The sequence below is a fragment of the Zea mays genome, chromosome 1, assembly GCF_902167145.1.
Source record: "Zea mays cultivar B73 chromosome 1, Zm-B73-REFERENCE-NAM-5.0, whole genome shotgun sequence".
NCBI lineage: Eukaryota > Viridiplantae > Streptophyta > Magnoliopsida > Poales > Poaceae > Zea > Zea mays.
Genome location: NC_050096.1, coordinates 292,820,286 through 292,892,374, shown reverse-complemented (window position 1 = coordinate 292,892,374; position 72,089 = coordinate 292,820,286). Strand labels below are relative to the sequence as shown.

At 48.4% G+C, this 72,089-nt stretch overlaps 2 non-coding genes across 2 annotated transcripts; both read right to left on the bottom strand.

The window, feature by feature from the left end:
* Positions 1-51,179: 51,179 nt before the first annotated feature.
* TRNAC-GCA (transfer RNA cysteine (anticodon GCA)) lies at positions 51,180-51,251 on the bottom strand. The gene has a single exon. It is a non-coding gene; the product is annotated as a tRNA-Cys (tRNA).
* Positions 51,252-51,429: 178 nt separating this feature from the next.
* TRNAC-GCA (transfer RNA cysteine (anticodon GCA)) lies at positions 51,430-51,501 on the bottom strand. Its single transcript has one exon. It is a non-coding gene; the product is annotated as a tRNA-Cys (tRNA).
* Between the last annotated feature and the right edge of the window lie 20,588 nt (positions 51,502-72,089).

Genomic DNA, 72,089 nt, shown 5'->3' with positions numbered 1-72,089 from the left:
AGATGGAGGCCTACTGCGACGAAGTTCGGCACCTGGAAGACAAGTTCTACAGGTTGGAGCTCAACCACATCGCTCGACGGTACAACGAGACTGCGGACGAGCTGGCAAAAATAGCCTCGGGGCGGACAACGGTTCCCCCGGACGTCTTCTCCAAAGACATACATCAACCCTCCGTCAAGATCGACGACACGCCCGAGCCCGAGGAGGCCTCGGCCCAGCCCGAGGTACCCTCGGCCGCCGAGGGTGAGGTCCTGCGCGTCGAGGGGGAGCAGAATGGGGTCACGCCAAACCCGAACTGGCAGACCCCGTACCTGCAATATCTCCACCGAGGAGAGCTACCCCTCGACAAGGCCGAAGCTCAGCGACTGGCACGGCGCGCCAAGTCGTTCGTCTTACTGGGGGATGAAAAGGAGCTCTACCGCCGTAGCCCCTCGGGCATTCTCTAACGATGCATATCCGTCGCCGAAGGACAAGAGCTGTTGCAAGAGATACACTCGGGGGCTTGCGGTCACCATGCAGCACCTCGAGCCCTCGTGGGAAACGCTTTCCGACAAGGTTTCTACTGGCCGACCATGGTGGCCGACGCTACTAGGATTGTACACTCCTGCCAAGGGTGTCAATTCTACGCGAGACAGACGCACCTGCCCGCTCAGGCCCTGCAGACAATACCCATCACCTGGCCATTTGTTGTGTGGGGTCTGGACCTTGTCGGTCCCTTGCAGAAGGCACCCGGGGGCTTCTCGCACCTGCTGGTCGCCATCGACAAATTCTCCAAGTGGATCGAGGTCCGACCCCTAACCAGCATCAGGTCCGAGCAGGCGGTGGCGTTCTTCACAAACATCATCCATCGCTTTGGGGTCCCAAGCTCCATCATCACCAACAACGGCACGCAGTTCACTAGGAAGAAGTTCCTGGACTTCTGCGAGGACCACCACATTCGTGTGGACTGGGTCGCCATAGCTAGGGATGAAAACGAACGGGAACGGGCGGGAAACTACCTCTCCCATTTCCGTTACCATTTTTTTTACCAAAAACGGGAGCGGGAGCGGAAAAGGCGGTAGCGAAAACGGTTACGGAATATATGGGTATGCGAAAACGATCGAATACGAACGAATATTCACCGAAAACGGACGGTAGTCGGACAGTAGTCGGAACAACTACATGCACACAGCAGTGACAACACACAAGCGCCGGAACAAAAAAAACAGCGCACTACACAGTACGCCCACGACCAACGCGAGGTTAGCAGTAGTCCAGCGTCCAGGCCAGCAGCTTCACTTATTAGGGTCCCTAGCTCCATGAGGCACATGCACACTACAGAGTCACACAGGAAACAGAGCTACAATGTCTCAAGGCCTCAAGCACAGATGCAGTCGTCCAGCCAAGCAGAGGCAGAGCTGCTGCACACACACAGGCTGTATATTCGTGCACTTGAAACTCCCTATGGGAAACGACAGTGACCAATGGGCCAAGAATTCATGGGCTTTGATACATGCACACGATCCGCAAAATGTAAAACGGAATAAAACGGGAAATTCCCGATACAATACGGGATACCGTAAATACGGGCGGGAAACACCTTCAACTGTTTCCGGTCCCGTTCCCGGATATACCTATCCCGGTTCCCGTACCGTTTTCACATTTTCCCGATAAAACGAAAACAGATGGTTTTAAACGGGAATATGGGACGGGACGGGGCGGTATAATTCCTGTTCGTTTTCATCCCTAGCCGTAGCTCACCCCATGACTAATGAGCAGGTGGAGCGTGCCAACGGTATGATTCTGCAGGGACTTAAACCGCGGATCTACAACGACCTCAACAAGTTCGGCAAGCGGTGGATGAAAGAGCTACCCTCGGTGGTCTGGAGTCTGAGGACGACGCCGAGCCGAGCCACGGGTTTCTCGCCTTTCTTTCTAGTCTATGGGGCCGAGGCTATCTTACCCACAGACTTAGAATACGGTTCCCCGAGGACAAAAGCGTACGACGACCGAAGCAACCAGACCAGCCGAGAAGATTCATTGGACCAGCTCGAAGAAGCTCAGGACGTGGCCTTACTACACTCGGCGAGGTATCAGCAGTCTCTGTGACGCTACCACGCCCGAAGGGTTTGGCCCCGAGGCTTCCAAGTGGGAGACTTGGTACTTCGGCTACGGTAAGACACCCGAGGGCGCCATAAGCTTACTCCTCCCTGGGAAGGGTCGTTCATCATCGCCAAGATTTTGAAGCCCGGAACATACAAGCTGGCCAACGATCGAGGCGAGGTCTACAGCAACGATTGGAACATCCAACAGCTACGTCGCTTCTACCCTTAAGATGTTTCAAGTCATTTCATATACCTCGTTTTCTTTACATACATGAGTAAAGTCTAACCGTCAAGGAAGGATCAGCCTTGCCTCGGCAAAGCTCGACCCTCCCTCGGGGGCTAGAAGGGGGGAGCCCCCCTCTGCGTCAAAATTTTCCTCGAAAGTCTTTTGCCAGAATGTCTTTCGCGCTTTTCGACTGCTTCGATAGCGGGGTCCTAAAAACGCCGAGAGTACACATAAGCGGCAAGGCCGACCGAGCCGAGGGACTCCTACGCCTCCGGGATACGGATACCTCACTCATCACCTTCCGCGATAAGTAACTCACGCTCGGATAAGCGATTCTGCTACCGAACAAGTCCTAACGCTTGAAAACTTTTCTGCCAAAACAATTTTCGTGCCGTTTCGACTGCTTCGATAGCGGGGTCCTAAAAACGACGAGAGTACACGTAAGTGGCAAGGCCGACCGAGCTGAGGGACTCCTACGCCTCTAGGATACGGATACCTCACTCATCACCTTCCGCGAAAAGTAACTCACGCTCGGACGAGAGATTCTGCTACCAAACAAGTCCTAACACTCGAAACGAGAGAAAACACAGCTTTATAATCCAGCGTAAAAATGTTAGGCCCCAGCGGCCGCGAAAAACATACGCACGCTACAGACAAACTTTTCCTGCAGGTTCAGACATCGGCAGGGGGAGCAGCAGTACCCTCGGCGACGTTTCCACCCTCGGCGGAACCTGGCCCAGCCTTGGACGGCGACACGGGCGGAGGGATCTCCACCCCGAAGGAGGACGCCAACACCGCGCTTGGGCCCTCATGGTCAGGTTCTCCGCAAGGGTTCTGACCCGAGCGGACGCCTCAGCTGGCCGCTCCGTAGCCTCAGCCAGCTGTCCCCCGAGGACCTCAGCCCGGCTCACAGCCTCGGCAGCGTGACTCCAGGGTTGGTCCCGCTAGCGGACGGCCTGACCAAGCTCCAGCCGCCGCTGCTGCACCTCCTCGGCTAGGAAAGACACGTGCTCCCGGGCCGACGAAGCCTCTTTTCGAGCCAACTCCGCCTCTATCCACGCCGACACCGCTGCCTCCGGCTTCAGCTCATCGCAGAGCGGCCGAAAGTTCTAAAACTGAGCAAGAGAAGCCTTGAGTGGCAAGGCCGACCGAGCCGAGGGACTCCTACGCCTACGGGATACGGATACCTCACTCGTCACCTTCCGCATAAGGCAACTCACGCACGGTTAAGTGGTTCCGCTAGCCGACAGGCGAGTCCTAGTGCTCGAAATAAGGAAGAAACACGGCATCACGCCCAAATACCCAGATGTTCAGGCCTCTGCAGCCACAATGAACAAACACCCATACTCAGGGTGCCATTACAAATGGAACTCCGGTTCCACTCCCGTGGGTATGAACAACCCCCACACCAGAGGGCCTGCAGGATAACAAACTCCGGGTGGCTCGCCGGCGACCGCTGCACCAACAGCGCGGCAACGACCTCCATCTCGGGCGGCAAGACAGCTGCAGCGATGGCCTCAGGGCAAACAGTGCTGCTGAAAGGCCCTCATTCACGTCCCCTCACGGGGGACGAGAACCAGCCATTAAAGCCAAAGAGCCGGAGGCCCGTAGCGCAGGTGACACTGATGGTCTCGCCGGTGGAAGCAACCACCGCTGCGGTGGGAAGCCTCTCCAGCGGCAACCACCACCTCAGCACCGACGACAGCGGCCACCTGCCCACCAACACCGCACCAGCGAGCGGCGGCCGCCCCAAGGCGCACCGGCAGGTCCTCACTCTCGTTCTCGCCATGAGAACGAGAGCGGGACCGTTCCAGAACACGAGTACCGCCCTCGCGGCGTACGACGTGTTGTGCGACCCCCCGGTGCAGCCGGCCACAGTCGTCCAGGTGGAAGACGGACAGTTGCACCCTGTCCTAGCAGCAGCAGTTCGCCTTCCCCCGCATGGCTGGAGGACGCCTCCTCCGCAGAGCTGGAGGATGCCCTTCTCCCCCGAATGACGGAGGAAGAAGCGGTTCGCCAGCCCACACGGAGGCAGGCTCCAACTCGGTGCACCCCCCTCCCCAGCCCGGATGATGAACATCCTTGAAGCTGAGGGCGGGGCAGAGGCCGCAGCCCGGCTTGCTTCTCCCCACCACGAAGCTGGTGGTCATCATCTTGGATGACCATTGGTGAGGGAATGCAGCCGGGCTACATGATGAAAATCCTTGAAGCCGAGCGATGACTGAAGAGCACCAACCCCCACGGGGTCGCGCTCTCCAACAGCAACAAGACGAAGGCAACACGGGTGCACCCCATCCGGGGGCTCGGAAGGTGGAAGGGCGCAATGCATGAGGGGAGTGCGGAGGCATGTCCACTGCCCGGGGGATCGATCCCTTTTTAAAGGTGTCTCTCCCCACTTGCATTCCAAGCGTCACGAGCAAAGTCTCCACCGATGAGCTCCAGGGTTCCCACCCTCCGACGCGGGGTCTGGGTCCCACACGTCATGTGGGCTGACCAGAAACGGAAGAAGCCAAACCACTGCACACGAAGCAGGTAACCACCCCGCGGTTATAAGCGTTCCCCCATTCTTGCCGAGACCAGCGGGCGAAAGGGCGAACCGCCATGCAGGAGGCGTGCAACCGCACCACGGTTGTGCACCCTTTCGGCTTCATCGCGCCCGGCGGGTCAGCGTGAAGGCCCGGGCCCGCATGTCATGCAACCGGCGCAACGGTTACTGCGTGCAAGAAAACCGCACCGCCACTCGCGCCAATGTCGCGTCTTCTCGACTGCGGAACCAGTGCCGCGACTCGAGGCAGCCCTGCGCATGACCCAACAGTGCCAATCGGGCACAACGATCACGGGTCGGTCAGCCGCGAGGGGAGGCGCGATGGTCGATATGGCCAAAAGTGGGCCGGCAGTAATTGCAGCAGCAGACGAGCAGAAGCAGCAGTCAAATCGCCCGCAGGCTCGCGTCCCCTCCTGAAGCGGCAGGAGAGCCCTCTCCCACGGCACGAAGACGACGCGCCCGTGTTCTGTTCCTCGAACGACTCGAGCACGCGCAACGGCCACCCCGCAAACCACTCATCCCGTCGCATTAACTCCTCGACAGGGCAGGCGACACCTTTGGCAGGCGAAGCATGCGTCATTTTGCCTCTACCATGATGACCGCGTCAAATAAGGTGCGCCACGCCATTTAAATTCATATCCTTTTCCTCTTCCCCTTTCTCTCTCTTGCTAACAGGGACCGGGAAAGGGGATACTTCGAAAGAGATCCTTCCCGGCGAAGGAAACGGGCCCCCCTAGCCCTCCTACTGATCAGGGGTTCAAAGGTTGGCCCCTCGGAAGGGTTCGACAGCCGCCCCAGAGCACTCTGGCTCCAAGCTCATTACTGATCAGGGGTTCGAAGGCTAGCCCCTCGGAAGGGTTCCACAGCCGCCCCAGAGCACTCGGGCTCCGCGCCCACTACTGATCAAGGGTTTGAAGGCTGGCTCCCCGGAAGGGTTCGACAGCCGCCCCAGAGCACGCAGAGTGAGGGATGACTCTGGGTACGTCCGTTACATGGCCGAGGCTCGGGCTGCGCTCCTGAGGTACCCTAGGACATTTCTGAGACCAGTAGGAGCGATTTTGTAATGGAATCCAACCAGAGGGAGGCATCGAGCCCTCGGACCCTATCGAATGGGTCCAGGTCCGACAAATCACCTGCAGGTACTTTTGGAGCGCGCCTCTGGGCCACTAGCCGACCCTTATCGAACAGGGCACGGGCGTCCACTCGGATCACCCGTTAGCAACTCACTGGAGACACCATGTTCGGCGCCCTCCGAGGGCAACATGGCGCTTTCCCCCCCCCCCCCCCTTCCTCCTTGCGGAAAGGCGATGAAGGGGCGTATAAAAAAGTCGAGACAGTCCTTGATCGTCCTCTCGCTCCGTGCAGAGGCTCGGGGGCTGCTCTCGCAACCCGGCTACGGCCAAATTGTTGACAGCGTCAACAAACCAGCCTAAAAACTCGGAACCTAACCATGCACCCGGGCTACGACTAGGCCGCATGAGGGAACAACAAGGCCGGCCGAAGCATCACGAAAAGCATTAAGACCTCAGAGGAGCCAAACCACTCCTCCGAGGCCTCGGGGGCTACACCCGACGGGTGCGCTCGCGCACACCCACCGAAACGAATTATAACCGAGGAAGGTCGGTCCCCTCGTGAAAAAGTGCGGCAAAGCCTCCAAGCGAGTACCAACACTCCCTTTGGGCTCGGGGGCTACTGTCGGGTACCGTAATTAGGGGTACCCCCAACACTCCTAAACACGGCTGGTAACCACCATCAGCACAAGCTGCAAAGACTGATGGGTACGGTTCAGGTCAAGGCTTCGTATACCCAAGGGACACGGTCTCGCCCGAGCCTGGCCTCGGGCTGGGACTTTAGTCCCAGACGAATTCACGCCTCGCCCGAGGGTCTCCTCAGGCAGCGAGCGCACCCTCGGCTCGCCCGAGGCCCAGCTCGGGCAAGCTTCATCAAGAAGCAACCTTGGCCAAATCGCCTCACCAACCGATTGTATCGCAGGCGCATTCAATGCGAGGATCGCCTGACACCTTATCCTGACATGCGTGCCTCAGTTGGCAAGGTCGAAGCGACCGCAGTCACTTCGCCCTTCCACTGACCGACCTGACAGGAAAACAGCGCCGCTCACCCCGCTCCGACTGCTGTGCCAGCCACCCAGGCAAGGCTGACAACAGCAAGTTCAGCCTCGGGAGCAACAGGAAGCTCCGCCTCGCCCGACCTTGGGCCTCGGCCTCAGGAGGAGGTCTCCGCCTCGCCCGACCCCAAGACTCGGCCTCAGCCTCGGCCTCGAGAGAAATCACGTCCTCGCTCGAACCCGGCCTCGGCCTCAGGAGAAGTCTCCGCCTCGCTCGACCTTGGGCTCGGACTGACCGCGCCACAGGGGATACATCATTACCCTACCCCTAGCTAGCTCAGGCTACAAGGGAACAAGACTGGCGTCCCATCTGGCTCGTCCCGGTAACAGGCAATGATGGCTCCCCGCGTGCATCCGTGACGATGGTGGTTCTCAGCCCCCTACGGAAGCAAAGAGACGTCAGCAGGATCCCAGCACCACCGCCAGCTGTGCTTCTACGGGGCTCAGGCACTTCTCCGACGGCCACGTTATCGCATACACAGGGCTCTAGCACCTCTCCGACAGCCACGTTGGCATGTACACAGGGCTCAGGCACCTCCTTGCCAGACACGTTAGCGCATAGCTACACCCCCCCCCCATTGTACACCTGGACCCTCTCCTTGCATCTATAAAAGGGAGGTCCAGGCCCTTCCTGTGGGAGGGTCGGAGGGGGATCGCACGGAGGGACGAACATACAAACAGGCTCTCTCTCTCTCGCGAACGCTTGTAACCCCTACTACGAGCACACCCCCCTGGTGCGAGATAATACGAGCAGCGTTTTCCCCTTGTGTTCCATCTCGCGCCAACCCATCTAGGCAGGGGCACGCAGCGACAAATTTACTGGTTGGCTCGCGGACCCCCTGGGTCCGAAACGCCGACACCTTCGTCTGAAGATCATTATATCCTAAGGGAAATAATGCTTCGAACGACGAAGGACATTAACATTTAACATTTTGTGTTGACTTGTTCTTAATTCATAGCATTTGAGAACAAGTCCCCAACAGTATACATGATTAGGATACTCACTATCTTCAAAGCCGGGAGGTTGCTCAACATAGACTTCCTCCTTGATTGGTCCATTGAGGAAGGCACTTTTCACGTCCATTTGATAGAGCTTAAAGCCATGGTAAGTAGCATAGGCAAGTAATATACGAATTGACTCAAGCCTAGCTATGGGTGCATAGGTTTCACCGAAATCCAAACCTTCGACTTGTGAATAACCCTTGGCTACAAGTCGGGCTTTGTTCCTTGTCACCACACCATGCTCGTCTTGCTTGTTGCGGAAGACCCACTTGGTTCCTACAACATTTTTGTTAGGACGTGGAACTAAATGCCATACCTCATTCCTCGTGAAGTTGTTGAGTTCCTCTTGTATCGCCAACACCCAATCCGAATCCCTTAATGTGTCTTCCATCTTGTATGGCTCAATAGAAGACACAAAGGAGTAATGTTCACAAAAATGAGCGACACGAGATCGAGTGGTTACCCCCTTATGAATATCGCTGAGGATGGAGTTCACGGGGTGATCTCGTTGTATCGCTTGATGGACTCTTGGGTGTGGCGGTCTTGGACCGTCATCATCTTCCTTGTCTTGATCATTGGCATCTCCCCCTTGATCAATGTCCTCCTCTTGAGGTGGCTCATCTTCTTGATCTTCATTTTCATCCTCTTGAACTTGGTCCTCATCTTGAGTTGGTGGAGATGCTTGATTTGAAGATGATGGTTGATCTTGTGCATGTGGAGGCTCTTCGGATTCCTTAGGACACACATCCCCAATGGACATGTTCCTTAGAGCGACGCACGGAGCCCCTTCATCATCTAGCTCATCAAGATCAACTTGCTCTACTTGAGAGCCGTTAGTCTCATCAAACACAATGTCACAAGAAACTTCAACTAGTCCAGTGGACTTGTTAAAGACTCTATATGCCCTTGTGTTTGAGTCATAACCAAGTAAAAAGCCTTCTACAGCCTTAGGAGCAAATTTAGATTTTCTACCTCTTTTAACAAGAATAAAACATTTGCTACCAAAGACTCTAAAATATGAAACATTGGGCTTTTTACCGGTTAGGAGTTCATATGATGTCTTCTTGAGGATTCGGGGAAGATAAAGACGGTTGATGGCGTAGCAAGCAGTGTTGATTGCTTCTGCCCAAAACCGGTCTGAAGTCTTGTACTCATCAAGCATGGTCCTCGCCATGTCAAGTAGAGTTCTATTCTTCCTCTCTACTACACCATTTTGTTGTGGTGTGTAGGGAGAAGAGAACTCATGCTTGATGCCCTCGTCCTCAAGAAAGCCTTAAATTTGCGAGAATAATCATCCACAATAACTAGACAGTACTTACTCCCGCAGATGCTTATGTAAGCGATCGGGCCGAATAGGTCCACGTGGAGTAGCTCAAGCGGCCTGTCGGTCGTCATGATGTTCTTGTGTGGATGATGAACACCAACTTGCTTCCCTGCTTGACATGCGCTACAAATCCTGTCTTTCTCAAAATGAACATTTGTTAGTCTCAAAATGTGTTCTCCCTTTAGAAGCTTGTGAAGATTCTTTATCCCAACGTGGGCTAGTCGGCGGTGCCAGAGCCAACCGATGTTAGTCTTAGCAATTAAGCAAGTGTCGAGTTCAGCTCTATTAAAATCAACTAAGTATAGCTGACCCTCTAACACTCCCTTAAATGCTACTGAATCATCACTTCTTCTAAAGACAGTAACACCTATATCCATAAAAAGATAATTGTAGCTCATTTTGCATAATTGAGAAACTGAAAGCAAGTTGTAATCTAAAGAATCTACAAGAAAAACATTGGAAATAGAATGGTCAGGTGATATAGCAATTTTACCAAGTCCTTTAACCAAACCTTGATTTCCATCCCCGAATGTGATAGCTCTTTAGGGATCATGGTTTTTCTCATAGGAGGAGAACATCCTTTTCTCCCCTGTCATATGATTTGTGCACCCGCTATCAATTATCCAACTTGAGCCCTCGGATGCATAAACCTACAAAACAAATTTAGGCCTTGTTCTTAGGTACCCAAATTGTCTTGGGTCCTTCAACATTAGAAACAAGCACCTTGGGTACCCAAACACAAGTCTTTGAGCCCTTGTGTTTGGCCCCAACATATTTGGCAACTACTTTGCCTGATTTGTTAGTTAAAACATATGAAGCATCAAAAGTCTTAAATGAAATGTTAGGCTCATTTGATGCAATAGGAGATTTCCTTTTAGGCATTTTAACATGGGTAGAACGCCTAGAGCTAAAAGCCTCATTCTTATAAATAAAAGCATGGTGAGAAACAGAATGAGTCTTCTTAGCATGAATTCTCTTAATCTTATCCTCAGGATAACTAGCAGGATATAAAATATAGCCCTCGTTATCCTGAGGCATGGGAGCCTTGCCCTTAACAAAATTAGACAATCTTTTAGGGGCATTGAGCTTGACATTGCCTCCCTGTTGGAAGCCAATGCCATCCTTAATGTCAGGGCGTCTCCCACTATAAAGCATACTACGAGCAAATTTAAATTTTTCATTCTCTAATTCATGCTCGGAAATTTTAGCATCTAATTTTGCTATATGATCATTTTGTTGTTTAATCATAGCAATGTGATCATGGATAGCATCAATATTAACATCTCTACATCTAGTATAAATAGAGACATGACTGACAGTAGATGTAGAGGGTTTGCATGCATTTAATTCATTAATCTTAGCATGTAAAATAGCATTCTCATCTCTAAGATTGGAAATAGAAATATTGCAAACATTTAAATCTTTAGCCTTAGCAATTAATTTTTCATTCTCAATTTTAAGGCTAGAGAGTGATGCATTCAACTTGTCAATCTTAGTAATCAAACTAGCATTATCATTTTTAAGACTAACAATTGAATCATCACAAACATCTAACTTCTCAACCTTAGCAATTAATTTCGCATTTTCATTTCTAAGGTTTGAGATAATATCATGGCAAGTGCTTAGCTCACTAGTCAATTTTTCACATTTTTCTACTTCCTGAGCATAAGCATTTTTAACCTTAACAGGCTTCTTATTTTCTTTAATTAGGAAGTCCTCTTGGCTATCCAAGAGTTCATCCTTCTCATGAATAGATCCTATCAATTCATTTAACTTCTCTTTTTGTTGCATGTTGAGGTTGGCAAAAAAGGCAAGCAAATTATCCTCATCATCACTAGAGTTCTCCTCATCACTAGATGTTGCATATTTAGTGGAGGCTCTAGATTTTACCTTCTTTTTGCCGTCCTTTGCCATGAGGCATTTGTGGCCGACGTTGGGGAAGAGGAGACCCTTGTTGACGGCGATGTTTGCGGCATCCTCGTCGGAGGAGGAGACGGTGGAGCTCTCATCAGAGTCTCACTCCCAGCAAACATGGGCATCGCCGCCCTTCTTGTAGTATTTCTTCTTTTCCCTCCTCTTTCCCTTCTTGTCGTCGCCCCTGTCACTGTCACTAGATAATGGACATTTTGCAATAAAATGACCGGGCTTACCTCATTTGTAGCAAACTTTCTTGGAGCGGGGCTTGTAGTCCTTCCCCCTCCTTTGCTTGATGATTTGGCGAAAGCTTTTGATGATTAAAACCATCTCCTCATTGTCGAGCTTGGAGGCGTCGATGGGGAGCCTACTTGACGTAGACTCTTCTTTCTTTTCCTCTGTCGCTTTGAATGCGACTGGTTGCACCTCGGATGTGGAGGTGGCACCTCGTTCGATGATTTGTTTGGAGCCTTTGATCATCACTTCAAAGCTCACAAACTTTCCTATCACTTCCTCGGGAGACATTAGTTTATATCTAGGATCACCACGAATTAATTGAACTTGAGTAGGTTTAAGAAAAACAAGTGATCTAAGAATAACCTTGACCATTTCATGGTCATTCCATTTGGTGCTCCCGAGGTTGCGCACTTGGTTTACCAAGGTCTTGAGCCGGTTGTACATGGCTTGTGGCTCCTCTCCTTGGTTGAGCATAAATCGACCGAGCTCCCCCTCGATCGTTTCCCGCTTGGTGATCTTGGTCACCTCATCTCCTTCGTGCGCGGTCTTGAGCACGTCCCAAATCTCTTTGACACTCTTCAACCCTTGCACTTTATTATACTCCTCTCGACTTAGAGAGACGAGGAGTATAGTAGTGGCTTAGGAGTTGAAGTGCCGGATTTGGGCTACCTCGTCCGAATCATAGCCTTCATCCCCCACGGATGGTTCCTGCGCTCCAAATTCAAACAATGTCCCAAATGCTAGTGTGGAGTGAGATTAGATGGTGCCTCATTTTATCACTCCACATACAATAATCTTCACCGTTAAAAACCGGTGGTTTGCCTAGTGGGACGGAAAGTAAAGGAGTGCATTTGGAAATGCGAGGATAGCGTAAGGAGATCTTACTAAACTTCTTGTGCTCAAGGCGCTTAGAAGTGCCGGACGGTGCGTCGGAGCCGGAGGTGGAAGGCGACAAAGAGTCGGTCTCGTAGTAGACCATCTTCTTCATTTTCTTTTTCTTGTCACCACTCCGGTGTGACTTGACAGGGGGAGGTGATTCCTCCCTCTTCTTGTTGCCGGATTCTCCCGATGGAGCTTTCCCGTGGCTTGTGGCGGGCTTCTCGCCGGTCACCATCTCCTTCTTGGCGTGAGCTCCGACATAACTTTGAGCGGTTAGGCTCTAATGAAGTACCGGGCTCTGATACCAATTGAAAGTCGCCTAGAGGGGGGTGAATAGGCAAATTTGAAATTTATAAACTTTAAGCACAATTACAAGTCGGGGTTAGCGTTAGAAATATAATCGAGTCCGAAAGAGAGGGTGAAATCAAATCACAAGCGAATAAGAGCGAATGACACGGTGATTTGTTTTACCGAGGTTCGGTTCTTGCAAACCTACTCCCCGTTGAGGTGGTCACAAAGACTGAGTCTCTTTCAACCCTTTCCCTCTCTCAAACGGTCACCTAGACCGAGTGAGCTTCTCTTCTCAATCAATTGGGACACTTAGTCCCCACTAGGACCACCACACAATTGGTGTCTCTTGCTTTGATTACAAAGAACTTGGAAACAAGAAATGGGGAAGAAGAAAAGCGATCCAAGCGCAAGAGCTCAAAGGAACACGGCAAAACTCTCTCTTCTAGTCACTATTGCTTTGAGTGGAATTGGGACTTGGAGAGATTTTGATTCACTCTAACTGTGTCTTGTATTGAATGCACTAGCTCTTGTATTGAATGTGTTGGCTGAAAACTTGGATGCCTTGAAGTGTGGTGGTTGGGGGGTATTTATAGCCCCAACCACCAAAGTGGTCGTTGGGGAAGGCTGTTGTCGAAGGGCGCACCGGACTGTCCGGTGCGCCAGCCACGTCACCCAACCGTTAGGGTTTGACCATTGGAGCTCTGACATGTGGGGCCACCGGACAGTCCGGTGGTGCACCGGACAGTCACTGTTCACTGTCTGGTGCGCCTTCTGGCGCCTGCTCTAACTCTGCGCGTGCAGTCACGCACTGTTCACTGTTGCTTTTGCAGACGACCATTGGAGCAGTAGCCATTGCTCCGCATGGCACACCAGACAGTCCGGTGAATTATAGCGGAGTGGCATTCCGAGAAACCTGAAGGTGGCAAGTTCGGAGTTGATCTCCCAGGTGCACCGGACACTGTCCGGTGGCACACCGGACAGTCCGGTGCGCCAGACCAGGGCAGCCTTCGGTTGTCTTTTGCTCTTTTTATTTGAACCCTTTTTGGACTTTTTATTGGTTTGTGCTAAACCTTTGGCACCTGTAGAACTTATAATCTAGAGCAAACTAGTTAGTCCAATTATTTGTGTTGGGCAATTCAACCACCAAAATCATTTAGGAAAAGGTTTGACCCTATTTCCCTTTCAGTTCGATTCACCTCAGGGCGATTTTTTGTCTTGGTTAAAAAATCCCCTAGTTGTGCCTCATTTGCTATTGGGTTATGATGTCATGTGCGCCACCCTTTGATTGGGCCATTGCAGAGTGGACAGTTGACACCGACTCGTTAGTGACGGGGTTAGGGTTCAGAGATTTTATTAGCAAAGACCAATATTTTAGTCTCTTCTTAGTATTATACAGGAAGGACAATCATTCCCTCCCGATCGAGTTTTTTCGATTGTTAGTACAAATTTTAATATCTCCATTTCGGTAGATCGGTACACATATAGGGGTGTTTGGTTTAATGAATCGCTTCATCTAAGATGAGGTGATGCATCATGAGTTCATTCCTCAAATTTAGTGGCATGACTCTATTCCTCATGAAAATACTAACTAACTATGAGGAATAAGATGGTGATAGATCAACTCGTTCCATTCCACAAACCAAATAAAAAAGTGAGAACTGAGAAGACAATGGACTATCTTATTCCTCAAACCAAACACCACCATACTTCTCCTCCACTTGTTAGATATTGAAAGGGAAATAGGCTTACACCTTTTCCTAATTGATTTTGGTGGTTGAATTGCCCAACACAAATAATTGGACTAACTAGTTTGCTCTAGATTATAAGTTTTACAGGTGCCAAAGGTTCACAACAAACCAATAAAAAGACCAAGAAAGGGTTCAAATAAAAATAGCAAAAGACAACCGAAGTGTGCCCTGGTCTGGCGCACCGGACTGTCCGGTGTGCTACCGGACAGTGTCCGGTGCACCAGGGAACCCGACTCCAAACTTGCCACCTTCGGGAATTCTGGGAGCCACTCCACTATAATTCACCGGACTGTCCGGTGTAGCACCGGACTGTCCGGTGTAGCACCGAACTATCCGGTGTAGCACTGAACTGTTCGGTGCGCCAGCGGAGTAACGGCTACACGGCGCCAACGGTCGTCTGCAAGAACAATAAATGCGTTACAGTACGCGCCTACGCACGCAGAAGTCAGGACAGGCGCCAGAAGGTGCACCGGACAGTGAACAGTGACTGTCCGGTGCACCACCGGACTGTCCGGTGGCCCAGCTGTCAGAAGCACCAACGGTCAGAACCCAACGCCCGGGTGACATGGCTGGCGCACCGGACAGTGTCCGGTGCGCCATGCGACAGAAGCCTCCACCAACGACTTCTTTGGTGGTTGGGGCTATAAATAACCCCAACCACCCACCATTCATTGCATCCAAGTTTTCAGCCTTCACATCTCATACAAGAGCTATAGCATTCAACACAAGACACAAACAAAGAGATCAAATCCTCTCCCAAGTCCATAATCACACCAACCAAATTAGTGACTAGAGAGAGAGACAATTGTGTTCTTTTGAGCTCTTGCGCTTGGATTGCTTTTCTTCTTCATTCTTTCTTGATTCCAACTCAATTGTAACCAAGGCAAGAGACACCAATTGTGTGTTGGTCCTTGTGGGGACTTAGTGTCCCGTTTGATTGAGAAGAGAAGCTCACTCGGTCTAAGTGACCGTTTGAGAGAGGGAAAGGGTTGAAAGAGACCCGGTCTTTGTGACCACCTCAACGGGGAGTAGGTTTGCAAGAACCGAACCTTGGTAAAACAAATCACCGTGTCATCCACCTTATTTACTTGTGATTTGTTTTCGCCCTCTCTTTCGGACTCGTTTATATTTCTAACGCTAACCCTGGCTTGTAGTTGTGCTTAAAGTTTGTAAATTTCAGATTCGCCCTATTCACCCCCCTCTAGGCGACTTTCAATTGGTATCAGAGCCCGGTACTTCATTAGAGCCTAACCGCTCGAAGTAATGTTGGGAGATCACGCCAAGAAGGAGATGGTGACCGGCGAGAAGCCCGCCACAAGCCACGGGAAGGCTCCATTAAGGGAGTCTGGCAACAAAAAGGAGGGATCCCCTTCACGCATTAGGACGCACAAGAGTGGCGAGAAGAAGAAAATGAAGAAAGTGGTCTACTACGAGACTGACTCTTCATCGCCCTCTACATCAGGATCTGACGCCGTGTCCATCACTTCTAAGTGCCAAGAGCGCAAGAAGTATAGTAAGATCCCCCTACGCTACCCTCGCATTCCTAAACATACTCCATTACGTTCGGTCCCATTAGGCAAACCACCGACATTTGACGGTGAAGATTATTCTAGGTGGAGTGATATGATGAGATATCACCTAACCTCACTCCACAAAAGCATATGGGACGTTGTTGAGTTTGGAGTACAGGTACCATCCGTAGGGGACGAAGATTATGATGAGGACGAGGTGGCCCAAATCGAGCACTTCAACTCTCAAGCAACTACTATACTCCTCACCTCTCTAAGTCGAGAGGAGTATAATAAGGTGCAAGGGTTGAAGAACGCCAAAGAGATTTGGGATGTACTCAAGACCGCGCACGAAGGAGATGAGGTAACCAAAATCACCAAGCGGGAAACGGTTCGGTCGCTTTATGCTCAACCAAGGAGAAGATCCGCAAGCCATGTACAACCGGCTAAAAACCTTGGTGAACCAAGTGCGCAACCTCGGGAGCTCCAAGTGGGATGACCATGAAATGGTCAAGGTTATTCTAAGATCACTTGTATTTCTTAACCCTACTCAAGTACAATTAATTCGTGGTGATCCTAGATATAAGCTAATGTCTCCTGAGGAAGTTATAGGAAAATTTGTGAGCTTTGAATTGATGATCAAAGGCTCCAAGAAAATCATCGAGCAAGGCGCCTCCTCCACACCTGATTTGCAACCCGTTGCATTCAAGGGAACAGAGGAGAAGAAGGAAGACTCTACACCTAGTAGGGTCCCCATCGACGCCTCCAAGCTCGACAACGAGGAAATGGCGCTCATCATCAAGAGCTTTCGCCAAATCCTCAAGCAAAGGAAGGGGAAAGATTACAAGTCTCATTCCAAGAAGGTTTGCTACAAGTGTGGTAAGCCCGGTCATTTTATCGCTAAATGCCCTTTGTCTAGTGATAGTGACAGGGACAACGACATGAAGGGAAAGAGGAGAGAAAAGAAGAGGTATTACAAGAAGAAGGGCGGTGATGCCCATGTTTGCCGGGAGTGGGACTCCGATGAGAGCTCCACCGACTCGCCAACATCGGCCACAAGTGCCACATGGCAACGAGGACTCGCCAACATCGGCCACAAGTGCCACAGTGTCCGGTGCCCGATTCCTTTCCTTAAATGGCGAAGCCGACCGTTGCAGATCTGGGAGCCGTTGGCGCACCGGACATGTCCGGTGCACACCGGACAGTCCGGTGCCCCCTTCCGACCGTTGGCTTGGCCACGTGTCGCGCGCAGAATCCGCGGCGGACCGTTGGCTCGGCCGACCGTTGGCTCACCGGACAGTCCGGTGCACACCGGACAGTCCGGTGAATTTTAGCCGTACGCCGTCAGCAAATTCTCGAGAGCGGCCTCTTCGGCCGAGGCAGCCTGGCGCACCGGACACTGTCCGGTGCACCACCGGACAGTCCGGTGCCCCAGACCGAAACAGCCTCTTGGCTGAACACAGCCATCTCTTCTCTTTTCTTCTTCTTTCTGTTTCTAACACTTAGACAAGTATATTAGTACACAAAACCAATGTACTAAGGCTTAGAAACATACCTTTACTCTTGATTTGCACTTTGTCCATCCATGAGCATAAATTCACATTTAAGCACTTGTGTTGGCACTTAATCACCAAAATACTTAGAAATGGCCCAAGGGCACATTTCCCTTTCAGAAACCCTCCCGTTCGAGGTGGTCGGGTTCCGAGGGACCTACCACGCGGTGCTAGGGAGACCATGCTACACCAAGTTCATGGTTGTCCCCAACTACACGTACCTCAAGCTCAAGAAGCCAGGCCCCAACGGGGTCATCACCGTCGGATCCATGTACCGACACGCGTACGAATGCGACGTGGAGTGCGTGGAGTACGCTGAGGCCCTCGCCGAGTCCGAGGCCCTCATCGCCGACCTGGAGTGCCTCTCCAAGGAGGTTCCTGATGTGAAGCGCCACGCCGGCAACTTCGAACCGGCTGAGGCTGTTAAGGCCGTCACCCTCGACCCCAGCAACGACGCCTGCAAGCAAGTCCAGATCGGCTCCGAGCTCGACCCCAAATTGGAAGCAGTGCTCGTCGACTTTCTCCGTGCAAACGCCGAAGTTTTTGCGTGGAGTCCTTCGGACATGCCCGGCATACCGAGGGATGTCGTCGAGCACTCACTGGATATCCGAGTCGGTGCCTGACCCGTGAAGCAGCCTCTGCGCCGTTTCGACGAAGAAAAGCGCAGAGCCATAGACGAGGAGATCCACAAGCTGATGGCTGTAGGGTTCATCAAAGAGGTATTCCATCCCGAATGGTTAGCTAACCCTGTGCTTGTAAAAAAGAAAGGTGGGAAATGGAGGATGTGCGTAGACTACACTGGTCTAAACAAAGCATGTCTGAAGGTTCCCTACCCTCTGCCTCGCATTGATCAAATTGTGGACTCCACTGCTGGGTGCGAAACCCTGTCATTCCTCGATGCCTATTCAGGTTATCACCAAATCAAGATGAAAGAGTCCGACCAGCTCGCGACTTCTTTCATCACACCTTTTGGCATGTACTGTTATACTACTATGCCATTTGGCTTGAGGAATGCAGGTGCAACATACCAAAGGTGCATGAACCACGTGTTCGGAGAGCACATCGGCCGAACGGTCGAGGCTTACGTCGATGACATCGTTGTCAAGACGAGGAAAGCCTCCGACCTCCTCTCCGACCTTGAAACGACATTCAAGTGTCTGAGAGCGAAAGGCGTGAAACTCAATCCCGAGAAGTGTGTCTTCGGAGTCTCCCGAGGCATGCTCCTGGGGTTCATCGTCTCCGAGCGGGGCATCGAGGCCAACCCGGAGAAAATCGCGGCCATCACCAACATGGGGCCTATCAAAGATTTTAAAGGAGTACAAAGGGTCATGGGATGCCTTGTGGCTCTGAGCTGCTTCATCTCGCGCCTCGGCGAAAAAGGCCTACCCTTGTACCGCCTCTTAAGGAAGGCCGAGCGCTTCACTTGGACCCCCGAGGCCGAGGAAGCCCTCGGAAACTTAAAGGCGCTCCTTACAAATGCGCCCGTCTTGGTGCCCCCCGCTGCGGGAGAAGCCCTCTTGATCTACGTAGCCGCAACCACTCAGGTGGTCAGCGCCGCGATCGTATTCGAGAGACGAGAAGAAGGGCATGCACTGCTCGTCCAGAGGCCGGTCTACTTCATCAGTGAGGTGTTATCCGAGACCAAGATCCGCTACCCACAAATCCAGAAGCTACTATACGCAGTAATTCTGACGCGGCGAAAATTGCGACACTACTTCAAGTCTCATCCGGTGACTGTGGTGTCATCCTCCCCCCTAGGGGAGATCATCCAGTGCAGAGAGGCCTCGGGTAGGATAGCAAAGTGCGCGGTGGAACTCATGGGCGAGACAATCTCGTTCGCTCCTCAGAAGGCCATAAAATCCCAAGTCTTGGCGGACTTCGTGGCTGAATGGGTCGACACCCAACTGCCAACAGCTCCGATCCAACCCGAGCTTTGGACCATGTACTTCGATGGGTTGTTAATGAAAACAGGAGCCGGTGTGGGCCTGCTCTTCATCTCACCCCTCGGGAAACATGTGCGCTACGTGCTGCGCCTCCATTTTCCGCCATCAAACAACGTGGCCGAGTACGAGGCTTTGGTTAATGGGATGCGCATCGCCGTCGAGCTAGGGGTTCGGCGCCTCGATGCTCGTGGCGACTCGCAGCTTGTCATCGACCAAGTCATGAAGAACTCCCACTGCCGCGACCCGAAGATGGAGGCCTACTGCGACGAAGTTCGGCACCTGGAAGACAAGTTCTACAGGTTGGAGCTCAACCACATCGCTCGACGGTACAACGAGACTGCGGACGAGCTGGCAAAAATAGCCTCGGGGCAGACAACGGTTCCCCCGGACGTCTTCTCCAGAGACATACATCAACCCTACGTCAAGATCGACGACACGCCCGAGCCCGAGGAGGCCTCGGCCCAGCCCGAGGTACCCTCGGCCGCCGAGGGTGAGGTCCTGCGCGTCGAGGGGGAGCAGAATGGGGTCACGCCAAACCCGAACTGGCAGACCCCGTACCTGCAATATCTCCACCGAGGAGAGCTACCCCTCGACAAGGCCGAAGCTCAGCGACTGGCACGGCGCGCCAAGTCGTTCGTCTTACTGGGGGATGAAAAGGAGCTCTACCGCCGTAGCCCCTCGGGCATTCTCTAACGATGCATATCCGTCGCCGAAGGACAAGAGCTGTTGCAAGAGATACACTCGGGGGGCTTGCGGTCACCACGCAGCACCTCGAGCCCTCGTGGGAAACGCTTTCCGACAAGGTTTCTACTGGCCGACCATGGTGGCCGACGCTACTAGGATTGTACGCTCCTGCCAAGGGTGTCAATTCTACGCGAGACAGACGCACCTGCCCGCTCAGGCCCTGCAGACAATACCCATCACCTGGCCATTTGTTGTGTGGGGTCTGGACCTTGTCGGTCCCTTGCAGAAGGCACCCGGGGGCTTCTCGCACCTGCTGGTCGCCATCGACAAATTCTCCAAGTGGATCGAGGTCCGACCCCTAACCAGCATCAGGTCCGAGCAGGCGGTGGCGTTCTTCACAAACATCATCCATCGCTTTGGGGTCCCAAGCTCCATCATCACCAACAACGGCACGCAGTTCACTAGGAAGAAGTTCCTGGACTTCTGCGAGGACCACCACATTCGTGTGGACTGGGTCGCCATTAGGGATGAAAACGAACGGGAACGGGCGGGAAACTACCTCTCCCATTTCCGTTACCATTTTTTTACCAAAAACGGGAGCGGGAGCGGAAAAGGCGGTAGCGAAAACGGTTACGGAATATATGGGTATGTGAAAACGATCGAATACGAACGAATATTCACCGAAAACGGACGGTAGTCGGACAGTAGTCGGAACAACTACATGCACACAGCAGTGACAACACACAAGCGCCGGAACAAAAAAATAGCGCACTACACAGTACGCCCACGACCAACGCGAGGTTAGCAGTAGTCCAGCGTCCAGGCCAGCAGCTTCACTTATTAGGGTCCCTAGCTCCATGAGGCACATGCACACTACAGAGTCACACAGGAAACAGAGCTACAATGTCTCAAGGCCTCAAGCACAGATGCAGTCGTCCAGCCAAGCAGAGGCAGAGCTGCTGCACACACACAGGCTGTATATTCGTGCACTTGAAACTCCCTATGGGAAACGACAGTGACCAATGGGCCAAGAATTCATGGGCTTTGATACATGCACACGATCCGCAAAATGTAAAACGGAATAAAACGGGAAATTCCCGATACAATACGGGATACCGTAAATACGGGCGGGAAACACCTTCAACTGTTTCCGGTCCCGTTCCCGGATATACCTATCCCGGTTCCCGTACCGTTTTCACATTTTCCCGATAAAACGAAAACAGATGGTTTTAAACGGGAATATGGGACGGGACGGGGCGGTATAATTCCTGTTCGTTTTCATCCCTAGCCGTAGCTCACCCCATGACTAATGAGCAGGTGGAGCGTGCCAACGGTATGATTCTGCAGGGACTTAAACCGCGGATCTACAACGACCTCAACAAGTTCGGCAAGCGGTGGATGAAAGAGCTACCCTCGGTGGTCTGGAGTCTGAGGACGACGCCGAGCCGAGCCACGGGTTTCTCGCCTTTCTTTCTAGTCTATGGGGCCGAGGCTATCTTACCCACAGACTTAGAATACGGTTCCCCGAGGACAAAGGCGTACGACGACCGAAGCAACCAGACCAGCCGAGAAGATTCATTGGACCAGCTCGAAGAAGCTCAGGACGTGGCCTTACTACACTCGGCGAGGTATCAGCAGTCTCTGTGACGCTACCATGCCCGAAGGGTTTGGCCCCGAGGCTTCCAAGTGGGAGACTTGGTACTTCGGCTGCGGCAAGACACCCGAGGGCGCCATAAGCTTACTCCTCCCTGGGAAGGGTCGTTCATCATCGCCAAGATTTTGAAGCCCGGAACATACAAGCTGGCCAACGATCGAGGCGAGGTCTACAGCAACGCTTGGAACATCCAACAGCTACGTCGCTTCTACCCTTAAGATGTTTCAAGTCATTTCATATACCTCGTTTTCATTACATACATGAGTAAAGTCTAACCGTCAAGGAAGGATCAGCCTTGCCTCGGCAAAGCTCGACCCTCCCTCGGGGGCTAGAAGGGGGGAGCCCCCCTCTGCGTCAAAATTTTCCTCGAAAGTCTTTTGCCAGAATGTCTTTCGCGCTTTTCGACTGCTTCGATAGCGGGGTCCTAAAAACGCCGAGAGTACACATAAGCGGCAAGGCCGACCGAGCCGAGGGACTCCTACGCCTCCGGGATACGGATACCTCACTCATCACCTTCCGCGATAAGTAACTCACGCTCGGATAAGCGATTCTGCTACCGAACAAGTCCTAACGCTTGAAAACTTTTCTGCCAAAACAATTTTCGTGCCGTTTCGACTGCTTCGATAGCGGGGTCCTAAAAACGACGAGAGTACACGTAAGTGGCAAGGCCGACCGAGCTGAGGGACTCCTACGCCTCTAGGATACGGATACCTCACTCATCACCTTCCGCGAAAAGTAACTCACGCTCGGACGAGAGATTCTGCTACCAAACAAGTCCTAACACTCGAAACGAGAGAAAACACAGCTTTATAATCCAGCGTAAAAATGTTAGGCCCCAGCGGCCGCGAAAAACATACGCACGCTACAGACAAACTGTTCCTGCAGGTTCAGACATCGGCAGGGGGAGCAGCAGTACCCTCGGCGACGTTTCCACCCTCGGCGGAACCTGGCCCAGCCTTGGACGGCGACACGGGCGGAGGGATCTCCACCCCGAAGGAGGACGCCAACACCGCGCTTGGGCCCTCATGGTCAGGTTCTTCGCAAGGGTTCCGACCCGAGCGGACGCCTCAGCTGGCCGCTCCGTAGCCTCAGCCAGCTGTCCCCCGAGGACCTCAGCCCGGCTCACAGCCTCGGCAGCGTGACTCCAGGGTTGGTCCCGCTAGCGGACGGCCTGACCAAGCTCCAGCCGCCGCTGCTGCACCTCCTCGGCTAGGAAAGACACGTGCTCCCGGGCCGACGAAGCCTCTTTTCGAGCCAACTCCGCCTCTATCCACGCCGACACCGCTGCCTCCAGCTTCAGCTCATCGCAGAGCGGCCGAAAGTTCTAAAACTGAGCAAGAGAAGCCTTGAGTGGCAAGGCCGACCGAGCCGAGGGACTCCTACGCCTATGGGATACGGATACCTCACTCGTCACCTTCCGCACAAGGCAACTCACGCACGGTTAAGTGGTTCCGCTAGCCGACAGGCGAGTCCTAGTGCTCGAAATAAGGAAGAAACACGGCATCACGCCCAAATACCCAGATGTTCAGGCCTCGACAGCCACAATGAACAAACACCCATACTCAGGGTGCCATTACAAATGGAACTCCGGTTCCACTCCCGTGGGTATGAACAACCCCCACACCAGAGGGCCTGCAGGATAACAAACTCCGGGTGGCTCGCCGGCGACCGCTGCACCAACAGCGCGGCAACGACCTCCATCTCGGGCGGCAAGACAGCTGCAGCGATGGCCTCAGGGCAAACAGTGCTGCTGAAAGGCCCTCATTCACGTCCCCTCACGGGGGACGAGAACCAGCCATTAAAGCCAAAGAGCCGGAGGCCCGTAGCGCAGGTGACACTGATGGTCTCGCCGGTGGAAGCAACCACCGCTGCGGTGGGAAGCCTCTCCAGCGGCAACCACCACCTCAGCACCGACGACAGCGGCCACCTGCCCACCAACACCGCACCAGCGAGCGGCGGCCGCCCCAAGGCGCACCGGCAGGTCCTCACTCTCGTTCTCGCCATGAGAACGAGAGCGGGACCGTTCCAGAACACGAGTACCGCCCTCGCGGCGTACGACGTGTTGTGCGACCCCCCGGTGCAGCCGGCCACAGTCGTCCAGGTGGAAGACGGACAGTTGCACCCTGTCCTAGCAGCAGCAGTTCGCCTTCCCCGCATGGCTGGAGGACGCCTCCTCCGCAGAGCTGGAGGATGCCCTTCTCCCCCGAATGACGGAGGAAGAAGCGGTTCGCCAGCCCACACGGAGGCAGGCTCCAACTCGGTGCACCCCCCTCCCCAGCCCGGATGATGAACATCCTTGAAGCTGAGGGCGGGGCAGAGGCCGCAGCCCGGCTTGCTTCTCCCCACCACGAAGCTGGTGGTCATCATCTTGGATGACCATTGGTGAGGGAATGCAGCCGGGCTACATGATGAAAATCCTTGAAGCCGAGCGATGACTGAAGAGCACCAACCCCCGCGGGGTCGCGCTCTCCAACAGCAACAAGACGAAGGCAACACGGGTGCACCCCATCCGGGGGCTCGGAAGGTGGAAGGGCGCAATGCATGAGGGGAGTGCGGAGGCATGTCCACTGCCCGGGGGATCGATCCCTTTTTAAAGGTGGCTCTCCCCACTTGCATTCCAAGCGTCACGAGCAAAGTCTCCACCGATGAGCTCTAGGGTTCCCACCCTCCGACGCGGGGGCTGGGTCCCACACGTCATGTGGGCTGACCAGAAACGGAAGAAGCCAAACCACTGCACACGAAGCAGGTAACCACCCCGCGGTTATAAGCGTTCCCCCATTCTTGCCGAGACCAGCGGGCGAAAGGGCGAACCGCCATGCAGGAGGCGTGCAACCGCACCACGGTTGTGCACCCTTTCGGCTTCATCGCGCCCGGCGGGTCAGCGTGAAGGCCCGGGCCCGCATGTCATCCAACCGGCGCAACGGTTACTGCGTGCAAGAAAACCGCACCGCCACTCGCGCCAATGTCGCGTCTTCTCGACTGCGGAACCAGTGCCGCGACTCGAGGCAGCCCTGCGCATGACCCAACTGTGCCAATCGGGCACAACGATCACGGGTCGGTCAGCCGCGAGGGGAGGCGCGATGGTCGATATGGCCAAAAGTGGGCCGGCAGTAATTGCAGCAGCAGACGAGCAGAAGCAGCAGTCAAATCGCCCGCAGGCTCGCGTCCCCTCCTAAAGCGGCAGGAGAGCCCTCTCCCACAGCACGAAGACGACGCGCCCGTGTTCTGTTCCTCGAACGACTCGAGCACGCGCAATGGCCACCCCGCAAACCGCTCATCCCGTCGCATTAACTCCTCGACAGGGCAGGCGACACCTTTGGCAGGCGAAGCATGCGTCGTTTCGCCTCTACCATGATGACCGCGTCAAATAAGGTGCGCCACGCCATTTAAATTCATATCCTTTTCCTCTTCCCCTTTCTCTCTCTTGCTAACAGGGACCGGGAAAGGGGATACTTCGAAAGAGATCCTTCCCGGCGAAGGAAACGGGCCCCCCTAGCCCTCCTACTGATCAGGGGTTCGAAGGTTGGCCCCTCGGAAGGGTTCGACAGCCGCCCCAGAGCACTCTGGCTCCAAGCTCATTACTGATCAGGGGTTCGAAGGCTAGCCCCTCGGAAGGGTTCCACAGCCGCCCCAGAGCACTCGGGCTCCGCGCCCACTACTGATCAAGGGTTCGAAGGCTGGCTCCCCGGAAGGGTTCGACAGCCGCCCTAGAGCACGCAGAGTGAGGGATGACTCTGGTACGTACGTTACATGGCCGAGGCTCGGGCTGCGCTCCTGAGGTACCCTAGGACATTTCTGAGACCAGTAGGAGCGATTTTGTAATGGAATCCAACCAGAGGGAGGCATCGAGCCCTCGGACCCTATCGAATGGGTCCAGGTCCGACAAATCACCTGCAGGTACTTTTGGAGCGCGCCTCTGGGCCACTAGCCGACCCTTATCGAACAGGGCACGGGCGTCCACTCGGATCACCCGTTAGCAACTCACTGGAGACACCATGTTCGGCGCCCTCCGAGGGCAACATGGCGCTTCCCCCCCCCTTCCTCCTTGCGGAAAGGCGGTGAAGGGGTGTATAAAAAAAAGTCGAGACAGTCCTTGATCGTCCTCTCGCTCCGTGCAGAGGCTCGGGGGCTGCTCTCGCAACCCGGCTACGGCCAAATTGTTGACAGCGTCAACAAACCAGCCTAAAAACTCGGAACCTAACCATGCACCCGGGCTACGACCAGGCCGCATGAGGGAACAACAAGGCCGGCCGAAGCATCACGAAAAGCATTAAGACCTCAGAGGAGTCAAACCACTCCTCCGAGGCCTCGGGGGCTACACCCGACGGGTGCGCTCGCGCACACCCACCGAAACAAAGTATAACCGAGGAAGGTCGGTCCCCTCGTGAAAAAGTGCGGCAAAGCCTCCAAGCGAGTACCAACACTCCCTTTGGGCTCGGGGGCTACTGTCGGGTACCGTAATTAGGGGTACCCCCAACACTCCTAAACACGGCTGGTAACCACCATCAGCACAAGCTGCAAAGACTGATGGGTACGGTTCAGGTCAAGGCTTCGTATACCCAAGGGACACGGTCTCGCCCGAGCCTGGCCTCAGGCCGGGACTTTAGTCCCAGACGAATTCACGCCTCGCCCGAGGGTCTCCTCAGGCAGCGAGCGCACCCTCGGCTCGCCCGAGGCCCAGCTCGGGCAAGCTTCATCAAGAAGCAACCTTGGCCAAATCGCCTCACCAACCGATTGTATCGCAGGCACATTCAATGCGAGGATCGCCTGACACCTTATCCTGACATGCGTGCCTCAGTCGGCAAGGTCGAAGCGACCGCAGTCACTTTGCCCTTCCACTGACCGACCTGACAGGAAAACAGCGCCGCTCACCCCGCTCCGACTGTTGTGCCAGCCACCCAGGCAAGGCTGACAACAGCAAGTTCAGCCTCGGGAGCAACAGGAAGCTCCGCCTCGCCCGACCTTGGGCCTCAGGAGGAGGTCTCCGCCTCGCCCGACCCCAAGACTCGGCCTCAGCCTCGGCCTCGAGAGAAATCACGTCCTCGCTCGAACCCGGCCTCGGCCTCAGGAGAAGTCTCCGCCTCGCTCGACCTTGGGCTCGGACCGACCGCGCCACAGGGGATACATCATTACCCTACCCCTAGCTAGCTCAGGCTACAAGGGAACAAGACTGGCGTCCCATCTGGCTCGTCCCGGTAACAGGCAATGATGGCTCCCCGCGTGCATCCGTGATGATGGTGGTTCTCAGCCCCCTACGGAAGCAAAGAGACGTCAGCAGGATCCCAGCACCACCGCCAGCTGTGCTTCTACGGGGCTCAGGCACTTCTCCGACGGCCACGTTATCGCATACACAGGGCTCTAGCACCTCTCCGACAGCCACGTTGGCATGTACACAGGGCTCAGGCACCTCCTTGCCAGACACGTTAGCGCATAGCTACACCCCCCCCATTGTACACCTGGACCCTCTCCTTGCATCTATAAAAGGGAGGTCCAGGCCCTTCCTGTGGGAGGGTCGGAGGGGGATCGCACGGAGGGACGAACATACAAACAGGCTCTCTCTCGCGCGAACGCTTGTAACCCCTACTACGAGCACACCCCCCTGGTGCGAGATAATACGAGCAGCGTTTTCCCCTTGTGTTCCATCTCGCGCCTACCCATCTAGGCAGGGGCACGCAGCGACAAATTTACTGGTTGGCTCGCGGACCCCCTGGGTCCGAAATGCCGACACCTTCGTCTGAAGATCATTATATCCTAAGGGAAATAATGCTTCGAACGACGAAGGACATTAACATTTAACATTTTGTGTTGACTTGTTCTTAATTCATAGCATTTGAGAACAAGTCCCCAACAGTAGACATGATTAGGATACTCACTATCTTCAAAGCCGGGAGGTTGCTCAACATAGACTTCCTCCTTGATTGGTCCATTGAGGAAGGCACTTTTCACGTCCATTTGATAGAGCTTAAAGCCATGGTAAGTAGCATAGGCAAGTAATATACGAATTGACTCAAGCCTAGCTATGGGTGCATAGGTTTCACCGAAATCCAAACCTTCGACTTGTGAATAACCCTTGGCTACAAGTCGGGCTTTGTTCCTTGTCACCACACCATGCTCGTCTTGCTTGTTGCGGAAGACCCACTTGGTTCCTACAACATTTTTGTTAGGACGTGGAACTAAATGCCATACCTCATTCCTCGTGAAGTTGTTGAGTTCCTCTTGTATCGCCAACACCCAATCCGAATCCCTTAATGTGTCTTCCATCTTGTATGGCTCAATAGAAGACACAAAGGAGTAATGTTCACAAAAATGAGCGACACGAGATCGAGTGGTTACCCCCTTATGAATATCGCTGAGGATGGAGTTCACGGGGTGATCTCGTTGTATCGCTTGATGGACTCTTGGGTGTGGCGGTCTTGGACCGTCATCATCTTCCTTGTCTTGATCATTGGCATCTCCCCCTTGATCAATGTCCTCCTCTTGAGGTGGCTCATCTTCTTGATCTTCATTTTCATCCTCTTGAACTTGGTCCTCATCTTGAGTTGGTGGAGATGCTTGATTTGAAGATGATGGTTGATCTTGTGCATGTGGAGGCTCTTCGGATTCCTTAGGACACACATCCCCAATGGACATGTTCCTTAGAGCGACGCACGGAGCCCCTTCATCATCTAGCTCATCAAGATCAACTTGCTCTACTTGAGAGCCGTTAGTCTCATCAAACACAATGTCACAAGAAACTTCAACTAGTCCAGTGGACTTGTTAAAGACTCTATATGCCCTTGTGTTTGAGTCATAACCAAGTAAAAAGCCTTCTACAGCCTTAGGAGCAAATTTAGATTTTCTACCTCTTTTAACAAGAATAAAACATTTGCTACCAAAGACTCTAAAATATGAAACATTGGGCTTTTTACCGGTTAGGAGTTCATATGATGTCTTCTTGAGGATTCGGGGAAGATAAAGACGGTTGATGGCGTAGCAAGCAGTGTTGATTGCTTCTGCCCAAAACCGGTCTGAAGTCTTGTACTCATCAAGCATGGTCCTCGCCATGTCAAGTAGAGTTCTATTCTTCCTCTCTACTACACCATTTTGTTGTGGTGTGTAGGGAGAAGAGAACTCATGCTTGATGCCCTCGTCCTCAAGAAAGCCTTAAATTTGCGAGAATAATCATCCACAATAACTAGACAGTACTTACTCCCGCAGATGCTTATGTAAGCGATCGGGCCGAATAGGTCCACGTGGAGTAGCTCAAGCGGCCTGTCGGTCGTCATGATGTTCTTGTGTGGATGATGAACACCAACTTGCTTCCCTGCTTGACATGCGCTACAAATCCTGTCTTTCTCAAAATGAACATTTGTTAGTCTCAAAATGTGTTCTCCCTTTAGAAGCTTGTGAAGATTCTTTATCACAACGTGGGCTAGTCGGCGGTGCCAGAGCCAACCGATGTTAGTCTTAGCAATTAAGCAAGTGTCGAGTTCAACTCTATTAAAATCAACTAAGTATAGCTGACCCTCTAACACTCCCTTAAATGCTACTGAATCATCACTTCTTCTAAAGACAGTAACACCTATATCCATAAAAAGATAATTGTAGCTCATTTTGCATAATTGAGAAACTGAAAGCAAGTTGTAATCTAAAGAATCTACAAGAAAAACATTGGAAATAGAATGGTCAGGTGATATAGCAATTTTACCAAGTCCTTTAACCAAACCTTGATTTCCATCCCCGAATGTGATAGCTCTTTAGGGATCATGGTTTTTCTCATAGGAGGAGAACATCCTTTTGTTGGGGACCTTCGGCATCCGAAGGTCCTCAAAAACAGGATTTAACAGTATTTCTGGAGTATAATGTGTGAACAGGTATCTTCGGACTCAAGTCGGCATCACAGTAGACCAGAATAATACGAAGGTTGATACAGCGCCGAAGGTGTGAGCAGGAAAGCTTCGGCGTGACAGCAGAAAGTGAAACCGACTTAAAGATGAAAAGGCTATTTAGACCTCGACAGATTACTGTAGAGTTATTATCAACTGTAAAGGGCATGAATGTAATTTTATATGGGTTGTGTCCCGCGCCTATAAATAGGTGAACAGTACTCCCGTACTGTTCACGCTGACTTGGCATTCGCTTTTTGCGTCACACTTGTACTATCATCTCCTTCTAGTTGAAGGTACATTGTAATTCAAAGATGTTTATATCTATGTCTGATAGTAATATATAATTATTTATGTCATCTTTTATATTCTCTACATTTTATCCTTCGTTACTGTATAATAAATTTATGAAGGCACGCTCTTCATCACCTTCGTCCGAAAATCATTATATCCTAAGGGAAATAATGCTTCGAAGGACGAAGGACTTAGCGATTAACATTTTTTATGTTGCCTTGTTCTTAACTCCTAGCATTTGAGAACAAGTCTCCAACATTGGCGCCCACCTCCGGTGAACTCACTTCCACTCTGAGTTTTTATGAACACCTTCGGCGATCATAAACCTTCGTTATGGCGCCGAAGAAGGCTTCAGCGACTGGGGCTGCAGCTCTGCAACCACTGGACCACAATCAGGAGACAGTCTCCCTGTGGGAGGCCCGAAGCCAGAAAAGGAAGGCTGTCAGCCCGACACCACCAGAGGACGAGATAGATCAAGAAATCAGAGATATGGAGATGCTTCATCAACAAGTACAGAGGAAGAAAGAAAAGATGGTCAGGCTAGCTGAACTGCAGAGGCAGATAGACGAAGCCTCTGAAGAAGTTCGTCATCTTGCCCAGGATGAGCAGCACCGAAGGCCTCAACACCAAGATCTTCATCAGGAGGGTTTCCCCAACGAAGATGACTGGTATGACAATTTCCATCATGGGAATTTTGTTTTTGATGATGCTTCTCCTCTGTCCGCTGAGCTACAGGCTACACCTTGGCCTCCGTCCTACAAGCCGCCCCAGCTTCCCGTATTCGATGGCCACTCAGACCCGAAGCAGTTTTTGATGAGCTACGAAGCAACAGTATCTTCGTATGGTGGCAATGCTTCAGTCATGGCCAAATCTTTCGTTATGGCTGTCAGGAGTGTGGCTCAAACCTGGTATTCCTCCCTTCGACCAGGAACGATCACTTCATGGCAGAAGCTGAAGGACTTGTTGTTAACTAGCTTCCAAGGATTTCAGACGAAGCCGGTCACTGCTCAGGCTCTGTTCCAGTGCACCCAAGATCACGAAGAATACCTTCAGGCGTATGTCCGAAGGTTCTTGCGTTTGAGGGCACAGGCACCAACGGTGCCCAATGAAATTGTCATTGAGGCCATGATCAAGGGGCTTCGGCCAGGACCGTCAGCTCAGTACTTCGCTCGGAAGCCTCCACAAACTTTGGAGAAGCTGCTCCAGAAGATGGATGAGTACATTCGGGCCGACAATGATTTTCGCCAAAGAAGGGAGGAGGCTTTCAGGTTTTCTGAAATGACCAGGGGCTTCGGAGGGAGGTTCTACCCGAGGCACGTGAGATCAATTCATAACTCTACACAAAATGATGATAGAGGAAGCCAACAGCAAAGGCCGCAATGTTCCTCGCAGGCTTCGGGGCAACAGCAAAGCTCCTTCAGACCACCAGCTCCAAGAGGCAGAGGCGCCAGGGGCTTTGGAGGAAGATTTGGCGATCAATCGAGAAGAATCTTTTGCTTATTCTGTGGTGAGAACAAAGGCCATACTACCAGGATGTGCCATGTTACTATTCAGAAGCAAAAGGAAATAGCTGAAGCAGCAGCACAACAAGCTCAGCCGAAGCAGGTCATGCATACAGCTTCGTATCATTCGCCCTACATTCCAGAATATGTGGGCAATCATCCTGCAGTTTCTGTTGCTTCGGCGAGTCAGCCTCAAGCTTCTTGGCAACAGCCTCCGCCTCCACCTCCGTTGCAACAAGGCCAGCAGCCAGAAGGGAGCCAGTATGCTCCACACCAGAGGGACTTCAGAGAGCAGTCCGAAGCTCGTACAGTCAATAGCACTGTGCCAGAGTCAAAGCACATCTATTGACAAATATCCTACCTTAATAGCAATCTTTTTCATTCAGTTTTATTTTCTGTAATAAAGGACATTGTTTAGGCTTCATGTAATTAGTTTCGTTGATTCCTACAAGGAAAATATATTTTCTTCACAGGCTTATATTGATTAAAGTTCAAAGACTTGTGATAACAAAGAGGACCTTCGAACTATCGAAAATTCTTCGAAGCAACAAAAAGTCGTTCTAAGGAACGCAGAGTAAGTTTGTCGAAGTCACAAAAAGTCGTTCCAAAGGGAGCGCAGTGTAAGTTTTCTGCTCCAAAGTCGTTCCAAAGGGAATGCAGAGCATACAGCGAAAAGTCAACGCTGATACCGCCTAAGTAAAAGGCGAAGCGCGAAAAGTCAACGCGAATACCGCTGAAAGTAAAAGGCGAAGAAGCTCCTAAGGGAGGCTTACAGCGAAAAATAAACGCTGATTCCACTGAAGTAAAAGGCGAAGAAGCTCCTAAGGGAGGCTTATAAAAGATTGTGTTTTATTGCAGGGATGCGTATGTATCTTCGGAATAAACATCATCTCACATAACATAACATCATCGCATCATCTCGCATAGCATAAGCATCATACATCATTTTGCACATGGCACAAGAGGTGGACACATTATCAATCTACAGAAGAACGCTTTGAAAAAAGGGAGAAATCATAGTCACAAAAAGATACATCATTGATCTTCGGAAGTGTAGCTTCGGAAGATATTTTCACGAAGCCTGGATATTATTCATCAGAACATTGGATATTGTTGTGACAAAGATAAATTTTTCTTCACGAAGCATGAAAAGAAGGGAAGGTGTTTTTTCGTCAAAGACTCAAAAGCGGTACGTGTAAAGTTTCATGCATCGTAAAGAATTGACTAACAAAAATAGGTATATTACATTTGAGGTTACAAAATGTTACAGTATATTACATTTCTAAAGTTTTTTACAAAAATACTTAATCTTCTCTCAAAACGACTTCTGCAGCCTCGTTCAGGAGCCGATTGACGACTTCGTCCATAATATCTTCAGCCATCTTTTTGATTTCGTCGTCTCATTTCGGCTGAGGGCCCGAAGACGCTTTAGCAGGATCTGAAGTAAGATAGGATACGGCTACAGTGCTATTACAAATCGCAAACAAATCTTAAAGCCTAAGATTACAACACAATAAAAACTATTAGTTAATACCTAATTGACCTTCGGCCTCTGCGCTCTTTTCAGCAGCCTCAGCTACTTCTCTAGCATCGTGAATCCCCTTTTCACTTCTTCTAATAATTTCTCCGGCCATTTCTCGGCCACCATTATCCCAAATATCGGTAAAAAATTTTCCACCAATTATACTAGCTTCGGCCGAAGGATCTCTTGCATCTTCAAAGGACAAAGCAGCTTCGGATTGTGCTAAAATCTTTACATGTTCGCAGCCCTTCTTCTCTAAGATGGTGGCAATTCCTCTGGCACCAGAGAAGGCACATATATCTCCACGGCTATTTAAAATTTCTTCGAAGGCTTCAGCTTCGTGGTCGATCCACTCGATGGGGCCTTCGGGATTGCCTCTCGTAAAGTTTTCCTCACTTGAAAATGCGCCGACCTTGGCGAAGCTAGCCTTCAGCTTCTTAACACATTCTATAGATTTGTTATAACATCTCTTTTTGGACGACCGAAGCTCTTCAACAGTTCCTTCTAGGTGATCTGCCCATTGGTCGTTGAGTTCTCGCTTTGTCTCTTCAAGTATGCGTTCTTCCTTGGCTCTGGCCAGTTGTTTCCGAAGATCTTCAATTTCGCGCTTCTGAGTTTCAGCTTGACCTTTAAAAGCAGCTTCGTCTGCCTTTATTTTATTTATCAATGAGTGTAATATTTTATCTTTCTCGAGACCTTCGTTCCTCAGTTCAATAACTTCGGAACGAAGGTTGCTCAGGGCTATAGAACACCCTTCGTCTTCAGCATCTTTCTGTGCCCTGAGGGCATTGCTAAGTATCAGGCCCTGCAAAGAGAAATATGTGTGTGTCAATAGATTTAAACAAACGAAAAATTTTGGACTCAACAAAAATACAAGGATTTCATTTGTCGCACCTTTAAGCTATTGTAAGCCAGGCTGTCGGCCAGATCGTTCTTCGACAGCACCGAGAGCCCGTCTTCTAAAGTTGGGAATCCGAAGCTCTTGCTCATCTCCCGACAGACAGAAATCTCCTTGCTGTCGGGGAGACAATACAAGAAGTCTTCTTCTCCACTGCCATTGAATATTAACGCCCCCTTTGGATATTTCAGTTTTTGGGCGTAGTGCTGGGCCTCTTGCTCTTCTTTTTCTGATAGTTTTTTCCCCGAAGCATGACGAACAATATAATCACGAACTTTGAGGGATGCTTCGGGGGCAATAACACCGGTTTCTTCAACCAAAGTTGGCTTTGTAATTTTTTCTGCCTCACTTTCCAAGGATTTTATCTTTGCGGGCTCTGAGGGTCCAGCTTCGGCTTCAGTCTCTTGCTCTGGAGCTTTAGAACCAGAAATTTCAGTTGTTGTTTCAGGTATGACAGCAGCCTTCTTCGGAGGTGTGCTTGAAGATTTGATCGTTTCTAGTACATCTAGCACATTAGCCATTCTCTTTCTTTTCGGAGTCACTGCTGGCACTTTTTGATTTTTTACTGTCTCAATGTTTGCTGCAGGACTCAAAACTTCTGATGTTTTGGATCCCTCAGTTGCTTCTTTTACCTCTTCCATTTTTTCTGAGGACGGCGCTTCGGCCTTCTCTTTCGTTTCTGATAACAAAATCTTTGATTGTTCCAATTCTATCTTTGTTGGCACTTCGGCCGTTTCTGCGACTTCTGGCAGCAAGGTTGGCTCGATTGGTTTTTCAGCTTCGGTGGCCGAAGAAGTTTCTCCGGTAAACTCAGGCACCGAAGCTGGTTCAATATAGCGCGGCCGATGTGTGAGGACCTTTATCTTTTTTCTTTTCGGTTCTGGCTCGCTAGGAGCAATTGCAGCTTCTTCTTTTGCAGAGGTTGTGTTTTTTCTCTTCTGCCTTCGAATGGGATAGCAATAGTCAGGGTAAACAAACCCGATTGCATCAAATACCCGATTCAGCCTCTTCTTTTTCGGCCTCCGAAGGCTGCTGACATTGCAGTGTCTTCGGCCTTCGAGTAAGCCCCAAGCAGTTCATCACTTAAATTTTCAATGCTTTTTAGCCAGTCATCATCTGGCTCAACGAATTTATCTCCAAATTTAAAAGTGTACTTCAACCTGATAAGTCCACCTTCGTCGGCCTCTTTTACGGTTTCTTGTGGCATTTCCCATTTCTCTGCGAGCGGCCATACCCTGAAGGCAATATGCTCTTGTACTAAGTCTCTCGTTCCAATAAAAGAGCAGATAACGCCGAAGGCCCTCTGGCATTCTTCGGCAGCTTCATTCATTTCAACCTTCGGCCTCCGAAGGCCGAAGCTTTGCCAAATAGGGCGCATGATTATACCTTTGATATCTTCTCGTACTGTCAGATCATTCTTCACATAAAACCATTCTGTCATCCAATCTCCGGGCCATCTCTTCCGAAAGGTTGGCACGGGGCAGCTTGACCCGGACCGGGAAACGAAACTGTAGCAGCCAAAATTATTGTGATAATGTTCCTTACCCCAAGGTTTTGTTTCATATGATAATTCATGTATATTGCAGAAGCTTTTTGCGTCAGGCTTCAGACCTTGGCTTCTCACGGCCCACACGAAGATATTCAGCCTTATAATTACCTCGGGGGTAAGTTGATGGAGATAGACTTCGAATATTTTCAGCACCTCTACAACGAAGCTGCTCAAAGGAAATCGCAGTCCAGCTTTCAAAAAACTTCGGTATACTACGACTTCATTCTCTTCAGGGTGTGGGCAAGTTTTTTCCCCTTCGTCGGCCCTCACAATGGACAAATCCCGAAAATACCTTCCTCTCATGTTGACAAGATGATTCTCTTTGATAGTTGATTTACCATAAACTGAGTGGCTTGGTCGCCAGGGACGATCTTTGGAGTCTTCACCACCACTGTCTACATCATAGCTGTCACTGTCACCAGTATCTTCAGACAAACCTTCCAGAATCTCCTTGGTAATTTTTTCTGTGTTGGTCTTTGACATCGCTATGAGAAACCCCAAGTTTTTCTCTTCGTCAACGCTCAGCTTCATCTCAGCAGCAGTCTTCTTATCTTCAGACATCTTCGGAGGCACTAAAAAACTATTTTCAAAGCCGAAGCTTCAAAACTAAAAGCTTAGCAAATTGTAGTGCACAAGAGCTAAAAATTGAGTCAGCGGGAGCAATTGGCCAGAAAGCGTGTCAAATGAGTTTGCGGTATCGCCCTATTTATACGCCAAAAGCGTTGAAAATTGAAAGACCCCGCTTGTCAGTGAATGTTGCTATTCTAGCAAAGGGAAGGTGTTTTTTCGGACCTTCGGCGTAAAGCCTTCGTCCATGTCGCAATCTAAATTTATTATTTTAAACAAATTAATATTGCGAGGGGCTACTGTTGGGGACCTTCGGCATCCGAAGGTCCTCAAAAACAGGATTTAACAGTATTTCTGGAGTATAATGTGTGAACAGGTATCTTCGGACTCAAGTCGGCATCACAGTAGACCAGAATAATACGAAGGTTGATACAGCGCCGAAGGTGTGAGCAGGAAAGCTTCGGCGTGACAGCAGAAAGTGAAACCGACTTAAAGATGAAAAGGCTATTTAGACCTCGACAGATTACTGTAGAGTTATTATCAACTGTAAAGGGCATGAATGTAATTTTATATGGGTTGTGTCCCGCGCCTATAAATAGGTGAACAGTACTCCCGTACTGTTCACGCTGACTTGGCATTCGCTTTTTGCGTCACACTTGTACTATCATCTCCTTCTAGTTGAAGGTACATTGTAATTCAAAGATGTTTATATCTATGTCTGATAGTAATATATAATTATTTATGTCATCTTTTATATTCTCTACATTTTATCCTTCGTTACTGTATAATAAATTTATGAAGGCACGCTCTTCATCACCTTCGTCCGAAAATCATTATATCCTAAGGGAAATAATGCTTCGAAGGACGAAGGACTTAGCGATTAACATTTTTTATGTTGCCTTGTTCTTAACTCCTAGCATTTGAGAACAAGTCTCCAACACCTTTTCTCCCATGTCATATGATTTGTGCACCCGCTATCAATTATCCAACTTGAGCCCTCGGATGCATAAACCTACAAAACAAATTTAGGCCTTGTTCTTAGGTACCCAAATTGTCTTGGGTCCTTCAACATTAGAAACAAGCACCTTGGGTACCCAAACACAAGTCTTTGAGCCCTTGTGTTTGGCCCCAACATATTTGGCAACTACTTTGCCTGATTTGTTAGTTAAAACATATGAAGCATCAAAAGTCTTAAATGAAATGTTAGGCTCATTTGATGCAATAGGAGATTTCCTTTTAGGCATTTTAACATGGGTAGAACGCCTAGAGCTAAAAGCCTCATTCTTATAAATAAAAGCATGGTGAGAAACAGAATGAGTCTTCTTAGCATGAATTCTCTTAATCTTATCCTCAGGATAACTAGCAGGATATAAAATATAGCCCTCGTTATCCTGAGGCATGGGAGCCTTGCCCTTAACAAAATTAGACAATTTTTTAGGGGCATTGAGCTTGACATTGCCTCCCTGTTGGAAGCCAATGTCATCCTTAATGTCAGGGTGTCTCCCACTATAAAGCATACTACGAGCAAATTTAAATTTTTCATTCTCTAATTCATGCTCGGAAATTTTAGCATCTAATTTTGCTATATGATCATTTTGTTGTTTAATCATAGCAATGTGATCATGGATAGCATCAATATTAACATCTCTACATCTAGTGTAAATAGAGACATGACTGACAGTAGATGTAGAGGGTTTGCATGCATTTAATTCATCAATCTTAGCATGTAAAATAGCATTCTCATCTCTAAGATTGGAAATAGAAATATTGCAAACATTTAAATCTTTAGCCTTAGCAATTAATTTTTCATTCTCAATTTTAAGGCTAGAGAATGATGCATTCAACTTGTCAATCTTAGTAATCAAACTAGCATTATCATTTTTAAGACTAACAATTGAATCATCACAAACATCTAACTTCTCAACCTTAGCAATTAATTTCGCATTTTCATTTCTAAGGTTTGAGATAATATCATGGCAAGTGCTTAGCTCACTAGTCAATTTTTCACATTTTTCTACTTCCTGAGCATAAGCATTTTTAACCTTAACAGGCTTCTTATTTTCTTTAATTAGGAAGTCCTCTTGGCTATCCAAGAGTTCATCCTTCTCATGAATAGCTCTTATCAATTCATTTAACTTCTCTTTTTGTTGCATGTTGAGGTTGGCAAAAAAGGCAAGCAAATTATCCTCATCATCACTAGAGTTCTCCTCATCACTAGATGTTGCATATTTAGTGGAGGCTCTAGATTTTACCTTCTTTTTGCCGTCCTTTGCCATGAGGCATTTGTGGCCGACGTTGAGGAAGAGGAGACCCTTGTTGACGGCGATGTTTGCGGCATCCTCGTCGGAGGAGGAGACGGTGGAGCTCTCATCAGAGTCTCACTCCCAGCAAACATGGGCATCGCCGCCCTTCTTGTAGTATTTCTTCTTTTCCCTCCTCTTTCCCTTCTTGTCGTCGCCCCTGTCACTGTCACTAGATAATGGACATTTTGCAATAAAATGACCGGGCTTACCTCATTTGTAGCAAACTTTCTTGGCGCGGGGCTTGTAGTCCTTCCCCCTCCTTTGCTTGATGATTTGGCGAAAGCTTTTGATGATTAAAACCATCTCCTCATTGTCGAGCTTGGAGGCGTCGATGGGGAGCCTACTTGACGTAGACTCTTCTTTCTTTTCCTCTGTCGCTTTGAATGCGACTGGTTGCACCTCGGATGTGGAGGTGGCGCCTCGCTCGATGATTTGTTTGGAGCCTTTGATCATCACTTCAAAGCTCACAAACTTTCCTATCACTTCCTCGGGAGACATTAGTTTATATCTAGGATCACCACGAATTAATTGAACTTGAGTAGGTTTAAGAAAAACAAGTGATCTAAGAATAACCTTGACCATTTCATGGTCATTCCATTTGGTGCTCCCGAGGTTGCGCACTTGGTTTACCAAGGTCTTGAGCCGGTTGTACATGGCTTGTGGCTCCTCTCCTTGGTTGAGCATAAATCGACCGAGCTCCCCCTCGATCGTTTCCCGCTTGGTGATCTTGGTCACCTCATCTCCTTCGTGCGCGGTCTTGAGCACGTCCCAAATCTCTTTGACACTCTTCAACCCTTGCACTTTATTATACTCCTCTCGACTTAGAGAGACGAGGAGTATAGTAGTGGCTTAGGAGTTGAAGTGTCGGATTTGGGCTACCTCGTCCGAATCATAGCCTTCATCCCCCACGGATGGTTCCTGCGCTCCAAATTCAAACAATGTCCCAAATGCTAGTGTGGAGTGAGATTAGATGGTGCCTCATTTTATCACTCCACATACAATAATCTTCACCGTTAAAAACTGGTGGTTTGCCTAGTGGGACGGAAAGTAAAGGAGTGCATTTGGAAATGCGAGGATAGCGTAAGGAGATCTTACTAAACTTCTTGTGCTCAAGGCGCTTAGAAGTGCCGGACGGTGCGTCGGAGCCGGAGGTGGAAGGCGACAAAGAGTCGGTCTCGTAGTAGACCATCTTCTTCATTTTCTTTTTCTTGTCACCACTCCGGTGTGACTTGACGGGGGGAGGTGATTCCTCCCTCTTCTTGTTGCCGGATTCTCCCGATGGAGCTTTCCCGTGGCTTGTGGCGGGCTTCTCGCCGGTCACCATCTCCTTCTTGGCGTGAGCTCCGACATAACTTCGAGCGGTTAGGCTCTAATGAAGTACCGGGCTCTGATACCAATTGAAAGTCGCCTAGAGGGGGGTGAATAGGCAAATTTGAAATTTATAAACTTTAAGCACAATTACAAGCCGGGGTTAGCGTTAGAAATATAATCGAGTCCGAAAGAGAGGGTGAAATCAAATCACAAGCGAATAAGAGCGAATGACACGGTGATTTGTTTTACCGAGGTTCGGTTCTTGCAAACCTACTCCCCGTTGAGGTGGTCACAAAGACTGAGTCTCTTTCAACCCTTTCCCTCTCTCAAACGGTCACCTAGACCGAGTGAGCTTCTCTTCTCAATCAATTGGGACACTTAGTCTCCACTAGGACCACCACACAATTGGTGTCTCTTGCTTTGATTACAAAGAACTTGGAAACAAGAAATGGGGAAGAAGAAAAGCGATCCAAGCGCAAGAGCTCAAAGGAACACGGCAAAACTCTCTCTTCTAGTCACTATTGCTTTGAGTGGAATTGGGACTTGGAGAGATTTTGATTCACTCTAACTGTGTCTTGTATTGAATGCACTAGCTCTTGTATTGAATGTGTTGGCTGAAAACTTGGATGCCTTGAAGTGTGGTGGTTGGGGGGTATTTATAGCCCCAACCACCAAAGTGGTCGTTGGGGAAGGCTGTTGTCGAAGGGCGCACCGGACAGTCCGGTGCGCCACCGGACACTGTCCGGTGCGCCAGCCACGTCACCCAACCGTTAGGGTTTGACCATTGGAGCTCTGACATGTGGGGCCACCGGACAGTCCGGTGGTGCACCGGACAGTCACTGTTCACTGTCTGGTGCGCCTTCTGGCGCCTGCTCTAACTCTGCGCGTGCAGTCACGCACTGTTCACTGTTGCTTTTGCAGACGACCGTTGGCGTAGTAGCCATTGCTCCGCATGGTACACCAGACAGTCCGGTGAATTATAGTGGAGTGGCATTCCGAGAAACCTGAAGGTGGCAAGTTCGGAGTTGATCTCCCAGGTGCACCGGACACTGTCCGGTGGCACACCGGACAGTCCGGTGCGCCAGACCAGGGCAGCCTTCGGTTGTCTTTTGCTCTTTTTATTTGAACCCTTTTTGGACTTTTTATTGGTTTGTGCTAAACCTTTGGCACCTGTAGAACTTATAATCTAGAGCAAACTAGTTAGTCCAATTATTTGTGTTGGGCAATTCAACCACCAAAATCATTTAGGAAAAGGTTTGACCCTATTTCCCTTTCAGTTCGATTCACCTCAGGGCGATTTTTTGTCTTGGTTAAAAAATCCCCTAGTTGTGCCTCATTTGCTATTGGGTTATGATGTCATGTGCGCCACCCTTTGATTGGGCCATTGCAGAGTGGACAGTTGACACCGACTCGTTAGTGACGGGGTTAGGGTTCAGAGATTTTATTAGCAAAGACCAATATTTTAGTCTCTTCTTAGTATTATACAGGAAGGACAATCATTCCCTCCCGATCGAGTTTTTTCGATTGTTAGTACAAATTTTAATATCTCCATTTCGGTAGATCGGTACACATATAGGGGTGTTTGGTTTAATGAATCGCTTCATCTAAGATGAGGTGATGCATCATGAGTTCATTCCTCAAATTTAGTGGCATGACTCTATTCCTCATGAAAATACTAACTAACTATGAGGAATAAGATGGTGATAGATCAACTCGTTCCATTCCACAAACCAAATAAAAAAGTGAGAACTGAGAAGACAATGGACTATCTTATTCCTCAAACCAAACACCACCATACTTCTCCTCCACTTGTTAGATATTGAAAGGGAAATAGGCTTACACCTTTTCCTAATTGATTTTGGTGGTTGAATTGCCCAACACAAATAATTGGACTAACTAGTTTGCTCTAGATTATAAGTTTTACAGGTGCCAAAGGTTCACAACAAACCAATAAAAAGACCAAGAAAGGGTTCAAATAAAAATAGCAAAAGACAACCGAAGTGTGCCCTGGTCTGGCGCACCGGACAGTGTCCGGTGCACCAGGGAACCCGACTCCAAACTTGCCACCTTCGGGAATTCTGGGAGCCACTCCACTATAATTCACCGGACTGTCCGGTGTAGCACCGAACTATCCGGTGTAGCATTGAACTGTTCGGTGCGCCAGCGGAGTAACGGCTACACGGCGCCAACGGTCGTCTGCAAGAACAATAAATGCGTTACAGTACGCGCCTACGCACGCAGAAGTCAGGACAGGCGCCAGAAGGTGCACCGGACAGTGAACAGTGACTGTCCGGTGCACCACCGGACTGTCCGGTGGCCCAGCTGTCAGAAGCTCCAACGGTCGAACCCAACGCCCGGGTGACATGGCTGGCGCACCGGACAGTGTCCGGTGCGCCATGCGACAGAAGCCTCCACCAACGGCTTCTTTGGTGGTTGGGGCTATAAATAACCCCAACCACCCACCATTCATTGCATCCAAGTTTTCAGCCTTCACATCTCATACAAGAGCTATAGCATTCAACACAAGACACAAACAAAGAGATCAAATCCTCTCCCAAGTCCATAATCACACCAACCAAATTAGTGACTAGAGAGAGAGACAATTGTGTTCTTTTGAGCTCTTGCGCTTGGATTGCTTTTCTTCTTCATTCTTTCTTGATTCCAACTCAATTGTAACCAAGGCAAGAGACACCAATTGTGTGTTGGTCCTTGTGGGGACTTAGTGTCCCGTTTGATTGAGAAGAGAAGCTCACTCGGTCTAAGTGACCGTTTGAGAGAGGGAAAGGGTTGAAAGAGACCTGGTCTTTGTGACCACCTCAACGGGGAGTAGGTTTGCAAGAACCGAACCTTGGTAAAACAAATCACCGTGTCATCCACCTTATTTACTTGTGATTTGTTTTCGCCCTCTCTTTCGGACTCGTTTATATTTCTAACGCTAACCCTGGCTTGTAGTTGTGCTTAAAGTTTGTAAATTTCAGATTCGCCCTATTCACCCCCCTCTAGGCGACTTTCAATTGGTATCAGAGCCCAGTACTTCATTAGAGCCTAACCGCTCGAAGTAATGTTGGGAGATCACGCCAAGAAGGAGATGGTGACCGGCGAGAAGCCCGCCACAAGCCACGGGAAGGCTCCATTAAGGGAGTCTGGCAACAAAAAGAAGGAGGGATCCCCTTCACGCATTAGGACGCACAAGAGTGGCGAGAAGAAGAAAATGAAGAAAGTGGTCTACTACGAGACTGACTCTTCATCACCCTCTACATCGGGATCTGACGCTGTGTCCATCACTTCTAAGCGCCAAGAGCGCAAGAAGTATAGTAAGATCCCCCTACGCTACCCTCGCATTCCTAAACATACTCCATTACGTTCGGTCCCATTAGGCAAACCACCGACATTTGACGGTGAAGATTATTCTAGGTGGAGTGATATGTTGAGATATCACCTAACCTCACTCCACAAAAGCATATGGGACGTTGTTGAGTTTGGAGTACAGGTACCATCCGTAGGGGACGAAGATTATGATGAGGACGAGGTGGCCCAAATCGAGCACTTCAACTCTCAAGCAACTACTATACTCCTCACCTCTCTAAGTCGAGAGGAGTATAAAAAGGTGCAAGGGTTGAAGAACGCCAAAGAGATTTGGGATGTACTCAAGACCGCGCACGAAGGAGATGAGGTAACCAAAATCACCAAGCGGGAAACGGTTCGGTCGCTTTATGCTCAACCAAGGAGAAGATCTGCAAGCCATGTACAACCGGCTAAAAACCTTGGTGAACCAAGTGCGCAACCTCGGGAGCTCCAAGTGGGATGACCATGAAATGGTCAAGGTTATTCTAAGATCACTTGTATTTCTTAACCCTACTCAAGTACAATTAATTCGTGGTGATCCTAGATATAAGCTAATGTCTCCTGAGGAAGTTATAGGAAAATTTGTGAGCTTTGAATTGATGATCAAAGGCTCCAAGAAAATCATCGAGCAAGGCGCCTCCTCCACACCTGATTTGCAACCCGTTGCATTCAAGGGAACAGAGGAGAAGAAGGAAGACTCTACACCTAGTAGGGTCCCCATCGACGCCTCCAAGCTCGACAACGAGGAAATGGCGCTCATCATCAAGAGCTTTCGCCAAATCCTCAAGCAAAGGAAGGGGAAAGATTACAAGTCTCATTCCAAGAAGGTTTGCTACAAGTGTGGTAAGCCCGGTCATTTTATCGCTAAATGCCCTTTGTCTAGTGATAGTGACAGGGACAACGACATGAAGGGAAAGAGGAGAGAAAAGAAGAGGTATTACAAGAAGAAGGGCGGTGATGCCCATGTTTGCCGGGAGTGGGACTCCGATGAGAGCTCCACCGACTCGCCAACATCGGCCACAAGTGCCACATGGCAACAAGGACGAAGCCAACATCACCATCACTAAAGGCCTCCTCTTCTCCAACTTCGGCCACAAGTGCCTCATGGCAAAGGACGGCAAAAGGAAGAAGGTAAAATCTAGAGCTTCCACTAAATATGCAACTTCTAGTGATGAGGCTAGCTCTAGTGATGATGAGGATGATTTGCTCACCCTTTTTGCCAACTTAAACATGCAACAAAAAGAAAAATTAAATGAATTGATTAGTGCTATTCATGAAAAGGATGAACTCTTGGATAGCCAAGAGGACTTCCTAATTAAAGAAAACAAAAAGCATGTTAAAGTTAAAAATGCTTATGCTCTAGAGGTAGAAAAATGTGAAAAATTATCTAGTGAGCTAAGCACTTGCCATGATGTTATTTCCAACCTTAGAAATGAAAATGCCAAATTAATTGCTAAGGTTGAGAAATCAAATGTTTGTGATGATTCAATTGACAATCTTAGAAATGATAATAAGTACTAGTTCAATTGCTAAGATTGAAAAATTGAATGCCTCTCTTGCTAGCCTTAGAAATGAGAATGAAAAATTAATTGCTAAGGCTAAGGAATTAGATGTTTGCAATATTTCTATTTCCAATCTTAGAGATGAGAATAACATTTTACATGCTAAGATTGTTGAACTAAATTCTTGCAAACCCTCTACATCTACCGTTGAGCATGTTACTATTTGCACTAGATGTAGAGATATTAACATTGATGCTATTCATGATCACATTGCTATGATTAAAAACAAAATGATCATATAGCAAAATTAGATGCTAAAATTGCCGAGCATGAACTAGAAAATTAGAAATTTAAATTTGCTCGTAGCATGCTTTATAGTGGGAGACGCCCTGGCATTAAGGATGGCATTGGCTTCCAACAGGGAGACAACGTCAAGCTTAATGCCCCTCCTAAAAGATTGTCCAACTTTGTTAAGGGCAAAGCTCCCATGCCTCAGGATAACGAGGGTTACATTTTATACCCTGCCAGTTATCCCGAGCATAAAATTAGGAGAATTCATTCTAGGAAGTCTCACTCTGGCTCTCATCATGCTTTTATTTATAAGAGTGGGGCATCTAGCTCTAGGCAATCAACCCGTGCTAAATTGCCTTAGAAGAAAACTCCTATTGCATCAAATGAACATAACATTTCATTTAAAAGCTTTGATGCATCATATGTTCTAACTAACAAATTAGGCAAAGTAGTTGCCAAATATGTTGGGGCAAACACAAGGGCTCCAAGACTTGTGTTTGGGTACCCAAGGTGCTTGTTTCTAATGTGGAAGAACCCAAGACCGTTTGGGTACCTAAGAACAAGGCATAAACTTGTTTTGTAGGTTTATGCATCCGGGGGCTCAAGTTGGATCATCGATAGCGAGTGCACAAACGACATGACAGGGGAGAAAAAGATGTTCTCCTCCTATGAGAAAAACCAAGATCCCCAAAGAGCTATCACATTCGGGGATGGAAATCAAGGTTTGGTCAAAGGATTGGGTAAAATTGCTATATCACCTGACCATTCTATTTCCAATGTTTTTCTTGTAGATTCTTTAGATTACAATTTGCTTTCTGTTTCTCAATTATGCAAAATGGGCTACAACTGTCTTTTTACGGATATAGGTGTTACTGTCTTTAGAAGAAGTGATGATTCAGTAGCATTTAAGGGAGTGTTAGAGGGTCAGCTATACTTGGTAGATTTTGATAGAGCTGAACTCGACACTTGCTTAATTGCTAAGACTAACATGGGTTGGCTCTGGCACCGCCGACTAGCCCATGTTGGGATGAAGAATCTTCATAAGCTTCTGAAGGGAGAGCACATTTTGGGACTAACCAATGTTCATTTTGAGAAAGATAGGGTTTGTAGCGCATGTAAAGCAGGGAAGCAAATTGGAGCCCATCATCCACACAAGAACATCATGACGACCGACAGGCCGCTTGAACTACTCCACATGGACCTATTCGGCCCGATAGCTTATATAAGCATCGGCGGGAGTAAGTATTGTCTTGTTATTGTGGATGATTATTCTCGCTTCACTTGGGTGTTCTTTTTGCAGGAAAAATCTCAAACCCAAGAGACATTAAAGGGATTCTTGAGACGGGCTCAAAACGAGTTCGGCTTAAGGATCAAAAAGATTAGAAGCGACAATGGAACGGAGTTCAAGAATTCTCAAATAGAAGGCTTCCTTGAGGAGGAGGGCATCAAGCATGAGTTCTCTTCTCCCTACACGCCACAACAAAATGGTGTAGTGGAGAGGAAGAATAGAACTCTATTGGACATGGCAAGGACCATGCTTGATGAGTACAAGACTTCGGATCGGTTTTGGGCCGAGGCGGTCAACACCGCTTGCTACGCCATCAACCGGTTATATCTTCACCGAATCCTCAAGAAGACATCTTATGAACTCCTAACCAGTAAAAAGCCCAATGTTTCATACTTTAGAGTCTTTGGTAGCAAATGCTTTATTCTTGTTAAAAGAGGTAGAAAATCTAAATTAGCTCCTAAGGCTGTAGAAGGCTTTTTACTTGGTTATGAGTCAAACACAAGGGCATATAGAGTCTTTAACAAGTCCACTGGACTAGTTGAAGTTTCTTGTGACGTTGTGTTTGATGAGACTAACGGCTCTCAAGTAGAGCAAGTTGATCTTGATGAGCTAGATGATGAAGAGGCTCCGTGCGTCGTGCTAAGGAACATGTCCATTGGGGATGTGTGTCCTAAGGAATCCGAAGAGCCTCCACATGCTCAAGATCAACCATCTTCCTCCATGCAAGCATCTCCACCAACTCAAGATGAGGATGAGGCTCAAGATGATGAAGGAGAAAATCAAGAAGATGAGTCACCTCAAGAGGAGGGCAATGATCAAGGGGAAGATGCCCATGATCAAGATAAGGAAGATGAACAAGATCCAAGACTGCCACACCCAAGAGTTCACCAAGCAATACAACGAGATCACCCCGTGAACTCCATCCTCGGCGATATTCATAAGGGGGTAACTACTTGATCTCGTGTTGCTCATTTTTGTGAACATTACTCATTTGTATCTTCTATTGAGCCATACAGGGTAGAAGATGCATTAAGGGATTCGGATTGGGTGGTGGCAATGCAAGAGGAGCTCAACAACTTCACGAGGAATGAGGTATGGCATTTAGTTCTACGTCCTAACCAAAATGTTGTAGGAACCAAGTGGGTCTTCCGCAACAAACAAGATGAGCATGGTGTGGTGACAAGAAACAAAGCCCGACTTGTGGCCAAAGGATAATCACAAGTCGAAGGTTTGGATTTCGGTGAAACTTATGCACACGTAGCTAGGCTTGAGTTAATTCGTATATTACTTGCCTATGCTACTTACCATGGCTTCAAGCTTTATCAAATGGAATTGAAAAGCGTCTTCCTCAATGGACCAATCAAGGAGGAGGTCTATGTTGAGCAACCTCCCGGCTTTGAAGATAGTGAGTACCCTAACCATGTCTATAAACTCTCTAAGGCGCTTTATGGGCTCAAGCAAGCCCCAAGAGCATGGTATGAATGCCTAAGAGATTTCCTTATCGCTAATGGCTTCAAAGTCAGAAAAGCCGATCTTACTCTCTTTACTAAAACACTTGCAAATGATTTGTTTGTATGCCAAATTTATGTTGATGATATCATATTTGGGTCTACTAACGAATCTACATGTGAAGAGTTTAGTAGGATCATGACTCAAAAAATCGAGATGTCTATGATGGGGGAGTTGAAGTATTTCTTAGAATTTCAAGTGAAGCAACTCCAAGAGGGCACCTTCATTAGCCAAACGAAGTACATTCAAGACATACTCACAAAGTTTGGGATGAAGGATGCCAAGCCCATCAAGATACCCATGGGAACTAATGGGCATCTCGACCTCGACACGGGAGGTAAATCCTTAGATCAAAAGGTATACCGGTCGATGATAGGTTCTTTACTCTACTTATGTGCATCTCGACCGGATATTATGCTTTCCGTATGCATGTGTGCAAGATTCCAAGTCGATCCTAAGGAAGTTCACCTCAGGGCCGTAAAACGAATCTTGAGATATTTAGTTTATACTCCTAAGTTTGGCCTTTGGTACCCCAGGGGGTCCACATTTGATTTAATTGGTTATCTTGATGCTGATTGGGTAGGGTGTAAGATTGATAGAAAGAGCACATCAGGGACTTGCCAGTTCTTGGGAAGATCTCTGGTGTCTTGGGCTTCAAAGAAGCAAAATTCTGTCGCTCTTTCTACCGTCGAAGCCGAGTATATTACCACAGGACATTGTCGCGCGCAATTACTTTGGATGAGGCAAACCCTCAGGGACTATGGTTACAAATTAACCAAAGTTCCTCTTCTATGTGATAATGAGAGTGCAATCCGCATGGCGGATAATCCCGTTGAGCATAGCCGCACTAAACACGTAGCCATTCGGTATCACTTCTTGAGGGATCATCAACAAAAGGGGGATATCGAGATTTCTTATATTAACACCAAAGAACAATTAGCTGATATCTTTACCAAGCCATTAGATGAGCAAACATTTACCAAACTTAGGCATGAGCTAAATATTCTTGATTCTAGGAATTTTGATTGATATTTTGCACAAATAGCTCATCTATACCTTTGATTATCTCTTTCATGTGCTATGACTAATGTGTTTTCAAGTGCATATTATATTAAGTCATAGATTGAAAGGGAAATGGAGTCCTCGGCGAAGACAAAAGGCTTCCACTCCATCGAATTATTCATTCTTTGTCGTCTCTCCGCAACACTCTCCAATTTGGTATAATCTTCACTCCTATTTTATGTACCAAAGGGGGAGAAAGTCTGAACAAGGGCTTATATTTCACTCACAAGTATATGTTTTTGGCGATTCATGCCAAAGGGGGAGAAAGTATTAGCCCAAAGTAAAAGAACCGCACCACCACCAATTTCAAAAATTTAGTCTTTTCATTTGTATTTAAAGAAGTGTTTTCAAATTGGTATCTTATTTTTTATTCAATTTCAAATTGGTATGACCCCTTTCAAAATTAATATCTAAAACCCTCTTGAACACTAAGAGGAGAATTTGATTGAGGGGGAGTTTTGTTTAGTCAAAGGAAAAGCATTTGAAACAGGGGGAGAAAATTTCAAATCTTGAAAATGCTTCTCAAAATCTTATTCATATACATTTGACTATTTGCAAAAGATTTTTGAAAAAGAATTTCCAAAACATTACAAAACAAAACAAGTGGTGCAAGCGTGGTCCAAAATTTTAAAGAAAACCATCCATGCATATCTAGTAGAAATAAGTATTGGTTTCACTCCAAGCAACCTTTGCACTTACATTATGCAAACTAGTTTAATTCTGCATTTATATATTTGCTTTGGTTTGTGTTGGCATCAATCACCAAAAAGGGGGAGATTGAAAGGGAAATAGGCTTACACCTTTTCCTAATTGATTTTGGTGGTTGAATTACCCAACACAAATAATTGGACTAACTAGTTTGCTCTAGATTATAAGTTTTACAGGTGCCAAAGGTTCACAACAAACCAATAAAAAGACCAAGAAAGGGTTCAAATAAAAAGAGCAAAAGACAACCGAAGTGTGCCCTGGTCTGGCGCACCGGACTGTCCGGTGTGCCATCGGACAGTGTCCGGTGCACCAGGGAACCCGACTTCAAACTTGCCACCTTCGGGAATTCTGGAAGCCACTCCACTATAATTCACCGGACTGTCCGGTGTAGCACCGGACTGTCTGGTGCGCCAGCGGAGTAACGGCTACACAGCGCTAATGGTCGTCTGCAAGAACAATAAATGCGCTACAGTGCGCGCCTGCGCGCGCAGAAGTCAGGACAGGCGCCAGAAGGCGCACCGGACAGTGAACAGTGACTGTCCGGTGGCCCAGCTGTCAGAAGCTCCAACGGTCAGAACCCAACGCCCGGGTGACGTGGCTGGCGCACCGGACTATCTGGTGTGCCATGCGACAGAAGCCTCCACCAACGGCTCCTTTGGTGGTTGGGGCTATAAATAACCTCAACCACCCACCATTCATTGCATCCAAGTTTTCAGCCTTCACATCTCATACAAGAGCTATAACATTCAACACAAGACACAAACAAAGAGATCAAATCATCTCCCAAGTCCGGAATCACTCCAACCAAATTAGTGACTAGAGAGAGAGACAATTGTGTTCTTTTGAGCTCTTGCGCTTGGATTGCTTTTCTTCTTCATTCTTTCTTGATTCCAACTCAATTGTAACCAAGGCAAGAGACACCAATTGTGTGGTGGTCCTTGTGAGGACTTAGTGTCCCGTTTGATTGAGAAGAGAAGCTTACTCGGTCTAAGTGACCGTTTGAGAGAGGGAAAGGGTTGAAAGAGACCCGGTCTTTGTGACCACCTCAACGAGGAGTAGGTTTGCAAAAACCGAACCTCGGTAAAACAAATCACCGTGTCATCCGCCTTATTTACTTGTGATTTGTTTTCCCCCTCTCTTTCGGACTCGTTTATATTTATAACGCTAACCCCGGCTTGTAGTTGTGCTTAAAGTTTGTAAATTTCAGATTCGTCCTATTCACCCCCTCTAGGCGACTTTCAAATATCTTGTTCGACCAAAAGATATAAGTTGAACAATTTGGTATAACATACTATACTTGTCCTCGAGAAATCTCCATACATATAGTACGACTCATGAAAAAAATCGATCATTAATACAACTTTGATTATCTTTTCTATTTTTGTAGATCGGTATAAATATACTTCCTCACTTGTTAGGCATCTTATTCGACTAGAAGATATAGTTGAACAATTTGATTAATTATACTATACTTGTCCTCGAGACGTCTCCCTACATATAGACTCATCAAACTATTTTTTTTAATAATTAGTATAATTTTAAATATCTCATCTGTTATAGATCGGTAAAGTCATGGTATAACATTCCTTGTCCCTTTGATTATTCCACACAACTCTAAGAACAACTTCTGAATACATGAATAACATGTTAGAATCAAAATTTGTGGGAGGTAAATAAATATGAAATATGTTTTTGGTCATAATCAATTTCTGAATAAATAAAAGGATAAATCAAAAAATGTGAGATAAATAAATATGAAAAGGTTTTTTTTAAGTCATAGTATTTTTTTGGATAAATCAATAAATATGGAAAAAAAACGCCCAATCGGGTTCGAACCGGTGGTGACCTATTGATCTGCATGTTAAAATTAAAAAGTGAGATACATAAATATAAAAAAGTTTTTTAAGTCGTAGTCATTTATTGGAAAATCAATAAATATGGGAAAAAGGGCCCAACCGGGTTTGAACCGGTGACCTATTGATCTGCAGTCAATTGCTCTACGACTGAGCTATGGACCCTTTGTATCGAAAAAACGTGAAATAACTAAATATGATATTTGTTTAAGTCATAGTCGTTTTTGGAAAAGTAATAAATATGGAAAAGGGCCCAACTGGGTGACTATTGATCTGCAGGTTAAAATAAAAAAGTGAGGTACATAAATATAAAAAGGTTGGAAATTAATAAATATGGAAAAAGAGGGCCCAACCGGGTTCGAACCGGTGACCTATTGATCTGCAGTCAATTGCTCTACCACTGAGCTATAGACCCTTGGTATCAAATTAGCGCATACAAATTATATAACCTTATTATTCACCGATGACGTGCGTTGGTCACAGGAGACCCACGGCCCCACCGCACCAGATGACCATTACGGACGCGGGCGGCGGGCCCCTTACCTCGGTGATGGAACCCGTGCGGAACTGCGGACGTCTCAATTTTGGCAAACTTCCCTGCAATAACATGACTGTTGGTCAGCCCCACCTGCCATTGGTTCAGGGGGAGGTGAGGGAGCGGCGGCGGAAGAATTATCCCCGTGACCGTCTACCTCCTCTCGCGCCATCGAACACCCGCCTGTCCAGGCGCGAGCGGACGTTGCCGGCCTCGTCTCCGGCGTTCGGCGTTGGAGTGGAACCGATCCCGATTCCCACTAGGAATTCCATCGTTTTCGTGGCGTTTGGTGGCATCCCGGCGCGCAAGCAGGACCAGGTACCCTCCCGGATCCTCCCAACCGTTTCCCCCGGTCGGGCTACCTCAATACCAAATTTTGTTGGGTGAGCAGGAGATTTTGAATGGCACGCGTTCTTTCCAATCGACGCCCTCTTGGCTTGCCGTTGGCCCCCAAACCTGTTTGGTGTACCTCGCGGCCGAGATGGACGAGAAGGCGAAGATGGAGAGCAAGCTGTCCTCTGCGGCGGCGTGCAGGACGCCTGCGACGACGTCTACAGCATCTGTCTCAACGCCTTGTGCGACATCAACCCCTCCATGGTCCGCACATAAGCCGCCCTCCGCCAAATACTTTGGTTGCTTTTGAGTTCATGTGCTTATCGGGCCTTTCTTATTCGTTGGTGCTGCTGTGCTCTTTGCAGATGACCAGTTGCAAGCATGACTATCATGTCCAGTGCATTCTTTAATGGTAACGTCCCCTGATCCGTTATTCATTTCTCAAGAACATCTATGCCTTTTTCATTGCAAGTTATAAACATTACACAGTTTTGCCTGTTCTGCTTGTTTATAATTGGATATATATTCTGGATTATCTTGATCAACCTTCAGTGCATCGTGTTGTGTTGTATGCATAAATTATGACATCAATCCCTGTGTTACAGCATTTCATTCATGCTTATAACTTTAGTTAACACCAAAGACCAGACCAAACAACTTTTCTTCAGCTTTGAATTTGTAAAGTAAGACGGTGCTCGTCTAATGTTCTTCTCTCAGTAATGCTTTTGTGATGTAGTTGATTGCAACTATCTGGCTATGGTTTCAGTTTAAATACTTGCAGAATTCTTCTATTGATCTATTTCATGGTGATATAAGCTAATCACAGTTTAATTCTTGATTGTCAATGGATTAATAATGCACTTAAAGAACAATAGTCTACCAATGAGATGCAAGTGAATCATATATTATGTTTATTTTCATTTTTCTATAACTGCATTCAACTTGCCTATAGCCCTATACAAGTTGGAAACACGGGATGATCATGCACAACATGTGTGTGTCTCTTCAGCATGGCGTTATGAAAACACGTTGCTGAAAATATGGTTTATTTCAGCAAGTGAATCATATATTATGTTTATTTTCATTTTTCTATAACTGCATTCAACTTGCCTATAGCCCTATACAATAACCAGCAGAGGCGCCCTCGTGGCGGCCGGTAGCGGAATGTGGTGGCGCTAAATAGTGCGCCCTTGCCGATGACGAGGGGAGTGCCTTCCTTACCGCCGCTTCCGTAGAGTTGAAGTTTGTCGCCCACGGGACATGTACCATGCTCGCACTTGGAGATAGCGGCCTGATGCCGCTGCTGATCGCCGTCCGACAAGGCGAGGTCGCACCCCCGTGTGCCGAGTTTAATCGTCACCAAGGCTGCCTCGAGCATTTGCCGACGCATCTCCCGCACTCTCCGTCGTGCAAGGAAGCCACGAGCAGCAGCTTGTATGCCCACAGCCGCCGACGTCTGGAGTCGTGCGGACAACGCTAGCTGGTGCTGCTCATGTTGCACTGCAGCCTTGATTTGCAGCAGTCCTTGCTCAACCTTCTGGAGCGAGGCTTGCATCTTCGCGAGATCAGTCCTTATGTTGGTCCACAAGTCCCCCATCGGTGGAGCTGGTGATTGCCGAGTCGTGGTTGCCCCTAGTGGTGTCGCCCATGGGACGGAGACGCCGTCAACGAAGATGATGTGACAAAATTTCGTGTTGTCCTTGGAGATGGGCACGCCGGCGTCCAGGATGTGGTGACAAAATTGGCAGGCGATGTTGCCCATGGAGATGGGGACACCAGTTGCTAGGATGACGTGACGAAGGTGGCATGCGGCGCAGCCCATGGAGATGGGGACGTCGGTTGCCAGGACGGCGTGATGAAGGTGACATGCGGCGCAGTCCATGGAGATGGGGATGCCGGTTGCCAGGATGACGCCGCAAAATTGGCAGCAGAAGCCATGGGATCAGATCGAAACCCAAGCTAGCTGATACCAGATGTTATGGTTGCTAGATCGGTGAGGGATTTGAGAGGGAATTCGATGGTTGGAGCTGCTGGTGGAGGTGGTGTGGTACTGTTCATGTGTGAACAGTACTCGCTGTTACTGTTGGTAGGGCGCCGGCCGGGGGCCTCTGCCCAAGGCCGGGCAAGAGGGGGGTTTCCCTTCTAATTCTTGCTTGTTTTATTTCTCATCCATTGATTACATATATAGGCTGGCTGGCTGCCCCTGTCTAGCTAGAGATCCTTATCTCCTTAAAACTCTACTAAAAACTCTCATCAACTACTAACTGATAACCTTCCTAGATAATCTCAACTAATATCCTAAATAATCTCAACTAATTTCTAATCTTATCTCTAACTATCCTTATCTAATCCCCTTGTAGGGCCCATGGCGGCTGCTGCTGCCGCAACCCCTCTGTGGGACTCCTTAGGCCCTGACATTGTGTCATGGGTGTCAGAATCTTAGTTTTGTTGTAGAAGGTTTTAGCATGAATGTTTGTCTATAGTGAGCTCATGAAGCTAATGTCTGACCACATGAAATTTTTAATGGCTTGTTATGATGTCACAAATTTATTGGGATTTGTGATGTAGTTTTCATGAAAAGCAAAGTGGGCCTAAATTGAGAGTGGGGTTTCTGATACTGGAGTAAGTCAGAAAGCAACATCCTGTGGTCATCCAAGATCCAACAAGGCAAGAATAAATAGTACATGTAACGATCTGTTCTGCATGCATAAAAAGGAAACTAATCAAACATCTACCGAAATTACTACACTCTCTGTTCCAATTTGAAGTTGTTTTAGTGTTGTCCTAATTTAAAGTTGCCTAAGTTTGATCTAGTTTATAGAAAAATATATTAACATCTACAATGCCAAATAAATCTCCATCAAAATATATTTTATGGTGTATCTAATGTATCTAGCACGCTGTAGATGTTTGTGTATTTTTCTATAAAGTAGATTATTAAAGCTCGAGAGGTTTGATTTAGTACAAAGCTAAAATAACTTACAAATTAGAACTAGAACAGAGGAAGTACTTTTGTTCACCATGTTTATAGTTCCCATTTGATGTGCTTGTTGACCATGACTTTCACTTTAGGAGGGGAGAAGGGGCTCCACGCAATATCAGAGCTCGGTGTATTTGGAGTAATTGAAGCTTGCATGAGCTTGTAGAGAAAGGCATGTTTACAGTTTTCCGTCAGAGGAAATCAAGGGGCTCAATCTCTCATCAGCGTGGTCAGTAAGAATGTAAGAGAGATGGTATGGATGTATTGTTGAAGAATGGAGAGCTCCCTGACTTGCAGCTGTGCTTAGACGATTCTTGAGCTGTCGGCCCAATTCCTTCACTGAAAACTTGATTTACTGATCTGGATGTGGACTTGGCATGGCTTGTCAGAGAAGGTAAGCAGTCTATTATTATTGTATTAGACCCCCAAGATTAGCCAGTCATCCAGCCAGATCGAAGTAAGTGTTTCTTCCATCTGCCGATACTGACGGAGGTGATAGCTCTGTATATTGGAAGAAGTTTTTGGAGGCACTCCCACTGATCACCGGCAGGCCTGTACGCTGTGCTTGGGGGTCTTGAATCCAGGTAACCCAGGAAGAGCTAGAGATGGCAATAGAGATGGCAATAGCTAAAAACTCGTTGGATATTACTTGCTCAAACTCATACCTACGAAGAAAAAATACGCCCGCTAAAAAATCCATACCATGACGAGTATAAAATTTTGCCCAAACTCATGCCCATGCGGGTTTCAGGTACCCAACGGGTTTCCCATACCCATTAACATCAACATAAAAAATAATTCATCATGTAAATAACAACCAATATATTAATAAGTTAGGATAAAAGGACCAAGTGATAACTAATTTTAGCTTAAAATTTGTTACATGAAGTTTATTTCAATTAGAACATATTCAATTAATAATATTATGAGACATATTTATAAGGAATGTTGATTTTAAGGCGGGTTTTAAAAACCCATGGGTTTGCGGGTATGGGTAGTGTAAGAACAAACTCATGCCCACGTACCCGTTGGGTTTCCATTTGATCCCATTAACAAACCCATAGGTAGAGAAATTGACCCAAACCCATACCCTAATAGAGCAAAAATCCACCGGGTTTCGGGTAGCGGGTACCCATTGCCATCTCTAGGAAGAGCAAATGACACTCCAAACTGAATTTGTGAAAATACAGTTGTCCTTGCACAAGTGAACGTTAGGGGATGTGAGCCTAACGGCCCATGTCGGCCCATATTCTAAGGGAAACACTACAAAGAGCAGTGTGGTCACCATGACGAGGAGGGAATATTCAGAATACAACTGTTCATCTCCCTTCTCCAGTTTTCTCTCTTTCATGTATCCTCTACCTCGCTCTCTAGTTTCTTCTAGACGCTTCTAGAGTAGCTTCGACATTATTCCCCTATCCTTAATCCTCATGTTGTTCTTCCTTCATGGACTCTAATCCTCTATAATCGCTACTGTTGAGTTAAATTAATACATACTGATAGTGAGTTGCTAACAATTGGTATCAGAGGAGTCGTTCCTCGGTCTAGCTCTATGGATCCCGCTGCCCTCAATTTTCTCCTCGACGAGATCGGCAGGCTTTTCGACGAGCGGAACGTGAAGTGGGACACAAGGTTTTCTCAGTGGAATGCGAAGCGAGAGCCAGAACCGTACCTTGGAGACAAAGATGCAGCAGAGGAAGTAGCGGCCAGCGATCTGCGCGAGGCGCGCGATCTGGAACGGGAAGAGGTCGAGCATGAGAAGCTCCACGAAGATAGAAGCCACGGAGCGGCCGATGCGGGGCGAGAGGTCGCGCTCGTGGCACACTTGCTTGCCGCCGATGCGTGGCGCAGCCAGAATTGTCAACGGCGCTGCGCCCTCCGACTCCTACGTCCCGGCCTACGCCGCCCAGTTCGACGGCTTCAACCTCGACCACGCGGCCTTCCTCAGCAACGGGGCCAACTCCGACCTCATGGGCTCCGCCTTCCTCAAGGAAAGAGAGGAGGCCAACAAGTGCATGCCCTCGCAGGACAAGCTCGTCATCGATCTAGATCCGCCAGACGACATGGAGACGTCGTTTTCGGAGTCAGCCCTCCACGACGTTCCCGGCGCCAACTACATGGAGGCGCTCACCACATGTTCGACTCCAGGCCTCACCGAACGCGCCATGGACGAGCTCATCAGGATGGCGCAGGCCGGCGAGCGCCTGTGGGTCAATTCGGGTGGTTTTGCGAGGTGCTCCGCATCGACACGTACGACAACATCTTCGCCAAGCCCGGCGACTCGTTCCTCGGCCCAGACGTGCACGTCGACGCCAGGTTCGGCGCGCTCGGGCCACCTTCCGTCGGGATGCCTCATCGCCGACATGCCCGACGGCTCCTCCAAGGTGACCTGGGTCGAGCTGGAGATCGAGGACAGGGTTTCCATCCACCTGCTCTGGTCCGGCCAGGACCGCGACGTGTTCGGCACCTTCGACGCCGACGTCACGGTGGACTTCCTCCACGCGCAGGAGCTGGACATCATGTGCAGGGCGCACCAGGTGGTGGAGGACGGATACGAGTACTTCCCCGACCGCCCGTTCGTCACCTTCTTCTCTGCCCCCAACTACCGCCAGCTCGGCTGCTCCTTCACTATCTTCAAGTCGAAGACGGATAGCAGCAGCAGCTCGCCCCTTGGGTGTTCGACCAAATGTCCCAGCCAAGCGTTGCACCCCATTATCAAGCTCAATCCGGTAGTCGTGGTGAATATTGCAGGTGCTGGGGGCAAGTTTTGTGGAGGATTTGATATCAACGTTTTCACAATGGTTCACCAGATTGGGGGTCAAGGAGATGTCTGGGGTTCATTACCAGTTAGTTACTCTAGCTGCTTGTGGGCACTGTGTGATGGTTGTGATGGTAATGGAGCCCTGCTCATGGCAAGGGTTACTACACGGAGCGTGTTACTGCTATATCCTGCAGAGCAGCTGTGAATGTTCAACAACGATTCTTGTGGGATCCAGGTGTCGTGGTGCGCAGCGGAAGCGTGGCGGCGTTCGGCAGCAAACTACGACACACATGTGTAGACGGCCGGACGACGCACTGCTACGACTGCAAGCTGCTGACCGGTGAAACATTGGAGTCTTGGCGAACGCGCAGCCCAAGAAAACAGCCAAGGAAAGAGTACCTGGAGATTCCCTGCGCAGAACTGTGGTGCATGGCCGAGTCAAGCGTTTTGCATTACGATGAACAGAAATCTGGACTAGTTCAGCGAGTGGTGGATGAGCTTGTTGTGTGTTTTGGATCATCAGCAAGCACGCGGACTGTGAAGTTGTCAATGGTGAAGACATATTTGAGAAAAAAATGAGGGCCTTCCTTGACTTCTACAAAGACAACCTGAAGTGCTTGATCAAGCACGGTGAAATCCAAGGCAATTACATCTCTGGAGCAACAGAGATATCTATCCTCAACAGTTCAGATGCATTAGAGAACCTTTTTCCAGGAATTGTCAACAGAGCTGTTGGGAAAACACAAACGAACCTAGCTAGCAGTAGAAATCTCTGCCTGTACATTTTCTCAGTACAATATAGATCCACTTCAGATAAGAGAGTACCTTCAGGGAAGATTATACTTATTAACTTGGATGGCTCTGTGACAATTAAGAAAATTGGTGCCGAAGGACGGGGTCTTGCAGATGCGAAGGCAATCAACAATGTCATTGACTCACTAAGCTTTGTTTTAATCTGTCTTTCAGCTTGAAGAGATTGTATTGGGTCTAATAGCCAGTGAAGCCAGGATATCTGGTCTGGGTGCTGCCAGCAGTGGTCAAGGTAATTTCTCAGTCTTTCTTTGGGATACCGGTGAATTTGATAACATGTATCGGCTTAAGGGCAAGCCGATTTTTAAGAAGGGGGGAATGTTAGGGAATGTGAGCCTAACGGCCCATGCCGGCTTATGTTCTAAGGGAAACACTACAAAGAGCAGTGTGGTCACCATGACGAGGAGAGAATATTCAGAATACAACTATTCATCTCCCTTCTCCGGTTTCCTCTCTTCCATGTATCCTCTACCTCACTCTCTAGTTTCTTCTAGACCCTTCTAGAGTGGCTTCGACATTCTTTCCCTATCCTTAATCCTCATGCTGTTCTTCCTTCCTGGACTCTAATCCTCTGTAATCGTTACTGTTGAGTTAAATCAATACATACTGGTAGTGAGTTGCTAAAAGTGAACCACCGTTTCCGGGCCTGGATCGGGGGGGGCTTTGACGGCAGGAAGGCAATATACGGCCGGCCCTCACGGGGCCAGCCCCGCCCCGCCCATCCCAATTCCTCCCGAGTAATACAAGAGCAGGAAATAAATTCCTGCACGTGCAAGCGCCACAGGCGATCGGTCGATATATGGTTTATTAATTTCTCTTGTGAAGAACACAGGTGGTCCCCAACAGAAAGAAGAAGCAGTCGGTCATCGTCAAGACTCGAGAGGGGAGGGAATTGAGAGCACCTAGAGGGGGGGTGAATAGGTGATCCTGTAAAACTTCAAAACTTAAGCCACAAAAACTTGTTAAGGGTTAGCACAAGTATGGCCAAGTGGCTAGAGAGGAGTCAAAACACAATAACCACAAGAAAGCAATCACAGAGTTGACACGGTGGTTATCCCGTGGTTCGGCCAAGTACAAAACTTGCCTACTCCACGTTGTGGCGTCCCAACGGACGAGAGTTGCACTCAACTCCTCTCAAGTGATCCAATGATCAACTTGAATACCACGATGTTTTTCTTTCCTTTGATCTTTTCCCGTTTGCGAGGAATCTCCACAACTTGGAGTCTCTCGCCCTTACAATTGAGTTCACAAAGAAATACGGAGTAAGGTGGGAATGAGCAACGCACACAAGACTTGAAAATCAGAGCAACAACACGCACACAAGTCGCAACAAGAGCTCGCAACGCAACACAAAGAGTTCACAATTCCGCAAGAGCTCTATATGCTATCACAATGAAACGAATGCGTGAGATTGATGTCTTGGTGCTTAGAAGAGTTGTAGGAATGCTTGGTGTACTCCTCCATGCGCCTAGGGGTCCCTTTTATAGCCCCAAGGCAGCTAGGAGCCGTTGAGAACACATCTGGAAGGCTATCCTTGCCTTCTGTCGTCGGGCGCACCGGACAGTCCGGTGCACACCGGACACTGTCCGGTGCCCGATTTATTTCCATAAACAGCGAAGCCGACCGTTGCCGACCGTTGCAGATCTGGCGCACCGGACAGTCCGGTGCACACCGGACAGTCCGGTGCTTCCTTCCGACCGTTGGCTCGGCCACGTGTCGCGCGCCGATCGCGCGGCCGACCGTTGGCCCGGCCGACCGTCGGCTCACCGGACAGTCCGGTGCACACCGGACAGTCCGGTGAATTTTAGCCGAAGTCGCCGGAGAAAACCCGAGAGCGGCCTCTTCGGCTGGGGCAGCCTGGCGCACCGGACACTGTCCGGTGCACCACCGGACACTGTCCGGTGCACCACCGGACAGTCCGGTGCCCCAGACCGAAACAGCCTCTTGGCTGTACACAGCCAAGTCTTTTCTTCTCTTCTTCTTTCTGTTTCTAACACTTAGACAAGAATATTAGTACACAAAACCAATGTACTAAGGCTTAGAAACATACCTTAACTTGTGATTTGCACTTTGTTCATCCATGGGCATATTTTCACATTTAAGCACTTGTGTTTGCACTCAATCACCAAAATACTTAGAAATGGCCCAAGGGCACATTTCCCTTTCAATCTCCCCCTTTTTGGTGATTTATGCCAACACAACATAAAGCAACTAGAACAAGTGCAAAATCACTTCAAATAAAATAAATTTGAGTTTTATTCAATTTTGGCATATATGGATCATCCTTTGCCACCACTTGGTTTGTTTTTGCAAATCAAATTTAAATCTCTATCTCTAAGTCAAACACACATGTTGAAGTATAAAGAGAGTCATTCCACAAGAGATTGATCAAAGATTTCAAAAACTCCCCCTATTTCCCATAATCAACACTTCTCCCCACAAGAAGCCAACTTTTGACAAGAGACGTAATAAAAGAGTTTTGCTAAAACAAAAAGCTCTATTCTACTGTTTTCAAAATCTCTCAAGTGGTAGCTGATCCATTTATCGCTTTGGCCTTTATTTTCTCCCCCTTTGGCATCAAGCACCAAAACGGGATCAATCTTGGCCCTTTAACCCCATTGCCTTACCAAAATCTTCAATTAAGAGTACAAAGGCAATAAGATCATAGAGATGAACTTGGAATAAGTTACCCTCTCATCGGAGTGCAGTGGAAGTCTTGCATGGTCCAAGTTCACCTTTCCCTTTCAATCCACCTTCGAGACTAAATCAAGCAAACTCAAGCAACTGGTTAGTCTCAAAGGGTCAAGTTGTAACACATCTCCCCCTAAACATGTGCATCACTTTGCAACGGACTTGTGAGGTCCAGGGAGTGTTTGTACAACTTGAGCACCACAATAAGCAACAAAATGCAGAATGAACATGATCAAAGGCATAAACACATGTATGCTACAATTCAATCCAAGTTCCGCGAATCTAAGACATTTAGCTCACTACGCAGCCTGCAAAAGGTCTTCTCATCTAGAGGCTTGGTAAAGATATCGGCTAGCTGGTTCTCGGTGCTAACATGAAACACTTCGATATCCCCCTTTTGCTGGTGGTCTCTCAAAAAGTGATGCCGGATGTCTATGTGCTTTGTGCGGCTGTGTTCAACAGGATTTTCCGCCATGTGGATAGCACTCTCATTATCACATAGGAGTGGGACTTTGCTCAGATTGTAGCCAAAGTCCCGGAGGGTTTGCCTCATCCAAAGTAGTTGCGTGCAACACTGTCCTGCGGCAACGTACTCAGCCTCAGCGGTGGATAGGGCAACAGATGTTTGCTTCTTAGAGTTCCATGACACCAGGGACCTTCCTAAGAATTGGCACGTCCCCGATGTACTCTTCCTATCGACCTTACATCCAGCATAGTCGGAGTCTGAGTATCCAACTAAGTCAAAGGTAGACCCTTTTGGATACCAGAGCCCGAAGCAAGGCGTAGCAACCAAATATCTAAGAATTCGCTTCACCGCCACTAAGTGACACTCCTTAGGATCGGATTGAAATCTAGCACACATGCATACGCTAAGCATAATATCCGGTCTACTAGCACATAAATAAAGTAAAGACCCTATCATTGACCGGTATGCTTTTTGATCAACGGACTTACCTCCTTTGTTGAGGTCGGTGTGTCCGTCGGTCCCCATCGGAGTCTTTGCGGGCTTGGCGTCCTTCATCCCAAACCGCTTTAGCAGATCTTGCGTGTACTTTGTTTGGGAGATGAAGGTGCCGTCCTTGAGTTGCTTCACTTGGAACCCAAGGAAGTAGTTCAACTCGCCCATCATCGACATCTCGAATTTCTGCGTCATCACCCTGCTAAACTCTTCACAAGACTTTTGGTTAGTAGAACCAAATATTATATCATCGACATAAATTTGGCACACAAACAAATCACCATCACAAGTCTTAGTAAAAAGAGTTGGATCGGCTTTCCCAACCTTGAAAGCATTAGCAATTAAGAAATCTCTTAGGCATTCATACCATGCTCTTGGGGCTTGCTTAAGTCCATAGAGCGCCTTAGAGAGCTTACACACATGGTCGGGGTACCGTTCATCCTCGAAGCCAGGGGGTTGCTCCACGTACACTTCCTCCTTGATTGGCCCGTTGAGGAAAGCGCTCTTCACATCCATTTGGTACAACCTGAAAGAATGGTGAGCGGCATATGCTAGCAAGATACGAATTGATTCTAGCCTAGCCACAGGAGCAAATGTCTCCTCAAAGTCCAAACCTGCGACTTGGGCATAACCTTTTGCCACAAGTCGAGCCTTGTTCCTTGTCACCACCCCGTGCTCGTCTTGTTTGTTGCGGAACACCCACTTGGTTCCCACAACATTTTGCTTGGGACGAGGCACCAGTGTCCAAACTTCATTGCGCTTGAAGTTGTTTAACTCCTCTTGCATGGCCAACACCCAGTCCGAATCTAGCAAGGCCTCTTCTACCCTGAAAGGCTCAATAGAAGAGACAAAGGAGTAATGCTCACAAAAATTAACTAATCGAGATCGAGTAGTTACTCCCTTGCTAATGTCACCCAGAATTTGGTCGACGGGATGATCCCTTTGAATCATCGCTCGAACTTGGGTTGGAGGTGCCGGTTGCGCTTCTTCCTCCATCACTTGATCATCTTGTGCTCCCCCTTGATCAAGCGCCTCCACTTGAGGTACCTGTTCGTCATCTTCGGTTGGGGGATGCACCATAGTTGAGGAAGAAGGTTGATCTTGCTCTTCTTGTTCCTGTGGTCGCACATCACCAATCGCCATGGTTCGTATAGCGGCCGTCGGAACATCTTCTTCATCTACATCATCAAGATCAACAACTTGCTCTCTTGGAGAGCCATTAGTCTCATCAAATACAACGTCGCTAGAGACTTCAACCAAACCCGATGATTTGTTGAAGACTCTATACGCCTTTGTATTTGAGTCATAACCTAACAAAAACCCTTCTACAGCTTTGGGAGCAAACTTAGAATTTCTACCCTTCTTCACTAGAATGTAGCATTTACTCCCAAATACACGAAAGTACGATACATTGGGTTTGTTACCGGTTAGTAGCTCATACGACGTCTTCTTGAGGAGGCGATGAAGGTAGACCCTGTTGATGGCGTGGCAAGCAGTGTTAACGGCTTCCGTCCAAAAGCACTCGGGGGTCTTGAACTCTCCTAGCATCGTCCTCGCCATATCGATGAGCGTCCTGTTCTTCCTTTCTACCACACCATTTTGCTGTGGTGTGTAGGGAGCGGAGAACTCGTGCTTGATCCCTTCCTCTTCAAGGAACTCTTCCACTTGAAGGTTCTTGAACTCGGATCCGTTGTCGCTCCTTATCTTCTTTACTTTGAGCTCAAACTCATTTTGAGCTCTCTTGAGGAAGCGTTTGAGAGTTCCTTGGGTTTCGGACTTTTCCTGCAAAAAGAACACCCAAGTGAAGCGGGAAAAGTCATCAACAATAACTAAACCATACTTACTTCTTCCTATGCTTAGATAGGCGACGGGTCCAAAAAGGTCCATATGCAGCATCTCCAAGGGTCTTGATGTCGTCATCACATTTTTGGTGTGATGAGAGCCTCCCACCTGTTTCCCTGCTTGACAAGCTGCACAAGGTCTATCTTTTTCGAATTGAACATTAGTTAGCCCTATCACGTGTTCTCCCTTTAGAAGCTTGTGAAGGTTCTTCATTCCCACATGTGCTAAGCGGCGATGCCACAGCCAGCCCATGCTAGTCTTAGCTATTAAGCATGCATCTAGACCGGCCTCCTCTTTTGCAAAGTCAACTAAATAAAGTTTGTCGTCTAATACACCCTTAAAAGCTAGTGAACCATCACTTCTTCTAAAGACAGACACATCTACATTTGTAAATAGACAGTTATATCCCATATGACATAATTGACTAACAGATAGCAAATTATATCCAAGACTCTCTACTAAAAATACATTAGAGATAGAATGCTCATTAGAAATTGCAATTTTACCTAACCCTTTTACCTTGCCTTGATTCCCATCACCGAATATAATTGAATCTTGGGAATCTTTATTCTTGACGTAGGAGGTGAACATCTTCTTCTCCCCCGTCATATAGTTTGTGCATCCGCTGTCGATAATCCAGCTTGAACCCCCGGATGCATAAACCTGCAAGGCAAATTTAGGCTTGGGACTTAGGTACCCAACTCTTGTTGGGTCCTACAAGGTTAGTCACAATTTCCTTAGGGACCCAAATGCAAGTTTTATCACCTTTGCATTTTGCCCCTAACTTCCTAGCAATTACTTTTCTATCCTTTCTACAAATTGCAAATGAAGCATTCAAAGCACAATAAATTGTAGAAGGTTCATTTGCTATTTTCCTAGGAGCATGAATAACATTCCTTCTAGGCACATGATGAATAGCATTTCTTTTAGGAACAACATTTCTCCTAGTAACATTTCTATCATACTCATAAGAGGAACTAGGAGCAAACATGGCATGAGAATCATAAACATATGAATCAAAAGCATCATGACTTACATTTCTAGTTTGTCTTCTATCATGATACAAAAATGCATGGTTCCTTTTAGCACTAGTAGCCATAGGGGCCTTCCCTTTCTCCTTGGCGGGAATGGGATCCTTATGGCTTGTTAAGTTCTTGGCTTCCTTCTTGAAGCCAAGCCCATCCTTAGTTGAGGGATGTCTTCCTATTGTGTAGGCATCCCTTGCAAATTTTAACTTATCAAATTCACTTTTGCTAGTCTTAAGTTGGACATTAAGACTAGCCACTTCATTATTTAACTTTGCAATAGAGGCTATGTGTTCACTACAAGCATCAATATCAAATTCTTTACATCTATTGCAAATAGCAACATTTTCTACACAAGTTGTTGATTTACTAGCTATTTCTATCTTAGCATTCAACTCATCGTTAATACTCTTTAATTTAGAAATTGTTTCATGGCATGAAGATAATTCACAAGTAAGCATCTCATTTCTTTTAACTTCTAGAGCATGAGATTTTTGAGCTTCTAAAAATTTATCATGCTCTTCATACAATAAATCCTCTTATTTCTCTAAGAGTTTATCCTTCTCATTCAATGCATCAATTAATTCATTAATTTTGCCAATTGTAATTTTATCTAGACCTTTAAATACACTAGAATAGTCTATTTCATCATCGTCACTAGAATCATTATCACTAGAAGAAGCATAAGTAGAGTTTCGAGTACTTACTTTCTTCTCCTTAGCCATGAGACACGTGTGACGCTCGTTGGGGAAGAGGGCCGATTTGTTAAAGGCGGTGGCGGTGAGTCCCTCATTGTCGGAGTCGGAGGAGGAGCAATCCGAATCCCACTCCTTGCCTAGATGCGCCTCGCCCTTGGCTTTCTTGTAGTGCTTCTTCTTCTCCCTTTTGTTCCCCTTTTCCTGGTCACTTTCATTATCAGGACAGTTAGCAATAAAATGACCAAGCTTACCGCATTTGAAGCATGATCGCTTCCCCTTGGTCTTAGTCTTGCTCGGCTGTCCATTGCGACCCTTTAGCACCGTCTTGAATCTCTTGATGATGAGGGCCATTTCTTCATCATTAAGACCGGCTGCCTCAATTTGCGCCACCTTGCTGGGTAGCGCCTCCTTGCTCCTTGTGGCTTTGAGAGCAAAAGGTTGCGGCTCGTTGATCGGTCCATTCAAGGCGTCGTCCACATACCTTGCCTCCTTGATCATCATTCGCCCGCTGACGAATTTTCCTAGGACTTCTTCGGGCGACATTTTGGTGTACCTGGGATTCTCACGAATATTATTCACCAAATGAGGATCAAGAACGGTGAAGGACCTGAGCATTAGTCGGACGACGTCGTGGTCCGTCCATCGCGTGCTTCTGTAGCTCCTTATTTTGTTGATAAGGGTCTTGAGCCGGTTGTATGTCTGAGTTGGCTCCTCGCCCCTTATCATCGCGAATCGTCCAAGCTCGCCTTCCACCAACTCCATTTTGGTGAGCAAGGTAACGTCATTCCCCTCATGAGAAATCTTGAGGGTGTCCCAGATCTGCTTGGCGTTATCCAAGCCGCTCACTTTGTTATATTCATCCCTGCACAATGAAGCTAGAAGAACAGTGGTAGCTTGTGCATTCTTATGGATTTGCTCATTAATGAATGAAGGGTTATCCGAGCTATCAAATTTCATTCCACTTTCCACAATCTCCCAAATGCTTGGATGGAGAGAAAATAGGTGAGTACGCATTTTGTGACTCCAAAATCCGTAGTCCTCTCCATCAAAGTGAGGAGGCTTGCCAAGTGGAATGGGGAGCAAATGAGCATTTGAGCTATATGGAATGCGCGAATAATCAAAAGAAAAGTTTGAGTTAACCGTCTTTTGTTTGTCGTGGTCGTCGTCCTTTTGGGAAGAAGAGGACTCATCGTTGTCGTAGTAGACGATCTCCTTGATGCGTCTTGTCTTCTTCTTCTTCCCATCTTTGTGCTTGTGGCTTGAGCCCAAGTCGGTGGACTTGTCATTCTTCGGCTCGTTGAAGATAGACTCCTTCTCATTGTCGACCACCATCCCCTTTCCCTTAGGATCCATCTCTTCGGGCGATTAGTCCCTTTTTGAAGAGAATGGCTCCGATACCAATTGAGAGCACCTAGAGGGGGGGTGAATAGGTGATCCTGTAAAACTTCAAAACTTAAGCCACAAAAACTTGTTAAGGGTTAGCACAAGTATGGCCAAGTGGCTAGAGAGGAGTCAAAACACAATAACCACAAGAAAGCAATCACAGAGTTGACACGGTGGTTATCCCGTGGTTCGGCCAAGTACAAAACTTGCCTACTCCACGTTGTGGCGTCCCAACGGACGAGAGTTGCACTCAACTCCTCTCAAGTGATCCAATGATCAACTTGAATACCACGGTGTTTTTCTTTCCTTTGATCTTTTCCCGTTTGCGAGGAATCTCCACAACTTGGAGTCTCTCGCCCTTACAATTGAGTTCACAAAGAAATACGGAGTAAGGTGGGAATGAGCAACGCACACAAGACTTGAAAATCAGAGCAACAACACGCACACAAGTCGCAACAAGAGCTCGCAACGCAACACAAAGAGTTCACAATTCCGCAAGAGCTCTATATGCTATCACAATGAAACGAATGCGTGAGATTGATGTCTTGGTGCTTAGAAGAGTTGTAGGAATGCTTGGTGTACTCCTCCATGCGCCTAGGGGTCCCTTTTATAGCCCCAAGGCAGCTAGGAGCCGTTGAGAACACATCTGGAAGGCTATCCTTGCCTTCTGTCGTCGGGCGCACCGGACAGTCCGGTGCACACCGGACACTGTCCGGTGCCCGATTTATTTCCATAAACAGCGAAGCCGACCGTTGCCGACCGTTGCAGATCTGGCGCACCGGACAGTCCGGTGCACACCGGACAGTCCGGTGCTTCCTTCCGACCGTTGGCTCGGCCACGTGTCGCGCGCCGATCGCGCGGCCGACCGTCGGCTCACCGGACAGTCCGGTGCACACCGGACAGTCCGGTGAATTTTAGCCGAAGTCGCCGGAGAAAACCCGAGAGCGGCCTCTTCGGCTGGGGCAGCCTGGCGCACCGGACACTGTCCGGTGCACCACCGGACAGTCCGGTGCCCCAGACCGAAACAGCCTCTTGGCTGTACACAGCCAAGTCTTTTCTTCTCTTCTTCTTTCTGTTTCTAACACTTAGACAAGAATATTAGTACACAAAACCAATGTACTAAGGCTTAGAAACATACCTTAACTTGTGATTTGCACTTTGTTCATCCATGAGCATATTTTCACATTTAAGCACTTGTGTTTGCACTCAATCACCAAAATACTTAGAAATGGCCCAAGGGCACATTTCCCTTTCAGGAATAAAGAAAGAGAGCAATGAGGAACGGTAGGCCTACGCAAAAAAAAAGAGCATGAAGCAGACGATGGAGCACCAACTAACCAAAGCTGCTTATATATACTGTATAAATAAATAAATAAATAAATAAATAAATAAATAAATAAACAAACAGGCATCAGCATTCAGCATCAGCTCTCTCGCTCGCTCATGGTAGCAGTTAGTAGTAGCTTGACGGGCAGCACGCACGAGGACAAGGTGCGCAGTGCGTGGGCGGACGCGGTTGCGGTTGGCTTGCTGACTCGCCCCGTCTGCCGGGGCCGCCCGCGAGTCGCGCGGTCGCATCGTATCCCCAAGTCCCCGGCCCCAGGCCAATGGCCAAGACGTGGACGGAAGAAGGTGGAACCCCCGCCCGAACCCACTGACACCGACCGACGCTTTCCTCGTCGTCCCGCGAGATGCCATCGGTCATCGGTGGCAGATAGCAGATCCCAGCCCGCAGCGGAACGGATGGACCCCTGCGTCTTCGTCTCGGCGGCTTCGATCGCTTGCCTTGGTCGCGCCGTGTCCGTGATCAGAACCGGACATCCCCGCGCTGTTAGCACACGTGTTTTGTCCTCCTCGTATCTGCGGCGGAATCGTGGCGTCCTCCGCCGGTTGCTTCTGTACGCTAGGCGCTACACCGCACAAAGGGTCAGGCGCGTCGCGAGGCATGGCTTGGCTTGGAAGCGGCGGATGGTGTTTGGTGAATGGTGGAGAACTGCATGTGAAAAGAGAGAGCAGCAAACTGTGAGATGGAAAGGCACGTCGCACTCGCACCGGAACCGCATCAGGGCAGGGCAGGGATCCGACGGCAGGCGGTAAGCTTAGCGTGGAGCCTAACCCACGTTACACACACTCACTCACCCTCTTAAATTAATGCAACAACCACAGCAAAGAAACAAAACCTTACTAATTGCTCGATGTAATGCAGCACCTCGTTTACAATTAATTACACGGTGAAGCAACAATGCTTCTGTGCAGGTATTTGGCGTGTGTTAGCATCATATTCCCCCCCCTCCTTTAATCAGTGAAGGATACTTGAACTGAAGCTCGTGACTCGTGAGCTTGTGCGTACGGTGCTGTCCTGCGAGTTCCTTTTGGGTGCACTGCAGCACCCTATGTCCAATGGATCCTCGCCCATCGCCGTTTTGGGCTGTGCGCTGCGCGGCACCGGCGACTATCGCGTACATTCGTCGATGGCGACCGGCCAACCAATACCTCTCGTTAAGCCACGCGTTTAGCAGCAGCGAAGAAAACACATGGTGATCTACTGATGCATGAAATTATATATATATATATATATATATATATATATATATATATATATATATATATATATATATATATATATATATATATATATATATATATATATATATATATATATATATATATGATATGCACATCTAGCTAGAGCGCTGTAGGTTTACGGTGGACCTTGGATCACAGGTCATAATGATCATGGGGAGGGGCATTTGTTGTTAGTAGCTAGCTAGCCTTTGTTGTAGGTGGTCTGTCTGCTTTCTCCGGTCGATCGAGAGACATTTAACTACTCGATGCAATGCATGATGATATATCTAATTAATCTTCCCTCTCCTCTCCGCGCATCTGACACACGAGAAGAAGGCAAGAGGATACCACACCGAGCATGTATTTTGTATTGCATGTGTGCTGCGTCCGCAAATATACACGCACGCAGTATATGAAACCAGCAGTAGGGGCATTTTAGCTTGTTCATCAGTTCCCGTTGACTTGTTGGTACCGCAACTAGTAGTTGAGAGGGCAACTAGTCTGGAGAAGTGCATGCGAAAAGAGAGAGCAGCAAACTGTCAGATGGAAAGGCACGTCGCAACGGAGCTCGGAACTGCAGCAGGGCAGGGAACGGAAGAATGCCACGGCCGGCGGTATAGATGTCCAAATGGGTCACCCGGTATGGACCTGACCCGAACCCGTTTCGGCCCGGTACAAAATAGGGCCGGGCCAGGCATGGCCCGTTGATGCTTCGGGTCGGGTCGTGCTGGCCCACGTGCCTAGGGACATGCCCAAACCTAGCATGCACAGGAAAAAATCGTGCCGGGCCGGCCCGTTAGCCCGGTGGGCCTCAACGTACCGGGCCGGCCACTGGCCCGAACCAACAGTAGAGCAGTATATAAATATATACATTTAACAGAATTAATCATATATAATAACATATTATTTACATATATTAAGACAACAAAATTCATTTATCAATTCACAAGATAATATCATATTAATACAAATATGAAATGATCACATGAAATAACAGTTGGTTCACAGGATAGTACACAAACACAGATATGAAATTATAATTAGGAGCTGTTAGTGCAATGGCCGCCTCATTAAAAACCTTCTTAGGTAAAAACTCACACCTCGTGAAAAAACCTAAGAAGGAAAAAAGAGTGCAGCCCAGCTCCAAAGTTTATAGGTTCATTACAGTCCATTACAGTGTACAGATCATTAGTTCAATACAACTCATAAAACATAAGACCAGTAGGTTGCAAGACTAAGCATTTTCATCATCCCTAGCTGATTGTGTTGCTGGATCATCAAGCCATAGGTTGTCGTGCTCAGCTTCAAGTTCTTGTGTGTCTTCCTCCACACTGTGTTGCAGGTGACCATCAGCAAGTTCCCAATCCTTGATGCATGATAATATCTCTACCATATCAGGAGCTAGACGACGTCGACGCTCTTCAATCACCCTGTCAGCAAGACTAAAGGTAGACTCAGAGGAAATAGTAGATGCTAGCACTGTCAAGACATCTTTAGCTAGTAGTGAAAGAATAGGATAAGTTAATTTATACTGATGCCACCAAGAAAGGACATTGAAGTCCTCATCAAACTCAGTGATAGTATCACTGTCTAAGTAGGAAGCTAACTCAGAGGTAGATGCAACAGTACAGATAGCTTGAGGGGTTGAAGAAGAACCTGATCTCCTTCCCAGAGGAGTAGAGAACTCACTGAAAGTCGCCTAGAGGGGGGTGAATAGGGCGAAACTGAAATTTACAAAATTAATCACAACTACAAGCCGGGTTAGCGTTAGAAATAGAAACGAGTCCGAGAGAGGGCGTAAAAACAAATCGCGAGTGAGTGAAGAAATGAGACGCAAGGATTTGTTTTACCGAGGTTCGGTTTTCGCAAACCTACTCCCCGTTGAGGAGGCCACAAAGGCCAGGTCTTTTTCAACCCTTTCCCTCTCTCAAACGGTCCCTCGGACCGAGTGAGCTTCTCTTCTCAAATCAACCGGGAACAAAACTTCCCCGCAAGGACCACCACACAATTGGTGTCTCTTGCCTCGGTTACAATTGAGTTTTGATCGCAAGAACAAATGAGAAAGAAAAGAAGCAATCCAAGCGCAAGAGCTCAAAAGAACACAACAAATCTCTCTCACTAATCATTAAAGCCTTGTGTGGAATTGGGAGAGGATTTGATCACTTTGGTGTGTCTTGTATTGAATGCCTAGCTCTTGTAAGGTATAGAAGTATGAAAACTTGGATGACTTGAATGAGGGGTGGTTGGGGGTATTTATAACCCCAACCACCAAACTAGCCGTTGGTGAAGGCTGCTGTCGACGGGCGCACCGGACAGTCCGGTGCGCCACCGGACACTGTCCGGTGCGCTAGCCACGTCACCCGGCCGTTAGGGTTCGACCGTTGGAGCTCTGACGTGTGGGCCCGCCTGGCTGTCCGGTGGT